General features: G+C 35.3%; 10 protein-coding genes across 13 annotated transcripts in view; 4 read left to right on the forward strand and 6 right to left on the reverse strand.

Moving 5' to 3' along the window:
• Window positions 1-3,382: 3,382 nt before the first annotated feature.
• Window positions 3,383-6,740, reverse strand: LOC111882262 (serine/threonine-protein kinase PBS1). The gene is made up of 6 exons (XM_023878617.3): window positions 5,444-6,740; window positions 4,776-5,074; window positions 4,486-4,621; window positions 4,261-4,403; window positions 3,927-4,041; window positions 3,383-3,850 (listed from the first exon to the last, which is right to left on the reverse strand). The coding sequence occupies exons 1-6, from the start codon at window positions 6,486-6,488 to the stop codon at window positions 3,546-3,548; spliced, it is 2,043 nt and encodes a 680-aa protein (XP_023734385.1). The 5' UTR covers window positions 6,489-6,740; the 3' UTR covers window positions 3,383-3,545.
• A 6,119-nt stretch (window positions 6,741-12,859) lies between these two features.
• LOC111882269 (uncharacterized) lies at window positions 12,860-14,394 on the forward strand. Its single transcript, XM_023878621.3, has 5 exons — window positions 12,860-13,023; window positions 13,111-13,215; window positions 13,557-13,742; window positions 13,879-14,088; window positions 14,185-14,394. The coding sequence occupies exons 1-4, from the start codon at window positions 13,021-13,023 to the stop codon at window positions 14,077-14,079; spliced, it is 495 nt and encodes a 164-aa protein (XP_023734389.1). The 5' UTR covers window positions 12,860-13,020; the 3' UTR covers window positions 14,080-14,088; window positions 14,185-14,394.
• A 3,776-nt stretch (window positions 14,395-18,170) lies between these two features.
• LOC111879154 (uncharacterized) lies at window positions 18,171-28,371 on the reverse strand. 4 transcript variants are annotated; one of them, XM_052765961.1, is made up of 9 exons: window positions 28,204-28,369; window positions 28,013-28,097; window positions 20,356-20,571; window positions 20,135-20,261; window positions 19,697-20,049; window positions 19,505-19,609; window positions 18,979-19,164; window positions 18,555-18,790; window positions 18,171-18,458 (listed from the first exon to the last, which is right to left on the reverse strand). In XM_052765961.1, the coding sequence occupies exons 3-7, from the start codon at window positions 20,553-20,555 to the stop codon at window positions 18,990-18,992; spliced, it is 960 nt and encodes a 319-aa protein (XP_052621921.1). In that variant the 5' UTR covers window positions 20,556-20,571; window positions 28,013-28,097; window positions 28,204-28,369; the 3' UTR covers window positions 18,171-18,458; window positions 18,555-18,790; window positions 18,979-18,989. The 4 variants fall into 4 exon arrangements, with proteins under 4 accessions (XP_052621921.1, XP_052621920.1, XP_052621918.1 ...); XM_052765960.1 differs by having other exon boundaries at window positions 18,555-18,764; window positions 28,204-28,365; XM_052765958.1 differs by lacking the exons at window positions 18,171-18,458; window positions 18,555-18,790; window positions 18,979-19,164; ... (2 more) ...; window positions 20,135-20,261; window positions 20,356-20,571 and adding an exon at window positions 22,526-24,432 and having other exon boundaries at window positions 28,204-28,371.
• On the reverse strand, window positions 20,777-22,440 carry LOC128127480 (uncharacterized). Its single transcript, XM_052765962.1, has 4 exons — window positions 22,193-22,440; window positions 21,786-22,112; window positions 21,622-21,721; window positions 20,777-21,541 (listed from the first exon to the last, which is right to left on the reverse strand). Exons 1-4 carry the CDS (start codon window positions 22,438-22,440, stop codon window positions 20,792-20,794), a joined length of 1,425 nt encoding a protein of 474 aa, XP_052621922.1. The 3' UTR covers window positions 20,777-20,791.
• A 193-nt stretch (window positions 28,372-28,564) lies between the features above and the next one.
• Window positions 28,565-34,179, reverse strand: LOC111882245 (probable serine/threonine-protein kinase PBL1). Its single transcript, XM_023878602.1, has 4 exons — window positions 33,919-34,179; window positions 33,630-33,765; window positions 33,408-33,550; window positions 28,565-28,765 (listed from the first exon to the last, which is right to left on the reverse strand). The coding sequence occupies exons 1-4, from the start codon at window positions 34,177-34,179 to the stop codon at window positions 28,565-28,567; spliced, it is 741 nt and encodes a 246-aa protein (XP_023734370.1).
• A 398-nt stretch (window positions 34,180-34,577) lies between these two features.
• On the reverse strand, window positions 34,578-35,648 carry LOC111882244 (receptor-like protein kinase FERONIA). The gene has a single exon (XM_023878600.1). It carries the CDS (start codon window positions 35,646-35,648, stop codon window positions 34,578-34,580), a length of 1,071 nt encoding a protein of 356 aa, XP_023734368.1.
• Window positions 35,649-41,158: 5,510 nt separating this feature from the next.
• Window positions 41,159-41,842, reverse strand: LOC128127264 (uncharacterized). The gene has a single exon (XM_052765712.1). The coding sequence runs from the start codon at window positions 41,840-41,842 to the stop codon at window positions 41,159-41,161; it is 684 nt and encodes a 227-aa protein (XP_052621672.1).
• Window positions 41,843-59,628: 17,786 nt separating this feature from the next.
• LOC111882243 (putative receptor-like protein kinase At5g39000) lies at window positions 59,629-61,099 on the forward strand. Its single transcript, XM_023878607.3, has one exon. The coding sequence runs from the start codon at window positions 59,833-59,835 to the stop codon at window positions 60,910-60,912; it is 1,080 nt and encodes a 359-aa protein (XP_023734375.1). The 5' UTR covers window positions 59,629-59,832; the 3' UTR covers window positions 60,913-61,099.
• Window positions 61,100-61,232: 133 nt separating this feature from the next.
• On the forward strand, window positions 61,233-63,706 carry LOC122194381 (probable serine/threonine-protein kinase PBL4). Its single transcript, XM_023878599.1, has 5 exons — window positions 61,233-61,493; window positions 61,620-61,761; window positions 61,841-61,992; window positions 63,062-63,173; window positions 63,408-63,706. Exons 1-5 carry the CDS (start codon window positions 61,233-61,235, stop codon window positions 63,704-63,706), a joined length of 966 nt encoding a protein of 321 aa, XP_023734367.1.
• A 4,806-nt stretch (window positions 63,707-68,512) lies between these two features.
• LOC111882257 (uncharacterized) overlaps window positions 68,513-71,208 on the forward strand; it is a 3,179-nt gene continuing 483 nt past the window's right edge. The window contains exons 1-7 of the mRNA XM_042896398.2: window positions 68,513-68,988; window positions 69,330-69,836; window positions 69,921-70,028; window positions 70,125-70,241; window positions 70,340-70,387; window positions 70,491-70,921; window positions 71,021-71,208. The exon at window positions 71,021-71,208 is cut by the window's right edge and continues 483 nt beyond it. Coding sequence (XP_042752332.1) covers window positions 68,520-68,988; window positions 69,330-69,836; window positions 69,921-70,028; window positions 70,125-70,241; window positions 70,340-70,387; window positions 70,491-70,921; window positions 71,021-71,208 — 1,868 coding nt within the window. The 5' untranslated portion in view covers window positions 68,513-68,519. The remainder of the gene's footprint in view (window positions 68,989-69,329; window positions 69,837-69,920; window positions 70,029-70,124; window positions 70,242-70,339; window positions 70,388-70,490; window positions 70,922-71,020) is intronic.

Raw genomic sequence — 71,208 nt, forward strand, 5'->3', positions numbered from 1 at the left:
TTAGATATCGCTGCCAATAGTGTTGATTTGTCTAATGTTGTTGTCGTTATTGTTGATTTGTCTTATTTTTGTTTGAATAATCTATCTTCTGACCTTTACCTTTGTCATTCACATTTGAGGCATGTGTCAACTTCTTGTTTATAGTTTTTAGCCTCTAATGGTGTTTTTGGTCGTTTGGACAGTCATGATATTTCTGACAGTTGTGGTTGGACACTGGCAAAATTTTCTTCTCTACCATTTAATAAAAGTGTTACTCGCTTTGTTGATCTATTTGATCTTGTGCATTCTGATGTGTAGGGTCCTTCACCAGTTTCCTCTAAAGGAAGATCCACTTATTATGTTCCCCTTATTGTTGCACTCGTTATATGTGGGATTATCTTATGAAGCACATATATGACTTTTTCACCATATATAGAGAATTTAGATCTTTAGTAAAAAATGAACACTCTGTTGTTATAAAATACTTTTGTTATGATTTAGGAGGCAAATATACCTCTAATTATTTTACTTAGTTACTTGCATATGATGGAACTAGGCACCAATCATCATATATATGGATACTCCTCAACAAAATTGTATTGTAGCAAGAAAACATTATCAGCTGGTTAAAATTGCGCGATCCCTGCTTTTATCCTCTCAGCCCCTAGTATCTTTTGGGTAGAAGTCCTTCTTACTGCTACATATGTTATTAATCTCATTCCCACAACACATAATTTTAGGATTTATCTCTATGTAAAAAATATACGGAAAACTTCCTGATTATTCTTCCTGTGTGTATTTAGGTTTACATGCTTTGTTTTACGACTTCACTCGGAGCGAACCAAGTTGTTTCCAAAATCTACTCTATGTGTACTCTTGGGGTACGGTATTGGTCAAAAAGGATATAGATGTTATGATCTAACAAGTCAAATATTGTATGCTTCTCGACATGTCACCTTTCTAAAACACATTCCTTTTTATATTATTCCTGTTTAGTCACACAACATGACTAAGTTAGAACTTCAAGCCATCCAACTTCTAATCCTATACCTATTGTTTCTCAAGAACCCTCACCTTCTGTTTCTCAAGAACCCCCATCTTCTGTTTCTCAAGAACCCCCACCATCACGACCTACTTGTACTCGAAAGTCCACCAAGCTTCCAAAATTTGTATATTCTTCTTACTCGCCTGTCTTTACCTCCTTTATTAGGAATATACATCGTCTCTTAGAACTAAGATTCTTCAAAGAGACCGTCTCTGGTCCTCTTTGGTAAAATATTATGGTTGAGAAACTTGTAGCTCTTTATCAGACTCATACATAGGATTTGGTTCCGCTCCCACTTGGAGAACACAAAATTGGTTTTTGTTGGGTATATAACATCAAAACCAAATATGATGGGTCTATTTAATGTTAGAAATCCATACTTGTTTCAAAAGGATACATGTAAAAATATGGTATGGATTATGAAGAGACCTTTGCTCTAGTTGCAAAGGATACGCACAAGAATATGATATGGATTATCAAAACCAAGTATTCTCTAACTGAAGGTGTTCCCTTGTTAAATCTAATCCGTTATCATACCATTATGGGGACTTTGGTCTATCTTACTGTCACTAGGCCATATATAGATCATGGGGTTCATGTGGTTAGCTAGTTTGTCAATGTTCCCTCCACGGTTCATTGGGGAGTTATTTATATTTTGAGATATCTTCGTGGTACTTAGTTTTCCTCTCTTGAGCTACGTGCCTATAATGATGTTGGTCGGGATAGCAATGTTTATGATCGCAAGTCTATTACCGGGTATTGTATCTTTCTTGGGGATTCGTTGATTTCATGGATGATTAAGAAACAAGATGGTGTATCTCGATCATCTAAATAATCTTAGTATCAAGCTATGGTTGTTTCTACGTGCGAGATTGTGTGGCTGGGTTGGCTTCTTATAGACATGGGTGTTCATATGCCATAGATTATTCCTTTTCACTATGACAATGAGAATGCAATAATGATTGATAAGATTGCAATGTTTCATGAGTGGATAAGATTGATTGTTATTTCACTCATCACCATTTCAGCATAGGACTATTTCTTTTCCTCATGTTCCATCCTCAAATTCTCAATATTGATTGTTGTCACATTATGAGCTTGAGGGTGGATATTAGCATTATAAAATTATTAGGCATTTTTTGCTTTGGGCATATTTGTCCTTTTAGCTCTATAGCTAGGTTTAACCTTTTAGCTTTCTTATTTATGGTCTCTCTTTCTTTTGTAAATGTACTCTCTTTTATGATTCAATAATGAAATCCTAGCAATATTTTGTACATTAGTTTACAAACCCAAGATAGTTTTCCTATTTATAGTTGTTGTAAATATACATGGAGCCCAAGATTTTCTCTCCAAAAGAGCCCTTGTGGAGAGAAAGGGAACTCTAACATATATAACCACTTATAAGACTGTGTTGCACCGATGTGGATACACTAACACTCCCGCTCAGGGTCAGAGGCTCGATGAGGATAAATAGGGATGTGCTAAACCACGGGGGTGCAGGATGCCGACTTGATACCATTTAAACAAGGAGGGAGCAAACAAGCCAAAAGAGGCAAACAAAAATAAATTAGAAAACCAATCGTCTTCTATGACCTACCGAAGCAACGGGCGAAGTCCATATTTGTTGTTCTTAAGAGGTTGAATCATCCTCAAAATTCCCATTTTGGTTTCAACAAGGTAAGATGAACTCAATTATGTGATTCTTGTTTGTTTTACATATAAGTTTTGAGTTAAGGTGTACGGTCTTTAACTTTTGGTAGGTTGCAAAGTGTTTTAGATTTTCATTTCTTGGTGTTGCAGGGTGCCATAAAAGTTTTGAAATTATATTTGTCAACGCAAATGTAATTTGTCAAATTGAAATTTGACAATGGAATTGTTTGTGATGAAATTTGTATGGATGTCCATACAAGGCAACACCATTAAAATGAAATTTGTTAAATTGAAATGGAATTTGCATTTGTTTGGATTTCTGTCATTTTACGGGAAATGTACTACACCATTGATCTGTTTGTGAAAGTAATTATTGCTTATTTGGTATTTGTTCATTTTTTTCAGTTTTTTGTTTTATGCTAAATTGCCAAATTGGTATTTGTCATCTGTGGGACTGCCCGTGAATTTGAATAATTATAATTGGCCATTGTCAATTGCTCAATATTTTGTTTATTTATTATTTAAAAAAAAAAACTTTATGCCTTTATAAAATTGAATACAATTTATTTCATTTGGATACTGAGCTCTAATTCGTTGCTTATTTACTGCTTACTAGTTATTTTTATATCATAAGTACCGCATATTTATTATAATGTTTCTTAATATTAGGAAGTTAAAGAAGGAAAAAAAAAATGGATGAAGATCAAATGCAATCCTAAAAGGGAGCCATGGATAAATTTATTAAAGCATTGAGTAACTCTAATGTGTCAAATGGGCATGAATGAGCTTGATCATAATTCGAATGATCATGATACTAATTTGACATAGCATTATGATCATTTGAATAAACATTATAATAATTTAGTGGTTTTTATGAATAATTACGTCTTTGAGGGGCAATTGTTTCACTCCCCCCGGCCAATATATGTTTGGACCGGTTCAGGTTCCGCTTAGCATTCTTCTCCAAGATTCTTAGCATCCATGATTCTGCATCCACCTTATTGCAGTTTTCAAAACATTTGAATGCAATATCTCCCAAAGAAAATTTTCCATGTTGGTAAAACGATTGATTACAAATCTCTGCATATGCAATACTATTACCGCAATATTTCCCTGTTAGCAACTCCGCAAATACCACAGCAAAACCCTCGCAATTGGTCTCTAATTCCAAGGGCTCTGAGAAAGCGATCCGTGGTCAGATAAACTGGGGGGAATTGAAGGTATGTATGGGAGACAGGCTGAAGTAACTTACCGCGCCCAGGATAATAGTCGTCACCGCTAGGAAGAGTATCCTGAGTCCAACTTTCTGGATAGTGACCATGTATCAACTTAGTAACATCATAACCTGAAAGCTTTGCTGTAAAATCCTGCGGAATTTATATTTCGTGCAAACAGGTAAAATCAGAACGGGGACTTAATATTTAATAGGAAAAAATAGCTTAGTGCTGAAATATGTTATTCATCACAAACAGTTAATATAGTACCATCTAGATTTTTTGTGGATGGGATTCATTGTAAAGTGGAATCAATGAATCATACCAGATCATCAATTTCAAATGCCAATAGTGAAAGAACTCAAACTATACCTCATCCAACAATATCCTACTTCTGTAAAGATTTGTCTTATTAATTCCAACAACATATTGTGTTTCGTTCAAGAAAACAATCCCTCGAGCGATTCCTACTGCTATTTTCATCTTTGTAACCAAGGGAAGTTGTGCTAAACCTCCTATATACAACCCATGAAAATCGAATTAAATTTGCAGTATTTTCAAATTTGATTTATGAATGGAGTTATTTATGTTGCTTACCGCTATCCAGGAGATCCTCAAAGTTTCCATTAGGCATGAATTCATACACTAGGAAGAGCTGTTTGCCTTGCAAGCAATATCCTATGAGCTTTTCAAGGTTGGGATGAGTAAATTCTTTCAACATTTCCAAATCCAACTGCATTCAAAAGTGATCATGTTTCACAACCGTGTTAATTCCGTGAAAGAAACATATGCAACACTACCATGTGAGTTGTACTGGAATGGAAGGAAATCTGGGTTTTCATGTCAGTAATATTTAAATAAAACGGGTACAAAACAAGATGCTTTACCCGGTCTACACATTTAAAGTGGTCAAGTCTCTTGACTGCAACTGGCAATCTAGTATTATCTTCAGAGGGGAAATGCGCTTGTTTATTGATCCAACCTCTGTAAACATACACATAGTAATCCAACTGTGTGCTATTTCCAAAGTAGCGCAATTTGTTATACGTGAATGATTTTAGATCTTTAGCCACTAATTCCTCAAACTGAAGAGGCACTTCACCCTGGTCCTTTCCATCTTTGTTGGTTGAAGAGAGGGGATTCATGTTGTTTTCAGGGCTCTTTGATGAACTGGTGCCATTTTGGTCTTAGAAGAAAAAGGAAACAAAACATCAAAAGATAACAGAGTTAGAAACAACTACATACGAGATCAGAAGTGAAGAAATACTTGCTTGTACATCTACCCAAGAGATAAATCAATTACATTCTTATTTGACAAAGCAACATTGTTCGACTTAGATATAGGGAAGAGAGGAAAGAAATCCTTGACATTATCAACTTTCATAAAATGGACCAAGCGGGGAAATGAGTTAGAGGTTGCACAAATTAAACTTATGTATGGGTGTTCTATATAGACGTAATTATTGCAGCTATATGCTAATTAGTAATTATATCAGATTACAACTATAAACACACAAATATGCACATATAACACTAATGAAAAGTTTGTATATACCAGCATTTAGTTTAGTCACAGAAACAAGATACTTATGAATCTTCCAAGTTAATCCAGTTCTACTTGATGGCTCAGTAGAACTGTCATATCTCTGTTGTAGTTCAAGTAAAGCCTGAAGTGAAACAACAATCTTAGCCATGGTAGGGCGTTCTTTTAGAACATTACGCAAACAACTATCTGCAATTTGAGCGAACTGTCTTAAACATTTGGGCAAAATTGTTCCTTTGATTTTAGAATCAACCATTTGATCAAATTTTTGTTCTTTCACGCATTTTTGAGCCCACCTTACCAAACTACATTGCTCCTCGCCATAGCGTTCGTCTACTGGAAGCCTCCCTGATAGCAATTCAAACAATACAACCCCAAATGCATACACATCAGTTTGCCTTGTCAGCTTTCTTGTGTAGAAATACTCTGGATCCAGATAACCAAATGTGCCTTTAACACTTGCGTCAACATATGACATTGATTCGTTGGTTGGGCCTATTTTGGACAGCCCGAAATCAGAAATCATAGCTTCCCAATTCTCATCCAAAAGAATGTTTGAAGTCTTCACATCACGATGAATGACTCCTTGTTGAGTTCCAAAACCTGTGTGAAGGTAGTCCAACCCACGACCAGCACCTATGGCTATCCTAAGTCGTTGAACCCAATTTAAAGGAGTTTCAGCTCTTTGTAGATGATGATAGAGGGTTCCATTTGGCATATATGCATAAACTAAAATCATCTCCTTGTTATCATCACAAAAACCGATTAGAGAGACCAAGTGACAGTGCCGTAGCTTAGAAAGCATCTCGATTTCGGCCCTAAACTCAGGTGCTCCCTGCTCAGATGTAGAATCCAACCGTTTGATGGCAACAACATGACTTGTTTCTTCAATACAAGTACTACCTCTGTACACCTTTCCGAATCCTCCATGACCAATCACCAGTTCATCATCGAAGTCTTTTGTTGCAGATTGAATCTCTGCAAGAGAAAATCGAAGACATTGTGGTGTTGATGTTAACGATGGGAATTTTTCATCCTTACGACTAGGAGAGGACATAATCTTGGTTTGTGACTGAAATCTCTATCTGCAAGAATGTAATTCTAGCTTCTTAATTGAGTCATAGATCAATTTGTAGCTTCCAGATTCAAGGAAATTACATAGCAAAAAGTAGGATAATTCACCATCAAGGACGACTCAAGAAAAGTCATACTTCCATGCTACAAGATAAGCAACTTGGTAAGGAGTGGCCCAAAGAACAGATAAAATTTAAGACATGACTTTTGCTTAAATGGGAGGTGGGCAGTGGGGCACCAAGGAAGATGGGAAAAGCCTTTTTGCTTAAATGGATTTCAAATTGTAAATGCAATCGACATAAATAAAATATTTGTCTGCATCATCCACCACACAAAGTAGGCGGCCAATAAATATCATGTCCATTCATTTTGGAAGCCACAAATGTGAAACCAAAAATCCATTTATCTCCGTTTACGTTGTTCAAGAAATAAGATATGTATCTGAGTATGAATATAAACCAAATGGTGACCTAAAGTACAAATATTAAGCATGTAAATTTTAATCAATCTAGAGTAGGAATGGGGCGCCATGGCTTACAGTTTTGCGAGGACAGATACACCGACGTGCTCTCTAATTAAATCCCCTGCCACAGCGCTTAGTAGAACTCCGAAGTGAACATTGGCTGCCAAATCTCAACATTGTACATAGACGGTGGTGGTGGGAAAAGGGCGGTACTTAATATGTGTTAATTATAATATCTTGGGTTAACCTTTCACCGCCAACGCCACATTGCTTTTGGTGACTCCATTGTCTTATCTTTCATTTTTCATTTAATTATATTTGTTTTTTTAATACCAATAACTTATTAATTTAAAAAAAATACCAATAACAATTACTAATTTTAAACATTTAACTTATTAAATGAAAATAGAAATAAATATAAGATAAAAAATTAATTAAACCTATTTCATTAATTTTTTAAAAAATTACATAATAATTATCAATAAAAAAATCATCAATTAATCGCAATTTATTTTTCTTCTTTTCTCTTTCAACTCTTTAGTCACTTAAAGGAGTTTCCTATTAGATGATCGTTGGGCATCATTAAGATTTTAAAATCTTCAACCTCGTATATTTCCTTTCGAGCATACACTACTAGAAACTTGAGTCTCAGCTACGGATTTAGAGAGGGATTTATTCCGTAGCAAAATTTTGGCTTATAGAGAGGGAATTACGAGAGATCTATGATGGTTTAAACAAGTATTTTATTTATTCAAAATATAGCGTATTAGAGAGGGTTTAGCGAGGGATAAGTTACGGATCTTACAAGTCTTTATCGACACGCCCTTATTCGTCGGTAATCGGTGGAAAACAAAGGCATTTGGCGAGGGTTCAACGAGGGAAAAAAATCGTCGACTTTTTGCCATCTGCTATGTATTTAGTGAGAGAATGCCGACGGAGCATACACACATTATGTTTTTTTAATTGAAGATCTCTCGCTGAAATTGACGAATCCAATTCCAGTTTCACGAAGTTTGTGTAAGTCTCCTTCCCTCCTAAATCTGCTTTATCACTCCAATTGAACACGAAGTTTGTGTAAGTTTGACTCTCGAGTTGCAGCTTAACCTAATCTCACCATCTCCGTTCAAACAGATAACGACACCATGGACCATTGCAGCTTCCGATTCCGACAGCCTCCACATTTTTGAAATCTAAAATTATTCTTCCTTAACTTCCGATTCAGGTAAACCTCTTGATTTTATTTGCTTTAGTCATATATTAGGTTAGGTTTGGTTCAATTGCACAATATATTACGTTAGGGTTTAATTTCTCCATTTTTTCCTTTTTCAATCGTCATTCCTCTTATATCGATTGCATCTATAGTAAAATAGATACTTAGAATTAGAACTTGATATAGGGCTTGATTGGTTGCTTTAGTCCTATATAAGCCTGGTAGCATAAGTTTTGTGCATCTCCTGTGTCATCTATGTGCATGCATCCACATGCTCTGCAACAAGCCCAACAGCACCAGTTTCATAGGCAATCATAGTAAACTGATAAATCCTCCAATCCGTGTCAGCTGTTTTCACCTGTGTAATATGCCTAAATGCAAGTCAAAATAAGTTTACTGATCAAGTAAAAAGACATTATATAGAATGCCCTAAAGTGATGAAGGTCTATGGGATTTTGAAATAGTGGTGGAGACAATTTCTTATTACTAGTATGTCCATCGAGAACTTTTTTTAAGGTGGGACACCTAGGATCCCTGTCACAAGATCAAACAGGCTGTCAATAGTAAGCTGTCACTATTGTTCTCATGGCTTTATTATGTTATGTGGAGACTTTGTAACGAGGTTGAATTGAAGAAAAAAAAAGATAAATATAAAAGCAAGAAATATGATAGTTAAATGTATGAGAGGTAAAAATGTAAAACATACAGTAGGGGTTTTTGACATTCTTTGAAAATGGGGAAGACTTCTATCTATGAATCCGTTTGGAGCTCGTTGACCTCCTACTGATTTGTTGACCAACACATGCAATCATTTGACTTATGTTGATTGTTTGGAAAAGAAATTAATTCTATTGAATTTGTTGTTCATAGAGTTATGGAAGATATTAGATTGAAGTTATTTGGTCTTAAATTTGGTTATTTGGGGCTGAATATAGAGATTTGTAAAAGTTGGAACATCCCAATCAAAAATGTCAATGATTCTGATGGGGATTGATTTGAATTGTTTTTTGGTTAAAAGGAAGTGCTGGCATGTTTGCTGTCGTGGTTTTAGGTTGATGAGAATAAGGATGGATTATAATAAATGTGTTGTTTTGAGCAATTGGCTTAAAGGGTATTTTTGTTAATTTTGGAAAATAAGAAATTTAGAAGAAGGTATCGTGAGTTGCAATTTCAAAAGTATCTATTTTTCTTTGATCTTTTTGGAATCTTGGTGGGATAATATTTTGAAGAATAGAGATTGCTGGATGCGAATTCAAGAACAGGGTCTGATTGTGATTTTTTTGGATAATGAGGAGGATTGGATTTTTTTATCTCAGGCCTGCTATCGCAGGATCATATGGAGGGAGGGATACTTGCGATTTGGAGATCTTTATTACTGGGATGGGAGAATTTTGGGTCAAGGGCATATTGGGTATATCCTAATTTTTGGTGAGTTTCGTTTCTGGTCGGAAGAGATTGCTGGTCGTTGTAGGGTGAATAGTACTTGGGATCTTTCTTTTAATGGAGGTTTAAGTGGTGAGGGCATTTTGGGAATTTCTATTTTCCTCAATGAATTTTGGGGCTGGAGCGATCTGATTGCTGGTTGGATTGTTGTGCATATTAATTGCTTCCCTGTATTCGATTTCCTTTTCATATATTCTTCTGGGTTTTTTATTATCGGAAATGGTGGGAGTTCTTTTTTGAATGTTCTGAGAAGAAAGGTGTGAGGCAATTTAATCAATTTTTTATTATGGTGGTTTGGACCTGTGATTGGCATTTGAAGATTGATGTTGGCATTGGGAGGCATATTTGGTATTGTTTTGATCCTTTGGATGGTGAACATGAGGTGAATAAAAAGTTATTGGGTTGTAAATATGGCTCACGGTGTTCGATTTTTTTGGAGTTGGAACCAAGGGCATTTTGGTCATATATATAGAGATTGTGTTAGAATGATTGAGAAGGGGTTTAAACATGATAAGGATTGGGTTCTGACTTTATTCATTTGTTATTACACGCATTAAGAGAGGTTTTATGGGAATGGGAAGTTTTATATTCAGGGGTATTTAAGGAATATTCGAAAGCCTAAAATGTAGTTTAGGATAAAGTGTTTTGCTTTTTTTTTTTATGTTTTATGTGCCTTACATTATGTTTATTTCTTCGTATTTATTAAATAGGAGGTGGGAGTGAAGAAGTTCCAGTCGTGCTTTACCCATAGTTCAAGAGAGAAGCAACTGTTGAGCCTCTGTTCTCCTCTGTTCTCGTTCTCTGTTCAAACAGGTGTGATTATTTTATATTTGATCAAATATTTATTTTGTTTTAGTTGTGACAAAAATATTTATAATAGTCGTGACACTTAAGTTTATCCTCTGTTCTCCGTTCAAAAATATTTTAGTTGTTTGATTGTTTTGTAAGTTCCCTGCATGCTTGTTAACTGGATCTGGTTATAGAAAAAAAAAAAGAACAAAAAAATATATTTTTCATTCTGATCAAAATTGAAATGCATTGGATGTTATTTTGTTTTCCCTTGGTTTGCTTTTCTCTTTACTGACCATTTTATCCCTGGACACCAATGCATGGATCTTTGCTCTATTTTGGTAACATAAGCCCCTCTGCGATTTTTTTCTCCCTGTGGTTTCATTTTGTTTTGGAATTATATGGTAAAATGACGAATTTGTCCTAAATCATTAGATGCATGTGATAGAACAACTTTAATGTCTTCAAGTTTCAGCCCCTTTCCTTGAATTGCCAAACAATTGGAACAAATACCAAAATACCCTTTTAACCCTACAATTTCACAAGAAAAGTTTCAATTTCAATTCCAATTCCAATTCCTTCAATACCAACTCTTTATCTACTTCCTTTATTTGTGAGATTTGTGAAATTTTTCAATAGATTCACGTGATGGACCTTCTTTCTGCAACAACATTGCCCCTGCTTCTTAATCCAAAAAAATCGAAAATAGAACATACATTTACAACTTCTCAATTCCAATTCCAATTCCAATTCCAATTCCTTCAATACCAACTATTTAGACAGATTCCATTCCTTCCAAAAAAAACATTAACTCTCTTACCAAACCAATGCTGCAATCAACCTTCTTGTCCTTAACTCTCTTAGCCTTGTTCTTCCTTCTTTTCGGATTCTCTTTGGCTTCAGTGTCATGTCATTCACAGAGAGCTCCTCGGCATTATCCTCTTCAACAAGCCTGTGCAAAAACTTGGGTCATTAATCACTCATATATACAATAATGTAAATTTCCATTATTTGGTTAATTAACCTTATTTAATTCACGTGTGTATGTGTGTATGCATGCTTCATTTCTGTAATTTGATAACTCATATTTTCTGTAAAACTTCATTTCCTTTCTATATTTGTAATAAAATAATTACTTTTTTTAACATCTCCCTAATTGCCCTGATTCTGTGGGACCAGGGAGCTTCTGAAAGGTGAATCAGAGGGACTTTTGAAACTTCCTGCATTCCACCCTTATGTTGAGCTCTATGCAAAGGTATATTGTGAACTTATTATTATTATTATAATATAATAACCAAATGTGATGCCAAGTAAACTTTGATCTTTTATTCACCGGGTAGAAACTAGAAAGGTTCCTTCCATAGGAAACCTAAAAGTTCACACTAAACGTACACTTTTAAAACAAACCCATTCCCATTGCTTTATTTAAGTAGAATTTTAATATAAAATGTTACGTTTTAATAGAATTTAGTTTTAAGCCATGTCATGGTTGTTTATAGGTTTGACTGAAAGGGTGATCCAAAGTTCCATTAGTGAAAAACAAGCTGAACAGCAGGTAATGTAACTCTTGTCAATAACTTTTTAGCTAAAATGATCGTTTTCTTTTTCTATATACATTGCACTTTCATTTATTTGTGTATTATAGCATGTTACCTTCTCTTACTTCTATAATTTTCTATTATAATACATACTTGTTCTAACCAATAGTTTATTAATTCTTGATTTTAAGGGTTATCTTTTGACTAATGGCGCCACGAGGAGCCCGTGGTGGTGGTCGCAGTGGTAGTCACATTGGTGGTCGTGATGCTGGATATAGAAATGCATCTCAATCACACAATAATGCAGAAAGTCAACCTTCTTCTTCAATTAGAGGATCAAACATCTTGGAACAAGTTCGAAGTAACCCATCAAAAAGGAAGTTCATTGAAGTCGATTCTGAAAACGAGTACTAATGTTAATTTTACAATTGTTTATGAAAATGAATTTACTTGTTAATGATAATACTAACGCTAATTTTTTTAATTATTTATTCTTTGCAAGATTTACGGATCAGATTTCAATGATCAGAGCCATCACATGTATATTGAAGACGATGTTTGACGGCCCATGGACCTCATGGAAGAAGGTTGACAAAGAACATCGTGATGCAATGTGGGAACACTTCAAGGTTTGTACTTATTATTTTTATGATTTATCAAAGTAAAACTTGGTGTAAAATGAAAAAGATAATTGTATGCGTGATCTACATGTAGGGTTTGTATGTTTGGCCCGAAGAGACTGATGTTCTTGCTCGCAAGGTATGGGAAGACTGTATGAAGAAACGATTTCCTGACATAATGCGAAGAGCACACGGAGAATCTTTAAAACTTGCCAAAGCTGTAAATGTGAATGCCTCACTAGAAGGTGATTTAAATTTGCTAAAGGACTATCACCCAAATTGGATAAAAAAAAAAAGAGTATTGGGAAAAAAAAATAATCAATGAAGTGTGGACCATTTCCAAATGGAAACGTTTATCACAATCAGGGAAAAATAACAGAAATAAATTAGAAGATGGCTTTGTTTCCAAACATACCGGGGGTTCTATATCTATTCGTCAACATAAGAAAAGAATGGTAAGATGTTTGCATCTCACCTTAGTTTCCACATAGACTATTGAGTTTTTTTTTTGTTTTTTAATGTATTACTAATGGATTTTGTAGCAAGCAACACTTAAACGCCCTCCTACAGGAGTTGAACTTTATGCAAGGTTGCACACTAAATGGTCTACTCAAGAATACATTACACCAAAGGCAACTAAAGTTAAGGTATTTTCAATTCTTTTGTAGGAAACAACACTTCCTACTACTCGGGTTAATAACTTTGTTAAAGCAACAAATTGATAGAAAACAAATCTTTCGTAAGTAGTAATCAACTTACAAAAGAAAAGAAACAAATTATTATCTCTAAATGTTTGATCCTCTGCCTAGTTGTAATTAAGTGTTTTGTAAGTAGTAATCAACTTTATGTAAGGTTTCAGTATTAATTAATAGGAGGCTTATGAAGTGGTTCATTCCATTCCTTGATTATGAATTTAATGGAATGGAATGAACCATTCCATTCCTTATTTCATGTTTATGTTTTTTCATATTTTTTTTTGCTATAATAGGAGGCTTATGAAAGTGCTATGGTGGCTAAGTTTGGTGATGATACTAGTTGCCACCCCCTCTTGGATAATGAAACATGGTGTGATGTTTCCGGAGGAGCCAAGAAAGGAAGAATATATGGATTTGGATCTGTGTCTGATCCAGCGAGATTTTTGGAAGGAACATCTAGTATAATAACATCCCAAGAGGTTCGTTTAATTTTGTACTTTATAAAAATTTCCTATCATAGAATTGTACTTACAAAGTTTCCTATCATGGTATTATACTTACAAAGTTTTCTATCATGGCATTGTACTTACAAAGTTTTCTATCATTGTACTTTAGGTTGTCTATGAACGTGTACGAAACGAGATGCGTGGGGAAATGGATGCTAAAGCTGCAGAAATAGAAGGTAAACGTCAACAAATACGTGAGGAAATGGATGCCAAAGTTGCAGCAATAGATGCCAAACAACAACAAATTGATGCAAAATATGAAGCAATGGAGAAGATGTATGCAGTCTTGCAAAATATGATGGGAAATTGAAAATTAGAGGTAATATGATGTTAACCATTAATGTTTGATGTTTTTGAATGACTTGTTAACGTTTTGTATTTGATACTTTTGATTGTTTTGAATAATGTTTTATAGGAATGAGAACCGAAGATGATTGGTGCTAAAATGTTATTTTGAAGGTTAAACTTTTTTTTTGTTTGTACCTCTTTTGCATACTTTGGATTTCTTGGTGCTAAAATGTTATTTTGAAGTTAAACCTTTGGGAGTTTGATGTTATATGGATTGTTTTGGTTTTGGATGTTTTTTGAATGATACTTTGGTAAACTTTGATAGTTTGGTATTGTAATGTTTGGTTGTATTGTTATTCGATGTTTTTTAGTATAAAAATTTGATGATTGTAGTATTTTTTTCTTTTAGAATCATAAAAAAAAATGATATTACAAGTTAGCAACGGATTGGTGAGAATAAAAAAAGTATTTTAATGCATCAATTTTGCGAGGGATTAGCTACGGAAAAAATATCATGTCTAAAGTTTGCGACGGATCAGTGATGGAACAAAAAAAAATTAATGTATAAATTTTGCAAGAGATTAGCTATGGAAAAAACCATGTCTAAAGCTCGCGACAGATCAGCGACGGAAACAAAAAAAATCAGTATATGAATTTTGCAAGGGATTTGCTACGGAAAAAAACTGTTCAAGGAAATTTGCGACAAAACAGCGACGGAATGACTTTATCAAATTTTGTCGCTAATGCCCTGAGTAAATGTATTGAGTGACATTTAGCGACGGATATTCTGTCGCTACATTTGTTGCAAGGAAAAACCTCTTCGTCGCTAAAACCCTTGCTGAGAAATTAGCCACCTATTAATTACCTATGAAGTGAATCCGTCGCTGATCCATCGCAAACACCATTTAGCAACGGATACTTCCGTCTCTAAAACCCATGTTTCTAGTAGTGTTATGATACCGTGTCTTTCTTGATTTTAAGGTATATGTGATGCACATAGAGGGGTCAAAGCATTAGCATTGGTCCTCATTTGCACCTCTACCATTTCAAGTTGTAATTTCAGATGGTTACAGGCGAGAGAGGATTCTTGGCATTGTGGCAGATTCACTAACTTCACAATTACCACCTTCTAGTTTCATTATATTTATAAATTTTAATTTTTTTAATTTGTTATTATGGAATGAAAACAGGCGATGATGATTCTAGGTGAAAACTTTTTGCGACATCATTACATATATAGTCTTTTTAGCTGGAAAGGAATCAATAATGGCTAGGAAAGGAATCAATAATGGCTAGGATACTAAGTGACATCTAATACGGTTGTATGGTTTATTAGATGGGTGTAATATTAGATGGACCTATTATATAAAGTGCGGCTATTTATGAACCTATTATATAGAGTACAGCTAAATAGCCGTACTCTATTAGGTAAGGTAATCTAATACCCCCTCTATTAGTACGGTTCAATAATATATGTACTATATCTTCAGTTTCAACCGTATTATATTACACTTTTTCTAGTAGTGTGGGCATGATGATAACAATGAATGAGCATGATCATAGTTTGAATGATCATGATATTGATTTGACATATCATGATGATAATTTGAATAAACACTATAATAATTTAGTGGTTTTATTAATAATTACATCTTTATGGGTTCTTTTTACTTCGGGGCTCAAAATATGTTTGGACCGGCTCCATATAGCATTCTTCTCTAAGATTCTTAGCATCCTTTATTCTGAATCCACTTCGTTGCAGATTTGAAAACATTTGTTTGCAATATCAACAACAGACCATTTTCCATGTTGCTTAAACCATTGATAACAAATCTCTTGGAATTCAATTTGATTAGGTATTTTTTTCCCTGTTAGCAACTCCGCAAATACCACTTCAAAACCCGTGAGATCGTTTTGTAGTTCCAAGGGCTCTGAGAATGTGATCTGTGGTTAGATAGATATATATCCAATTGTATCACCGCAAGGACTGACTGGGGGGAAGTTATGTATGGGAGACAGGATGAAGTACACCCAGGATAATAATCGCCAATGTCAAGATTATGAGGACACCGAATTTTTGCAGGATATGGACCATGTATTAACTTAGTTATATCATAACCTGAAAGCTTTGTCATAAAATCCTGCAAAATTATATTTCATGCGTACAGGTAAAATCAACAAGGGGCGTTAATATGTAATTAGAAATAATAGCTTAATGCTGAAATATGTTATTCATGAAAGGCAGGTGATGTTCAAGTGGTAAAAACTTGCTCAGGGTAACCTAAGTTCCATGCATGATAATGATATACATATATAATTAGATACAAGACACAAACAAGTTAATATATTACTATCTAGAATTTTTGTGTAGGGGATTCATTGTAAAGTGGAATCAATGAGTTATACTACATCATCAATTTCCAATGCAAATAGTGAAAGAGCTCAACTGTACCTCATCCAACAATATCATACGTCTGTCAAGCTGTGACCGATAAACTGTTCCACTCATAAAAGGACCAACACGATCTTGTTTCCTCACATATTTCACTTTTGCACATATTTTTTCTTTTTCGAATTCCATGGATTAATTGGTCATAAGTTGAAGTAAATATGACCAACTTCTCCACTAATTGGTCTATTTCTAAAGGTATCCTGTTACAAAAACTTGACAAAAGTATAACATAAGGCCGAGAAAAGAATAAAAAATCCCCCTTTGTATGTTGTAAAAGGGAAGTGCAGATCTTTCTGCAAAGTCTTGATTACTCCTTGCTCAGTATCACTTTTCATAGCAACACCTGCTTAGAGGACCCGCAGCACTGACCAAAGCGGCTAAGGGAACACCCAATCAAATAATCGGTAAAAAATGTATCCCTTGATAGAATCTCTTTCTTCTAGACGAAACTACCCTAAGTTCTATATTGAAGCAGATCAGCTGATAACGTGTATTTGTTTTAATTTGCATCCCTTGATCCAAACCAATCTAGAAAGTCGATCATGGATCATATCTTCCTTCTCTCCAACACAGTTACTCGATGTAGTCAAATAATATTGCGTGAATTATCAACTTTTCAAGCAAAAAGCTTGTTCTCATATTTGGGCAGTCCACTTAAGTAGTTTGCATTATGTATACAATACATATATTCATGCAAGAATATAGGCAAAGAAAATCGTTTTAACTACAAGTTTATTACGAGATATAGCTCTAAAGAGTTGCTATTGGGAATTCCTCACTATAACATAGTGGAATACAGTGCTCATACTCCTTCAAGATTCTTAGCATCTTCGATTCACCTCATTGCAGATTCCAAAACATGATTGGGCAATATCAACGAAGGAGGTTTTTCCATGTTGGATAAGTAAATCATCAATCTTTTGGAATTCAACATCATCAGATATTCGTTTCCCTATTAGCAACTCTGCAAATACCACTGTAAACCCTGAGAGATTGCTTTGCAGTTGAGAGAGCTCTGAAAAACATAATTTTGTCAGACATATGTGATTGCATCACCACAAGAAAAATACAACAGGGATTGACCCAGGGGTCACTACTAGAAACATGGGTTTTAGAGACGGAAGTATCCGTCGCTATTCCGTCGCTAAATGTTGTTTGCGATGGATCAGCGACAGACTCACTCCATAGGTAATTAATAGGTGGCTAATTTCTCAGCGAGGGTTTTAGCGACGGCGAGGTTTTTCCTTACGACAGATGTAGCGACAGAATATCCGTCGCTAAATGTCACTCAACACATTTACTCAGGGCATTAGCGACAAAATTTGATAAAGTCATTCCGTCGCTTTTCTGTCGCAAAATTTCAGTGATCGGTTTTTTTCCGTAGCAAATCCCTTGCAAAATTCATATATTGATTTCTTTTTTTTTTCGTCACTAATCTGTCGCAAACTTTAGACATGGTTTTTTTCCATAGCTAATCCCTTGCAAAATTTATACATTAATTTTTTTTGTTCCGTCGCTGATCCATCGCAAACTTTAGACATGATATTTTTTCCGTAGCTAATCCCTCGCAAAATTGATGCATTAAAATACTTTTTTTATTCTCACCAATCCGACGCGAACTTGTAATATCATTTTTTTATTATGATTCTAAAAGAAAAAAATACTACAATCATCAAATTTTATATTAAAAAACATCAAATAACAATGCAACCAAACATTACAATACCAAAACTATCAAAGTTTACCAAAGTATCATTCAAAAAACATCCAAAACCAAAACTATCCATATAACATCAAACTCCTAAAGGTTTAACTTCAAAATAACATTTTAGCACCAAGAAATCCAAAATATGCATCGGGAAATGAGTTTTCACAAAACATAATTTCAAAATAACATTTTAGATGCTCTCTTCATTTCATGTCCATCCAATCATCTTTGGTTCACATTCCTATAAAACATTATTCAAAACAATCAAAAGTATAAAATACAAAAGGTTAACAAGTCATTCAAAAACATCAAATACTAATGGTTAACATCATATTACCTTTAATTTTCAATTTCTCATCATATTTTGCAAGGTTGCATACATCTTCTCCATTGCTTCATATTTTGCATCAATTTGTTGTTGTTTGACATCTATTGCTGCAGCTTTCGCATCCATTTCCTCACGCATTTGTTGATGTTTAGCTTCCATTTCTGCAGCTTTAGCATCCATTTCCCCACGCATCTCGTTTCGTACACGTTCATAGACAACCTAAAGTACAATGCCATGATAGGAAACTTTGTAAGTACAATGCCATGATAGGAAAATTTGTAAGTACAATACCATGATAGGAAACTTTATAAGTACAATGCCATGATAGGAAACTTTGTAAGTACAATACCATGATAGAAAACTTTATAAGTACAATGCCATGATAGGAAACTTTGTAAATACAATACCATGATAGGAAATTTTTATAAAGTACCTCTTGGGATGTTATTGTACTAGATGTTCCTTCCAAAAAGCTCGCTGGATCAGACACAGATCCGAATCCATATATTCTTCCTTTCTTGACTCCTCCGGAAACATCACACCATGTTTCATTATCCAAGAGGGGGTGGCAACTAGTATCATCACCAAACTTAGCCACCATAGCACTTTCATAAGCCTCCTATTATAGCAAAAAAAATATGAAACAACAGAAACATGAAATAAGGAATAGAATGGTTCATTCCATTCCATTAAATTCATAATTAAGGAATGGAATGAACTACTTCATAAGCCTCCTCTTCATTAATACTCAAACATTTTATAAAGTTGATTACTACTTACAAAATACTTAATTACAACAAGGCAGAGGATAAAACATTTAGAGATAATAATTTGTTTCTTTTCTTTTGTAAGTTGATTACTACTCACGAAAGATTTGTTTTTTGTCAATTTTTTGCTTTAACAAAGTCATTAACCCGAGTAGTAGGAAGTTTTGTTTCCTAAAAAAGAATTGAAAATACCTTAACTTTAGCTGCCTTTGGTGTAATGTACTCTTGAGTAGACCGTTTAGTGTGCAACCTTGCATAAAGTTCAACTCCTGTAGGAGGGCGTTTAAGTGTTGCTTGCTACAAAATCCATTAGTAATACATTAAAAAACAAAACAAAAACTCAATAGTCTAAGTGGAAACTAAGGTGAGATGCAAACATCTTACCATTCTTTTCTTATGTTGATGAATAGATATAGAACCCCTGTATGTTTGGAAACAGAGCCATCTTCTAATTTATTTCTGTTATTTTTTCCTGATTGTGATAAACGTTTCCATTTGGATGTGGTCCACACTTCATTGATCATTTTTTCCCAATACTCCTTTTTAATCCAATTTGGGTGATATTCCTTTAGCAAATTTAAATCACCTTCTAGTGAGGCATTCACATTTGCAGCTTTGGCAAGTTTTAAAGATTCTTCACGTGCTCTTCGCATTATGTCAGGAAATCGTTTCTTCATACAGTCTTCCCATACCTTGCGAGCAAGAACATCAGTCGCTTCGGGCCAGACATACAAACCCTACATGTAGATCACGCATACAGTTATCTTTTCCATTTTACACCAAGTTTTACTTTGATAAATCATAAAAATAATAAGTACAAACCTTGAAGTGTTCCCACATTGCATCATGATGTTCTTTGTCAACCTTCTTCCATGAGGTCCATGGGCCGTCAAACATCGTCTTCAGTATACATGCGATGGCTCTGATCACTGAAATCTGATTCGTAAATCTTGCAAAAAATAAATAATTAAAAAATTAGCATTAGTATTATCATTAACAAGTAAATTCATTTTCATAAACAATTGTAAAATTAACATTAGTACTCCTTTTCAGAATCGAATTCAATGAACTTCCTTTTTGATGGGTTACTTGGAACTTGTTCCAAGATGTTTGATCCTCTAACTGAAGAAGAAGGTTGACTTTCTGCATTATTGTGTGATTCAGATGCATTTCTATCTCTAGCATCACGACCACCAATGTGACTACCACTACGACCACCACCACGGGCTCCTCGTGGCGCCATTAGTCAAAAAATAACCCTTAAAATCAAGAATTAATAAACTATTGGTTAGAACAAGTATGTATTATAATAGAAAATTTTAGAAGTAAGAGAAGGTAACATGCTATAATACACAAATAAATGAAAGTGCAATGTATATAAAAAAAAGAAAACGATCATTTTAGCTAAAAAGTTATTGATAAGGTCCGTTAGGCAATATATAGTTCCAAATACATTGTTTCATTCCACATTTTTAGTAATTACTCATCATCAGAATTATCATCACATATGTTGTCTTCATCTTCAATATCATCTTGGGATGAATCATCCAAGTTATCATCAACTTCTTCATCCTCTTCTCTCTCAATGTCATTGTCATTAACTTCTTCTATTTCTCCTTCAATTACATGAGAAAGGGGTCCTGCCACCTCATTTGCACCACTACTTGTAGAAGGTAAAATTGCTTCACTTTCTTGAAAGAATTGGTCCTCTTCATCCTCATCATCATCTTCTTCAATAACACATTGTCGTAGATCATATACACCCCTTGGTTTCGTCTTGACGACAGCCCACCAATCTTTCAAATCCTTCATTGCAGGATATGGTGCATAATACACTTGTTCTGCTTGTGACGCTAGGATAAACGGATCTTCATTTCTTAGCCTTGATTTGTATTTAATATCAACCAAATTATGCTTTCGATCCACACGTACCCCTTCAGTAGGGTTAAACCATATACACTTGAACAATACTACGATGCAACGCCCTATGCCTTGATATTCTACTTCTAAGACCTCATCCAACAACCCATAATAGTCACACTCAGTCTCATTGTAACAAGTCCCTCTTACACATACACCACTATTGTGTGTGACCCTTCCATCACCATATTTTTCAGTATGAAACTTGTAACCATTGACAAAGTATCCTTTATAGGACCTAACATGTCGTAATGGTCCTCGTGCAAGGCATTTCAGATGTTGACTGATATCATTTGATTGTTGAAAAACCTACATTGATAAATTCATTTGTTAACTAATTCACAGGGAAGACACTTTGGTAATACAAAATTTTCTCGTATCATACTCACATGATCTTTAAACCACTTAGCAAAGTGTTGATCCCTAAACCTTTCAAATGCTCCATCATCCATATCAGGTTGGCTTTGGATCACATAATTTTCAAACAACCTTAAAAAATAACAAACATTTTAGAGATTCACGATATCAAGGAAAAATAAATAACTTGACATACCTTAAAAAAGGTAGAACCTCAACACAATTGATCAAGATGTAATTATGAGCAATACGCATCTCATCATCTGTCAAAGGCCTCCGTTGGCCACTTTTTTCGAATAATCTTCGAGATGGAACTTTGAAAATGCTTAATCGAGAGTCGACCATGGTATAACTAGGAATGTCTGGGGCAAAATTACGCGACTCACGATTCAACCGGGTTTCAATTGTAGGCAAAAAGTATTGTGAGCAAAAAGTCGATATTTCTCCAATCATGTAAGCCTCAACAATTGACCCCTCAACCTTCGCATGGTTTTTTATCTTTCTTTTCATTGATCCCAACTTCCTAAAAAGATGTTGGAAAAGACTTATTAGAAATTCCATAGGTTTTATGGTAGAATATTTTGTATGGTGAAAAAAATTTACCTTTCATAAAGATACATCCACCTATATTGAATCGGACCACCAAGCATAGCTTCTCGAGCTAAGTGGATAACAAGATGCTCCATTGAATCAAAGAATCCAGGTGGAAATATTTTTTCCAACTTGCAAATGGTTTCAACAATAGTAGTTTGCAAGCGTTGTAAGTCATCTACGCGTAACACCCTTGAACATATTACACGAAAGAATGTACACAACTCTGTAATTGCATCCCATGTTGAATTTGGCACCATACCTCTTAGAGAAATAGGCAACAATCTTTGAAGAAATACATGGCACTCGTGACTCTTGAATTTGTAAAAGCTATTATCATCTACATTAACGCACCCCCCCCAAGTTTGAGGCGTATCCGTCCGGGAATTTAAGTTTAATCAACCATTGGCATATTTTAGCTACTTGTTCTTTGCTCAAAGAAAACGATGCTCTCTTTTTCATGTCCTTATTTCCCTTCTTCCATGTATGCCATTGCACTCGATTGCAATACATTTCTATATCTTTTCTTGCATTCATGTTGTCTTTGCTTTTCGGAGTGTCCATCACGGTGTTAAAAAGATTTTCAAACACATTTGTCTCAATGTGCATGGGATCAAGGTTATGTCGTATTAACAACTTCCGCCAATATGGTAGCTCCCAAAAGATGCTCCTCTTAACCCAATTATGAGTAATCCCGAAACCAGGCAATTTTGCATTCTTCGCTCTAAAAGGTTTGCCTTCATAAACAGTTGGAAAGTGTCGTACTTGCTCCCAAATCTGATCACCGGTTAATATTGGTGGGGGGCTAGATCTCTCAACCTTATTAGCCAAAAATCCTGTTTTGTCACCCCTATATGTGTGTTGTTCAGGTAAAAATTTTCGATGGCAGTCAAACCAACATGGTTTACTACCATGGTGTAACCGAAACGACCCCGACTCACCCATACAATACGGACATGCTAACTTGCCATGTGTGCTCCATCCCGATAACATTGCATAAGTCGGAAAGTCACTAACTGTCCAAAGAAGTATAGCTTTCATTGTGAAATTGCATTTAGTCGAAGCATCATAAGTGATAACACCGTCTGTATATAGCATCTTTAACTCGTCAATTAGCGGCCTGAGAAACACATCTATATTTTGACCTGGGTTCTTTTTTCCAGGAATAACTATGCTTAACTGAACATATGGTTCTTTTAAGCACATCCAAGGAGGCAAGTTATAAATTGAAAGGAAAACAGGCCAACATGAATACGGGGTTGTATTTGAGTTATTTGGACTGAACCCATCGGTGCATAGCCCAAGGCGAACATTACGTGGTTCACTTGAAAATTCTTGATGCGTTGAGTCGAAATGCTTCCAAGCCTCACCATCACTTGGATGGACCATCAAACCCGGTTCTGTTTGATGTTCATAGTGCCATGTCATTTGTTTTGCCGTCTTTTTTGTCAAATACAACCTTTGGAGTCTAGGAGCAATCGGCAAGTACCTCATAACCAGATATGGCAGTCTGCCACTCTTGTACCGATCATGATCACACACTCGACACTTAGTCAAATCATAATCTGCCCCATAGAATATCATGCAATGGTTTTTGCAAGCATGGATCTTTTTTTCTGGGAGTCTAACTATTTTCAAAAGCTTCTTCGTCTCATAGAAGTTCTCAACTAGTTTCTCACCTTTGGGTAGCATCCGCTTAATTATAGGAAGTATGTGATCATAGGCAGCCTCAGATATATTGTATTCTGACTTCCAATGCAACAACTCTGTTGCAGCTTGTAATTTTGAATAATTTTCACATCCATCCCACAAAGGTTCATCAGCGTCTTCCAACATATCATAGAACCCCTTGGCAGTTGGATTCAGGCGTTCCTCCATTACATCCATCAACATTTGTGTACACCCATTAACATCATCATCATCATCATCATCTTCCATCGGATCCTGGATCGGATTAGAAGATTCTTCCTCATGCTGAGATATCGTATTTCTTTCACCATGTGCCCACCAAGTTGTGTAATTAGGAGTGAAACCATTTTGTAACAAGTGAAGCTCTACATCACCTCTTGTTTTATAATACATGTTCTTGCATTTAAAACAAGGACATCTAATATAATCCCCATCAACGGTTGATTCATTCGAAAAAGCAACATCCAGAAATCCTTTGACGGATGCATGATATGTTGTGCTAAGATACCCATGATCTAACCTTTTGTACATCCAGTCTCTATCACTACGTGTTGACATAATGACTAGCTACAACCAAATATATAACTACTATTTAGAAATTAGATAATGCAATCATATCCACATTACTAAAAGCATCCTTGGAAACTACAATTATACAATATGAAATACTTATTTTTATTATAACTATGCAATCATATTCCAAAAACTATAGCGACTAAAAATGTAATTTTGGAAAATTAAAACTACAAGGACAAGAATTGTAATTCCTGCAAACTAAAAGCTTCAGGGACCAAAAAGATAATTCTGGAAAACTAGAACTATAGGGACCAAAAGTGTCTTGCTTATTTCCCTCTTTCATAGTGACCAAAATTGTAATTCCAGAAATTTAAAACTTCAGGGACCATAAATTTAACTTTTACAAATTAAAAACTACAGGGACTAAAAATGTAATTTTGTAAAAATAAACTACAAGGACCAGAAATGTAATTCCCGCAAACTAAAAACTTTAGGGACCAAAAAGATAATTCTGGAAAACTAGAACTATAGGAACCAAAAGTGTCTTTTGCTTTAAACTACAGGAACCTAAAGTGTAATTCCTAAAATTTTAAGCTACAGGGATGAAAAATATAATTCCAGAATATTAAAACTACAGGGACCTAAAGTGTCATTTGCATATCTTTTGTTATCTAACGTAATACTATACGATCTTTTCAAAAAAAATAATTTTTTATATATATTAATTTCTTGTACCTAATTTTAATTTCAACTAGTGGAGTGATCCATGCTTTGCATGGGTCAGAGGGTTTTAATTGGCTACTCATGAAGTTACAGGGAACAAAAGTGACAACTCCTGAAAATAATGGAGCAAAAGTTTTTAATTTATAAGGGGCTACAAATGTCAATAACAGAAATGCTGTGGCCAAACTCATAACCAAGAAAACTTAACTCTTCCTAAGTCATGCCACTTTTAATATGTACTAGGTTGTTTTTTTATTAGTCCACAAATCAATAAAGATATACAGTAAAAAGGAGAAGCAGATAACGGATAAAAAAAACAGGTTTTTATTATTATTAATTTTTTTTACCGCAGGCACTGTTGCTAAGGGTATTGGGATTTAATTATATGTTTAATCAAATATAAATCACAGTTCATTTTACTAAAGAATTTAGTTACAATGTGACTACCAACTTGATATAACATCTGATAAAAAAATAATCAACTGAAGAAAATGATGAGCTAGCAAAAATGCCTGCTTCACAAAAGAAGAAACTGAGGCAAAAACAGAGGAAGGCTGAAGCAAGGGCAAAAAAGGTATATTTTATTTTTATTCAACAAAAAGATGAAAACAACAAAGCCTTGTCCTCAAAGAATTACTCCTCAACTGTCACTTGGTGGTTCAATCATGGAAAATGCTAGCAATGGAAACACAAAAGTAAAGATAAACAATCGGGTGATTACTAAAACGGAGCTCAAAATGTTGAAGGTCAGTGTCCTTAAAAAAATGGTCAATTTGTAGGGATCAATTACAAAGATTGCACTGATTTTTGGTTAGGTCCTGATGGATCAGATCTAGAAGAGGGACAGAAACAAGTAAAAGGGAATATGTGGGAAAAGGTTTGTAGCTTTTATATAAATATTTAAGGTCTTTGTACTTTTTTTTTTTAATTCGGATGCTGACTAGGACAAATTGAGTTTCAGCCAGGAATCAAGATCAATTATTTTATCAGGCCAAGACTCTTTACAAAATCCCATTTTTGGAAAATGAGCGTGAAGAACTCAAGTCTTTGATACAAAGAAACTTGTATCTTTATATAAGTATTTTGCTCGAGGGGCTTATAAAATTTGAAGAAGAATATTCAATACAAATCAGGAACAAACTAGTTGATCAACCTTGTACTTCAGGTATGATGAGTGGAATTGATAAAAATAAAAAAAAAAAAAAAAAAACCAAAAAAAAAAAACAAAAAAAAAAACGTTCAAGAATTAAATATCTACTTCAAATTTTTTATAATCTGAAGCTTCTTTATTCAGCTGCAGGGGGTTCGATTGAAAACATATAGACCTTAAGTACAAAACTGAAAAATTTCTCGGATTGGCTTCTTGAAATTGTGAGTATTCAGGGGTAGTGAGTATTCCAGATAAAAATACATGTTAATCAATATCATATAAGTAAATATCTAAATTTTAAACATCCAACACCAATAGGTGAAGCTGCGAAGGACCCTTTAGCTATCAAAAGGTACATTGACTATTATAATTTGTTAATCAATATCTATCATAATTTGTGTGTCAAAATTGTATATTAAAAGGTATATTGACTATTGTTAATTTATTTTATTATATTGAAAAAAAAACAATTCCAAAAAGTTCACTATCCATACTTGTCGTCAATAATAATAGCAAAATAAACAACTTCGTTTTCATTTTCATAGAATTTGTGGGGTACACCCAAGAAAAAGAAATGGTTGACCCACAAAAATTGACCATGAACTTGAATCCACATGTTTTAGACTTATAATTTTAAAATAGAATAACAAGAAAGAAGGTCAACCAATAGTTTTATAATATATAACATCTTTCATTAAATTAAATTATATTTAAACAATCTTCAACACACTGCTACTACGCGAGTTCTACACCTCCTTTGAATACTCCTCATCCTTCTTATTTAACAACCACAATCATCTCCAATTTATACGCAAACCCACATCATATTTTCTCTGAATGTGTTCTTTTGTGCTGAAAGGTACGCTGAAAGGTCATTTATTTTACATGGAGATTCGAAATGCTCTTATTTTGCTTATAAAAGTCTCAATTGTTACTAGAAAAAGTGGGATCAACCTTGAGAAAAGGGTAAATGCTAGTCAACCTTGAGATTATTTAATACCCTACATCAAGAAAGAATGGGAAATCCCACAAAAAGATTGGTTATTTCAGATAAACCCAAAGAAGAAGATTACTTTTATGCCAATCCAGAAGAGTGTTCGCAAAAATCAGAATCAGATGATGAACCTGTGAGCATCCTATAACAAGTCTTTCGGGGGGTATTTTGGTAATTTTCTATGAAGTAGAAGAAGAAGATTATGATTCTGTGCCCTTGAGAGGATCTGTGAAAATGTGTGGATGCAAGGGCATAAGATGAAACATGGTTTGATGAGAGATAGATGCATGAAGATGAGAGTGTTGGCTTCAAAATCTGTATATGCTGTTGTTGCTCCAAGTACCACTGGCCTTAACATGGCTCCAAGTGAAGCAGCAACTGGCAGTAGAAGTCAACATCATGATTCAAGACCTCATAAGGGAATAGCACTTATCAGAGAAACCACATCAACTTCAAGACCTCAAAAGGGAATAGGACTTATCAGAGAGACCACCTCCTAAATATGAAAGAGAATTGGGGAAAACCTAAAGGTTTTGGCTACTGGTGTTCCTGAATCCTTAAATTCTCATAAATTGGATGACAAACTATGATGAATCAAGCCCTAAATCAAGTTCTAATTCTACCTTTCTAGGTTATTCATGTATATAATGCTGAGAGATAAGAGGGACATCGATTGAAAAAGAAAAAAATGAGAAATTAAACCCTAACAAAGTATATTGTGCAATTGAACTAAAACTAACCTAATAGGGATGAGATTTACCTGAATCCGAAAGCTAAGGAAGAATACTTTCAGCTTAAAAATGCGGAGGTTGCCGGAATCGGGTGAGTAGTGCCGTCATTGTCATCTGTTCAAACAGAGATTGTGAGATGGAAGTGGGTTAATAGATTGAAGGAACTTCTATGCCATCATCTGTTCAAAATTCATGTCGAGAGTCCAGAGGAAACGCGTACCAGAATTTTCAATGCATTTCGTGAAGATGGAACTGGGTTATGCCAATTTCAGCTAGAGATTGGCTATAGAAAAAAGAAAACGCGCGTACCCACAATATAGTTTCCGTCGATGTTCTCTCGCTAAATGCGTACCGGCTGGCGCAATTTTTTATCCGTCGTTGAACCCTAGCTAAGCCCCTTCATTTTTCGACTGATTAGCGAGGGATAGTGGTGCATCGATAAATACTTGCGAGATCCATAGCTGATCCCTCGATAAAGCCTCACTAATATTCCACATGTTAAATAAATAAAATTACTATCAAAAACATATCAAAAACATGGTAGATCCGTCGTAATTCCCTAGCTATAAGTCTAAATTTTGCTAGAGAACAAATCCGTAGCAAAATCCATAGCTGAAACTCAAGTTTCTAGTAGTGGGTGGTGGGTAAGTGAAGGAGACAGGTTGAAGTAACTTACCAACCCAAGGAGCATACACTAGATCTTCAGGAGGATTGATACTTCGAGGATAGCGACCACGTGCTAACTTAGTAACGTCATAACCTGAAAGTTTTGCTGTAAAACCCTGCAAATTTATATTCCATGAATTCAGATCAAACTAGAGAAGGGTGTTTAAATTTACATGGAAAACTAGTTTAGTTGTGAAATATGCTAGTCATCAAGGCCCAAGGGCATGTAATAGTTTGCTCAAGATAACCTAGAACTCCCAAGTTCAAATGGGTATTACCCACCTGGGTAGGATTTCTTTGGTGTTATAGGAAATTACTGAGAAGTACATAAATCTTAGCAAATCACCACCTTAAATTCACTGATGAGCTGATAGAATTCTAAAAGGTGTTAAGAGGAATTACAAGAGGTTTGTAATCAAGCATCGATTGCATTAGCTAAAAGACACAAATTAGACAATACTTTTATTATATGGTATGCTGGAGAAAACATCTAGACAAGAAGATTAGAGGAGAATTTTGTTGTGCAAAAAACATACTTTATTAATCACAATCACAACACCGTACCCGTGGAAACCACGGTTATAAAATTAATTAAATTTTCATAATAAAAATTTATAATTATTAACCAATTATTTTAAATAAATCATGTTAAACAAATTATTAATTAGGAGATATATCAAAATTTTAAAGTTATTATAAATTCAAATTTAACATATAATTAGAAAATGTAAATTTAAAATTTGAAATGAGTTGCTTAATATATCTACATGACACATGACATAATAATAATGAATAGTTGTATTAGAGTGACACTTGGCAAATGGAGATTAAAACTATTTATTTATTAGAATAGGGATATTTCTAGAGTATTTACTATATTTCCTGGTCAAAATATTCCTCCTAAATTAGAAGATTGTAATTCCCTAATTTATAGCGATTTCCCTGTATATGTACGCATTCGGTTGTGGAATAAAATCAAGACATAATTCAATCACGTTCATGGTATCAGAGCGATGGATCCAAATCGATATCATAAAGGCACAATTCAGCTTGGTCTTCATATCTCTCCCTCCAAATCGAGTCAACTTATCGCCTACTCTGATGCCGATTGGGGGGGTTGCCCGGATTCCCGATGATCTACTTTGGGTTATTGTGTATTTCTTGGGGAAAATTTGATATCTTGGTCGTAGAAACGACAACATACTATATCACGATCAAGTGCTAAAGCAGAATATTGTGGGGTCGCGAATGCTGTTGCTGAAACGAGTTGGCTACGCAACTTACTTCTGGAGTTATTTGTCCAAACTCGCAAAGCAACCATTGTTTATTGTGACAACATATATGCAGTCTATTTGTCTGAAAATCCAGTGCAACACCAACGTAGAAAGCATGTGGAACTTGATATCCATTTTATAAGAGAAAAAGTTCGCATTGGTGACATTAGAGTTCTTCACATCCTAACAGATTTTCAGTATGTAGACATCTTCATGAAAGGGCTACCGCGTCAACTATTCACTTGGTTTTGATCCAGTGCCTCCAATCTCCTCCCGCTCAGACTCAGACTCAGACTCAGACTTAGACTCAGGGGTGTATTAGATGTATATTAGTTGTACATTTCTAGAGTATTTACTATATTTCCTGGTCAAAATATTCCTCCTAAATTAGAAGATTGTAATTCCCTAATTTATAGCGATCTCCCTATATATGTATGCATTCGGTTGTGGAATGAAATCAAGACAGAATTCAACCACGTTCAATATAGACAAAAATATATACCAAGGTAATCAATCAACCCCTAGAATATTAACTATATTAACTACCATATTACCAACTTGAGTTACCTAACTTTTAACCACCTTAACTACCATCCATTAATTAATAAATCCTAAGTCTAGTTTAACAATTCAACACCCCCCCCCCTAGGTAGACTTATACAACATCAAACATAACCCTAAATTCTTAAAAATTTATATCTTCAAATATTCTTTCATGCACCAAATCTTATGTTGCTATGGAAGAACACCATCCATAGTCACAAACATATTTTTTGTTTGCTGTGTTGCTACTGGTACCCCTTTTTTTTACCGCATGGTAGATGCAAACATCAAAAACCATACACTAACGTTCATCAATCTTAAGCATCATCTTTTACAGGAACATAGCCACATGAAAAACATCCAATGAAACATCATAAGTATGCAATTTTTCTAAGGATTAGTTACATGAGATCATCATGAAACCAGAGCCATCTATTCTTTTGACATTCAACACATATAATCCCATCTTCATCTTCTTCATTTTTGAAGTTTCACATAACCTCTCTTTTAAAAAAAGTTTCGCATAACCACAGTCACAAACTTGTGGTTACCACGCCTTACGTGGATATCATCAAACTTTCCACCATGAAACCTCCTTGACATCAAGCATGGTTTTTCTTTTAGCTTTAAAAAATATCATCCATCTCTTTCTACTCCATGGTCATCTCTTAAATTATTTCTCCATTTTTCCTCATTTTTCATAATTGAACCAAAGCCAAAAACTCCTTTTTTTGGCTCTGAACCTCTTTCTTGAGATTAGTCTCAAACTTCATCATCTATAGGAACTTTTTCTGTACTAAAGAAGATGATAACATGGCTGTTTTCACAAAGAACTAACAACCTTTCCTTAATCCTACAAAAATTATATAATGCACACACATATAGGCAACCATCTCAATCATCACCACTCACGATCCCTCATGGATGGCAGTTGGTAATAACTAATCCTAATTGATATAAATACCATTAACAAACCAAAATATAACATATAACTACTACATAAAAAACATACACTAAAAGATTAGATCACTCTTTCCACACTCCCCTGTTTGCCCATCATTTGATGTACTTTCCGAATAAATTTCGTTATTGAGATTGTAATCATTTGTCTTATGATACAAATCCATCCCATACTAGGCCCATATCACACAAAAAGCAAAGTGTAGAACTCACTTCCAAAAAGCGAGCTAGTAGGAGGAGGGGACACCTAGATTTATAAGCCACCAATAAAACTTTCACTTGGACGATGTGGGATCATAATAACACCTCACACTTTGAAGAATCGATGTCCTTGTTGGTTACTACTAGCACCCGCTTTTTGGTCCAAGCCACCACGCCATAAACCACCACTCCAAGTCATTGTTGGTCATGCTACGTTGGTCACGGTTGATAGCCCTCTTTTCGGCTCTAAGCCATCACTTTGTAGGCCACCACTCCAAGTGTTGGAACCTTCAAAGATGAGTATGGCTCTGAAAGAAACCAATACAAATTCATCTCATACTAAGCCTGTATCACGCCAAAAGCCCAAGTGTAGAACTTAATCCTAAAAGCCAACTTGTAGGAGGAGGGACACCTAGACTTATAAGCGGCCTATAAAACTTTCATTTGGATGATGTATGATCATTAACATCTTCTTGTTACAAACACTAACCATGTTGTCATATTTCTACATTTCAAAAGGTTTCTTCCAACTTTCAATTGTTAATCACAATCTCATCTATTGATTCTGATTTTTCATTAAAAGCTCTATTTCCTTTGTATTCCAATCTAGAACCCAAAGCTTTGATGCCACTATGTTGGAGAAAACATTAAATACAAGAAGATTATAGCAAAATTTCTTTGCTCACACGCACACACACACACACACACACACACACACATATATATATATATATATATATATATATATATATATATATATATATATATATATATATATATATATATATACATCTGACACCTTAATCCCAACCATTACAACCCTTAAAGTCAATGGCGGAACTAATCAGTTGGTAGGGGTAAATTTTGATATTTTAGATATATGTATTATATATTACAAAGTGTTCATAGCGAAATCAATTATACTCGTATGGAGGGATAAATTTATATTCATTTAACATTTTCATAGCCCACTAAATAGTATAAATAGCCCACTGATTAATTAATAAATTTCATTTAATCATTTAAAATCCATTTTTATTACTTTAGTTTAATTTAGATGTTAAAATTGAAAACCTAAAATTAGCTAATTCTTCGTTCACTTGTTACATTGGTGATATTAGGTTTAAATCTTTAATTGTAAATTTTAAATCTTTGATTGTGTTTGTACTGAGATTTGCTAATTTGAAGGGCATTAAAGACCTTTCTCATTTGATGGTGGAAATCGGGAAGCATCGTTTTTTTTTTCTTTTGTTTATAGGTTATTAAAGTTGACTTCGGTTTTGCCCGTCGCAACCAAAATTGTTGAAAGATGTTTTTTTCCGCAATGAAGTTCTTGAAGACCGACTTGCATAATAAAATTGGTGATGATTTTTTGAACGATGTTTTTTTTGTAGTGTAGAAAAAAAAAGACTTATGGATTTTTAGATTGAATGAGCAATAGAGCGTTTTTGGAAAATGGGTAAATGAAGAGGTCAACTTTAAAATGTTAGACTTTTGTGCTAGTTAGTTATATCTCACAAAAAAAATTAACCTACTTTACTATCTTTTATCGGGATTTTTTTTGTGCCACCCCTTATAAATGTTTCTGGTTCCCCACTACTTAGAGTTGGTGGTTATTTTCTTGATTAACTAATATTAACTGCATATAACATAACGACATTAACTGCCATTCATTTATTAATAAATCCTAAGTCTAGTCTAATAAATGAACATGGGATTCACATGAAAACATACTAAAATAAAATTTCCAATGCCTATAGTGAAAATAGCTCATATATACCTCATCCAGTAATATCATGTGTCTGTCAAGCCGAGACTCAAAGACATTAAATTGATATTGTGTCTTGTGCAAGAAAACAAGCCCTCTGGCAATTCCTACTGCTATTTTCACCTTTATAACCAACGGAAGTCGTGATACAACACCTACATCCCATCAAATATAAGATAAATTTGTAGTATTTTGAAAATATTATTTATTCATGGAGTTATTTATGTTGCTTACCACTATTCAGGAGATCATTAAAGTTTCCGTTAGGCATGAATTCATACACAAGGAACAATTGTTTGCCTAGTTGGTCTTCGAAGCAATATCCTATTAGCTTTTCAAGGTTCGGGTGCTTAAATTCTTTCAAATGCAACTGCATTCAAAAGTGATCACATGTCACAACGTTGTTGTTCCATGAAAGAGATACATGCAACTGTACCACATAATTTGTATTTGAACAGAAGTTAATTTGTGTTTTCGTACCAATAACATATAAAAAGAGAGGGTAAAATACAAGATACTTTACCCAGCATGCAGTTTTGTAGAAGTCAATTCTCTTAACAGCAATCGCCAATCCGCTATTATCTTCTGTGGGGGAATATGTTGTTTTATCGATCCAACCTTTGTAAACCTTCAGATACCTCTTGTCATCTCCCAAGTTCTCAGTAGCACGTCTCAAGTCATAATACGTGAAACATTTAAGATATGTAACCAACGATTCCCAAGGCTGACGAAGCATTTCACCCTGATTGTTGCTATCCTTGTTAGTTGAAGAGCCCTGATTCATGTTTACATGGCTCTTTGATGAACTTGTGCCACTTTGTTCTTGGGTAATGGATGAAAAAGGTCAAAAGCTAACATAGTTAGTAACAACTACCTACAACTACATGATCGAAAGTAAAAGATTTGTTATTATATCTATACATGGAAGATATCTGTTGCATTCTTAAATGACAAGGCAGCATTGTTGCATTTAGATACAGGGACGAGAGAAAGAAATTCATAACATTATCAACTTCTGCAAATGGACTAATGTAAAACGCTATGGAGGAGCACAAAAGTTAAAATTATGTGTGGGTATTCTGGCATGTAATACTTTTACTTTTAAGACTGTTAAATGGTCACAACTATGAAGTGTGAAGACATAACTATAAAGTATGAAGACATGTATATACATATTGAACACTAATGAAATGTTTCTGTATATATACCAGAGTTCTGCTTAGTTGCTGAAAGAAGATATTTATGGATCTTCCAAGTAAATCCAGTTATGCTTGATGGTTCAACTGAATTTTCATGTCGCTGTTGTAGTTCAAGTAAAGCCTGAAGTGAGACCACAACCTCAGCGATGGTTGGACGTTCCTTTAGATCACTAAGCAAACAACGGTATGCAATTTGTGCAAACCGTTTTAAACATTTGGGAAAAATTGTTCCCTTGATATTAGGATAAACCATTTGATCTAATTTGCGTTCTTTCACACACTTTTGAGCCCATCTTACCAAACTACATTCCTCCTCACCATTGCGTTCATCGACTGCAAGCCTCCCTGATAGCAATTCAAACAATACAACCCCAAATGCATACACATCTGTTTTTCTTGTCAGCTTTCTGGTATAGAAATATTCTGGATTCAGATAACCGAATGTGCCTTTAACACTGGCCTCAACATATGACATTGATTGGTTGGTTGGGCCTATTTTCGACATCCCAAAATCTGAAATCATAGCTGCCCATTTCTCATCCAAAAGAATGTTTGAACTCTTCACATCACGATGAATGACTCCGTGTTGGGTGCCAACACCAGTGTGAAGGTAGTCCAATCCACGGCCGGCACCTATCGCTATCTTTAGTCTTTGCACCCAATTTAAAGGACTCTGAGCTTTGTGTAGATGATGGTAGAGGGTTCCATTAGGCATATATGCATAAACTAAAATCATCTCCTTGTTATCATCACAAAAACCAATAAGAGACACCAAGTGACAGTGACGCAGCTTAGAAAGCATCTCAATTTCGGCCTTAAACTCAGGCGCCCCCTGCACAGATTTAGAATCTAACCTTTTGATGGCTACTACATGAATAGTTTCTTCAATATAAATCTGACCTTTGTAAACGTTACCAAATCCTTCATGTCCAATGATCAGTTTATCATCAAAGTCTTTGGTTGCGGATTGAATCTCTGCAAGAGAAAAGTGGCGACATAGTTGTACTGAAGTTAATAACAACAACCTGTCACTGTGGGCAGTTTCAGAGGACATAATCTTGGCTCGTTATGAAGGTCTTTAGTAAAATTGTAGTGAAGAATGTAACAGGATATTGGATCAGATATAAAGAACTAGTTGTCAACAAAGAGCGGAAATTTCTTTCAACAGGTAGCAGGGGCGATGACACTTTCAAGGAATAGCATCATCATGTGAAAGAATGGCCAAAGCAATGAAAAGTCCAGGGAGTGAAACACAACAGAAGTACAGGAGTCTGGGAGAAAGAGTTGGGTGTTGTCCCTGTTTAATCAATTCAATAATTTTAATAATTTCTCTAGTCGAAGATTGATTTCGCTTCTTCACCTAGAGTATAATTGACCGATATGTCCTGAACGAACATTCCACTATCACCTATTCACATTACGTTTTCCTCAAACCACTTTGTTATCTCCACCGGAATCATCCCTAATGACAAGAATGCTGTCCATAAAAGATCCTTATCAAAATCCTAAACCATGTACCCGATTAATCCATGATTTCACCAACTACAAACCCTGATAACCTTAGCTTCACAAAATTAAAATTAAAACCTCATTAATACTCTTCGGCTAATTTCATAAATCAGGATGTTCACAAAGTTTTTAACACAAGCATAGTAATTATAAATTTTATTTACCAAATAATGGCAGTTTAACATTTAATTACCAAAACATAGTGATGCTGTTATCTCCCGAGTTTTGTACTAGGCAATGGTGTTTTCAAAAACTATTTACCAATTCCCTGTGTTTCTAAATTTAATTACTAAAAGATAGTTAATTATCATTTTTATATCGCCCAAATTCCCAATATACCATTCTTCTCGTTTCACACCTGCAACCAAGCGCGCCATCTCCTCCATATCCCGTTCTTCCTCTGGCGATGGGAAATCAAATACTTTCCTTACTCTACATCTTCGCATTTCTCGTTCTTCCTCCAAATAAAACAAAATAGATCTAGTTTTTGGGAGGTTTTCAATGAAAACCAACAGCAAAAAGCGTAGATCCTTTCGTTTGAAAAAGAAATGTAAGATAATAAGGATAAAATAGCCTTAGAAATTCTGAGAATTGTGATTTCACTATCAAATCAAAATATTGGATGGTACTCCCTAATCTTTGATTGGATAAGACTTAAAAGAGAAAAAACAGAGAATGAGTATATGAATTTTCGTAAGTACCAGAAAAAACTGACCAAAATCGGTTAAATACCTTCTTTGTCTAAAAACTGTCAAAACTGTCATAAAACAGTTTGGCAACAATCAACAAACTGTCATAAATCCGGGTTTTCTATAAGAATTAATACCAAGTCAAAAACGGGTCAAATATTCTAAATTTGGATTTCTGATGCATTTTCAATACAACATTATAACCCAAATAAAAAAAATTTCGCGCTGGCCTGGCAGCTCGATCCCAGCCAGGGGCTCTGCCCCTTGGACCCCGCTTCCAGGGGCGCTGCCCCCGGACCCCCGTTCGTTCAGGGGCTTCGCCCCTAAATGACAATCTACTTTTAATCTTGAATAAACTTAAACAAGTGTGCACTCCACACCTTCCTACTTGTTTAATATTTATCAAGATCACTTTTGGTCAACAAAAGTAATCCCATTACACTTAAATCAAATTAGTGAAACAAATCACCAACAAACCTCCCCCATTTAAGTGTAATCTTGATTAATTTAAAACAAAAAACATAACAACAAACTGATGCATAAATGAAATATAGTGACGATTGAATTTCACATTAGTATATTATTCATTCCAAATATTCGAATATCAGGGTGTCACTAAGGATTGAACCCTTTCTATTCTAAGTGAATACATGAAGATAATATACACAACAATTTACATTCTCTAAGTTCTAGCTTGACACTATATTTTACTAGCTTGTGTCCCATCCTTCAATAAGCATATCAAAGTCAAGTCCCAACTTCTTGAAGCAGCTAAGCTTCATGCTTATATAGGTAGTTCTTTTGTTCTTGCACCTGCAAATGCAATTTTTCAAAGAACTGTTAAGAAATAAAATTTCAACCTCCTTAACTTGGAGTACTGAACACATACCTTGGGACGATACCAGTCTTCAAATATCAAGCTTTCCACATTGAATTCAACATCTAATATTGCATTAGATGGGAATTGGGTATCTTAATATAAAAGATTTAAGTGGATTTCAAACCCATCCCTACAGCCGCCTTGTGCACAAGATCTCTTGCTAACCCTTTGGTTAGATGATCGGCTAAATTCAACTGAGTTCTTACAAACTCCACAGATATCACACCAGTCATGATGAGCTCACAAATCATGCTATGTCTAACACCTAAATGTCTAGACTTTCCATTATACACTTAACTATAAGCCTTAGCCAAGGTTGCAGCACTATCACATCTGATAGAAATGGTAGATATCGGTTTGGGCCATAATGGAATTTCATAAATCAAATTCCTTAGCCACTCAGCTTCTTTACCAGCAGCAGACAATGCAACAAACTCAGACTCCATGGTTGAGTTAGTAATACAAGTTTGTTTCTTAGATGCCCAAGAAATGGCACCTCCTCCAAGAAGGAACACCCAACCACTTGTAGAGGAGTGATCCTCTAAGTTGTTAATCCAGCTGGCATCTGAATAACCTTCCAAAACAGAAGAATATCCACTATAAGTTAAACCATAATTCATGGTCCCTTTCAAGTACTTGAACACTCTCCTCACAGCTTGCCAATGATGTGAACTGGGATTACTAGTATATCTACTAAGCCTTCCCACAATATATGTTATATCAGGCCTAGTACTAATCATGGCATACATTAGACAACCAATAGCCCTTGAGTATTCAAGTTGAGACACTGGAGATCCTTTATTAGGTAGAAGCTTAAGACTAGGATCTATAGGAATGCTAACAGGAGAACAATTCTCAAAGTTAAACTTTTTCAATATCTTCTCAATATAATGTGATTGAGAAATTGAAATCCCATTGTTTCCTTTTCTAATTCTTATACCAAGAATTACCTCATCCTCCCCCATGTCTTTCATATCAAAACTAGATGATAAGAATTTCTTGGTTTTATCAACTTCTTCTAAATCAGTACCAAAAATCAACATATCATTTACATATAAACAAATCATGACTCCTTTACCAGAAGTATCAAATTTGCTATATACACACTTGTCAGCTTGGTTTAATGCAAAACCATTAGACAAGACAACATCATCAAACTTTTGATGCCATTGTTTTGGTGCTTGTTTCAAACCATATAATGATTTCTTCAACTTGCACACTTTGTGTTCATTTCCAGGCATCACAAACCCTTCAGGTTGTTTCATGTATATTTCCTCATCCAAGTCACCATTCAAGAATGCAGTTTTCACATCCATTTGGTGAATCACAGGATTATGTATAGCTGCAAGAGCTAATAATAATCTAATAGTAGAAATTCTGGCAACAGGAGCATAAGTATCAAAGAAATCAATGCCTTCCTTTTGTCTAAAGCCTTGGATAACTAATCTGGCTTTATACTTATCAATTGTGTCGTCCACCTTCATTTTTCTTTTGAGGATCCATTTACATCCTAATGCCTTGCAACCAGGAGGTAAATCAGCCAAAACCCAAGTGTTGTTATGCATGATAGAATCAATCTCATCATGAATTGCCTCGTTCCAGAAATGAACATCCCTAGAAGCCATAGCTTCACTGAAAGTCTTTGGATCCTCTTCAATATTAAAACAATATTGATATTGAGAAATAGTCTCATTCCTTGTTCCTTCAACTAAATATAGTTGAAAATCATATCCAAAAGACTTAGCTTTTCTAGCTCTGGTGCTTTTCCTAGGTTCAGGTACAGAACTTGCACCACCAGAAACATCTTCAGCTTGAGTAGTACTCTTGCTGGAAGATTGATGAATCATATCCCTTGGTTTAGGTATAGATGTAAATCTTTCTTCATCAAAGATAGCATCTCTTAACTCTATCACTGTGTTTACAGACACAGAGTCATTAGATTCTAAAACATAGAATCTATATGCTTTGGAATGCTCAACATATCCAATAAAGATACAATCTATACCTCTCTCACCCAATGTTTTCCTTTTGGGTTCAGTGAGCCTTACAACTGCTCTACAACCCTAAACTTTGAGATAACTCAAATTTGGTACCTTTTTACACCAAAGTTCATAAGGAGTATTCTTACTCCTTTTATTTGGAGTTCTATTCAAGATGTAACATGCAGTTAACATTGCCTCACCCCAAAACCCTTCACTTAAACCAGAATATGACAACATGGAATTAACCATTTCTTTCAAAGTCCTATTCTTCCTTTCAGCTACACCATTTTGTTGTGGTGTATATGGAACTGTGGTTTGATGTATTATTCCAGTTGATTCAAAATAATTTGGATCATAATACTCACCACCTCTATCAGTACGCAATACTTTTATTAATTCATTTTTATGAAGCTCAACTTGTTGTTTATAAATTTTAAATTTATCAAGTACTTCATCCTTAGAATGTAGCAAATGGATATAACAATATCTAGATGCATCATCAATAAAAGTAACAACATACTTCTTATTTCCAAGGGAATGTGTTGCATGGAAATCACATAAGTCACTATGTATAAGATCCAACACCTTGCTTTCCCTAACAACATCTTTGAAAGGTTGTCTACTGATTTTAGTTAGCATGCATGTTTTACATTTTTCATTATTTTGTATATCAAAAGCAGGAATTAAACTCATTTTAGACATGTCTTTTAATCTCTTGTAATGAATGTGTCCTAATCTAGCATGCCATAATTCAGATTTATGAAAATTATTGTTACTACTACTAGAAGCCAAGCAAATAGAACTATCACTAGAAGGATAATTAATATTAAGCCTAATCATTCCATTATATATATATATATATATATATATATATATATATATATATATATATATATATATATCCAAATCCCATAAAATAACCATGTCTTGACAAGATATACTTGTCACTTTCTAACACTTGTTTGTAACCACAATTATTTAATACAATTTCAAACACGAGATTCTTACGAATCCCTGGAACATATAAAACATTGTTCAAACACAAACATTTCCCAGAAGTAAAAGTAAGTAAAACAGATCCTATGCCCTTGATTGGTTCAGTTGCAACATTTCCCATCTTCACAACAGATCCATCTTCAATTGGTTGAAAGTTCTTGAACCAATATAGATCTTTGCAAACATGACTTGTTGCTCCCGAATCAACCCACCATGCAACTTTATCATCCTGCACATAAAATGCTTCAGAAATCACAGAAATATAATTCTGAATATATTTAGGATTCTGCATGAAAATAGAAATCTGACCTTGTTGCTTTTATGGATCCTTGGATCCACTTGGTCCAGCACCATCCTTGTTCACTTTGCAAAGACGACAATCTTTCTTGAAGTGACGCAGTTTGTTACAATTCCAACAAACCAACTTAGCCTTCTTGTTGGAAGACTTGTCATCCTTTCCTTTAAACTTCCTTTTTCCATTAGACTTCTTGGGATTCTTTGAACTTTCTCATTCCACCATGTTCACAGAAGGGAAACCAACTTGGTTTTTGCCTTTAGGATTGTTATCAAGTTCTTGAGTCCTTATGGACTCTTCAATCCTTAAATGGCTTCCAAGTTGAGTCAAAGTCAATTCCTCTTTGTTATGTTTCAGATTGTGTTTAAAATCCTTCCAGGAAGGGGGCAGTTTGTCAATTATCACAGCCACAACAATGGCTTCATCCATTTTTAAATTGTGTTGAGTAAACTGTCCCAGAATCCTCAACATTTCATGGAATTGTTCCATAACAGGCCTGGAGTCAATCATCTTGTAACCCATAAAGTTACTAACAAGAAACTTCTTACTAGAAGCATCTTCAGCCATGTACTTGGATTCAAGAGAATCCCACAGTTCTTTTGCAGATTCGAAATTTTGATAAATATCAAAAAGAGAGTCAGGCATACCATTGAGAATATGAACACAACATATATAGTCATCATTTTCCCACTTTGATCTTCTTCTTGTTGCCTCCAAAGGTTCATCTTCAACAGATTCTGGTAAGAATGGCATGGGTGTACTCAGAACATACACCACTTTCAGAGTGGTAAGGAGAAACTTCATCTTCTTCTGCCATCTACGAAAATCTTGCCCTTCAAACTTGTTCAGTTTTTCAAACTTACTTGTCATTTCCTTCACAGAATCACCACTTGCCATGATCACAGAATACTTTGATTTTTGTAAGACAATAAGGATAAAATAGCCTTGGAAATTCTGAGAATTGTGATTTCACTATAAAATCAAAGTATTGGGTGGTACTCCCTAATCTTTGATTGGATAAGACTCAGAAGAGAAAAGAACAGAGAATGAGTATATGAATTTTCGTAAGTACCAGAAAAAACTGACCAAAATCGGTTAAATACCTTCTTTGTCTGAAAACTGTCAAAACTGTCATAAAACAGTTTGGCAACAGTCAACAAACTGTCATAAATCCGGGTTTTCTATAAGAATTAATACCAAGTCAAAAACGGGTCAATACAGCTCGATCCCAGCAAGGGGCTCTGCCCCTTGGACCCCACTTCCAGGGGCGCTGCCCCCGAACCCCCGTTCGTTCAGGGGCTTCGCCCCTAAATGACAGTCTACTTTTAATCTTGAATAAACTTAAACAAGTATGCACTCCACACCTTCCTTACTTGTTTAATATTTATCAAGATCACTTTTGGTCAACAAAAGTAATCCCATTACACTTAAATCAAATTAGTGAAACAAATCACCAACAAGAAATATAACTTGAGACAACAAATATGTGATTAAAGAACCCTCCATGAATCTCCATCTATGTGTTTAGGGGTGAGCATAGGCGGGTACCTGCCTAAATTTAACGGAACCGGAATTGGCGGTTCTTAAGATGTTGGAACCGGAGTTGTATCAGTTCCCAATATTTTGGAACTGGAACCGAAACCGAAACTGCCAATTTTGGTTCTGGTTTCGGGTACCCAGTTTAATGGTTTTTTTTTGGGGGGGAATTTATTTACAAAAGCAAACAATCATAAAACAAATTACTTTTAACATATTCTATAAAATTACTCAAAGATGTGGTAGGATAGATTATACAAAATTAGAGTTAGCTTCATTGTTTTTTAATTATTGTGGCATCACAGATTATATAAAATTACTCATAGTGGTATTAAGCTGAAGTACAATCTGATGTGGAATTGGAGCATAAATTAATAGAAGAATGATAAATATATTTACACATGAAGAATGCGTTGGTTTCCAATTGGTTTTGTAATATAGATTCAAAGATTGTATAGACTCTATAAGTCGTGATACTAAAAGTTTTAATTGTTTGTTTATATATATATATATATATATATATATATATATATATATATATATATATATATATATATATATATATATATATATATAGGGCCGGCCCAAGCCATGGGCGACTTGGGCTACGGCCCAGGGCATCAAAACATGAGGGGCATCAAATATTTAGACTTATTCTATATCTTATGGTTGTACCTTTTACTTGGGCTAAAAGTTTTGATCCAATACTTCAACAAGGGAAAGAGGCATCGCTTGGAAAGTGAATGAAACACGGTAAAAGCAAAAAAAGAAAAATCAGCGCTTAATTCCTAACTAATTCAGAAGACGAGGAGTCTTGTTTCTTGTTAGTCGTTGGCTCGTTGCAATCTGGAAAATCAGCATTGGCATTGCCGATGTTAACTCGATTGTCATTCACCTCTCCAACGGTAAAAAAAACCAATCGTTTGAGTCTTTTTCATTTTTAGTTGCGTTCAAAAATTTTCATCCAGATTTCTAGTCTTTAGAGTCTGAGTCTTTGAGAAACGAGTCTGTGGAAAGCGGAATGCGAGTTCTTCTGAGTTCTTAATTTTGATTAGTGGTGTTGCTGATGTGGAAATATTAGGGCGACGAGGATCGAGCATGAGCATGAGGTAATTTCCGATTTCTTATTTGAGAATCTTGTTTATAGTTTTCATGTTATGAATTTTGATTTTCTTTTTGTGGGTGCTAATTAATTGATTAGTGAATCACTAATTTTTCGGCTCTAACTAGTTATTATTTTTTTTCTATTGTTCTTATTCGATTAGTGATTTGCAATTTTTTTTGCACACCTATTTGTTTGATTGTTTTTTGAATTGATGCTACCGTGCTCATGATTCTTTTTTTAAGGAAGCAAATACTAAAAATTGGTTTTCATTGCTTTAAATTGCTACTAGTGGCCTACTGTGCTTTTGACCTTAAAATTCTGATTCGTATAGCTCTTGTGAACATCAGTAACATTCACATTAACAAAATTTATATTCCTCAATATATGTCTTTGATATTGATTTGTTATGATCATAAAAGTTAACAAATGGCCTACTGTGTTTTTGACCTTAAAATCTGCCTTTTCTTTTGTGATCAAACAGTTTAGTTCCTTGACATCCTTTTTATTGAAAGATTAGTTAGGAAGAATGGATCTTGGGTTTTCTATGAAACTAATTAGTGACAGCAACAACTTGTAGTTATGTTTTGTAATAGCTATCCTCTTCACATATGCTTCAAAAATTGGGTGGATTGAGTAAGTACTTAATGAATTCTGATAAATGATTAGTCAAGCCTTGGATTTGTTTGTTGGGTTTTTACACGTGGAATCAAAATAAAAATAAAAAATCTCGAATGGGATTAAGGAGGAAGAAAAGGCGAAGGGAAGAACAATGAATAACCATTTCATTTTCTCTTGCTGATATAACTTATTGTCTAAAATATTATTCCAAGTGATAAAAAAAGAAATTGTTATATGTGAAAAAAATACGACAATAATAACTATAAGGATGCCATTTTGGTCATTTTATATGTATAAGCTGAATCTGTTAAACAATAATAACAATTTTCTAGTTTTTTGCGTTTTGGCCTCAGATGCTATTCAAAACACATTTTCAGAACCTTGTTTTGGTATAGATAAGTTAATACGTTTTGTAAAAAATATGATTTGTTTTAAGTGAGTAATCCCAAGCACCCCATTTCGCAAGTTTTTGTTTATATTAATATATGTTTTGTTGTTATGTGTTCAGCGCATTGAATAGTACAAACATAGGGGCACTATTATTCATCTCGCCCTGGGCATGAAAAACTAATGGACCGGCCCTGGAGAGGGAGGTCTGAAACGATAGAGATAAACAGATAGATATCGAGGAGAGAAGGCTGAAGGCAACGTTGATTGGAGGTGGATTGGTGACGGTGGTCTGAGGAGGCGCAGGAGTGCCATCCATAACGGGGTTGTACAGTTCAGGGCTTCGGGAACGAAATTGATGGTGTCCAGCCGTAGTCAGCCTCCTAAACCTTCCAATTTGCTTAATCCACGAGGTAATTACAAGCCCTATTTCGACCGATTTTCATTTCAATTGAATGATTCTATTTTACCATTTTTTTTTATTTTAATTTTTTGGTATACTGAAAGAGAACATAGGTATGTTGGTGGTGAAACACGGATTTTGAGTATTCCCAGAGACATTACATTCAAAGAACTTATGCCAAGGATGAAAGAATTGTTCCAAGGGGCGACTGTTCTGAAATATAAACAACTTGGTGAAGATCTTGATGCTCTGGTTTCAGGAGTGAATGATGATGATGTGAAAAATATAATGGAGGAATACGACAATTCGGTTCATGAGATGGATTTACGAGGCTTAGGGTATTCTTGTTTTCAAGTTCTGAACTTGATGATCCTTTACACTTTTTAGATATTGATGGGAGAGATAGTGAAAGGAGATCTATGGATGTTGTGAACAGTCATAATGACTCCTCTGAGTGTGGAAAACAGCAGATGAGTCAGTTTCAAGGAATGCCTCTTATGGAAGATTCTGAGTTAACAAAATATTCCTTTAATCAGTTAAATTTAGATGGTGGTATTCATAATCCAAGAAACTATGATACACACATGGTACCAATTAACTTGAATCGCCTTATAATCTCTCATATGGGTCCATTGCAACACCAACAACCTCTAAGCCGTACATCCAACTCCCCTAGACAGTATTAGGGGTGTTCGTTTGGATGGATCGGTTCGATCCGATCAAATTAAGTAAATCCAAATTGATTTCGGTTTTCAAAATATGGATCTGAATAATCCAAACTAAATTCAAATCCGATCCGATACAATTTGGTTGGATCGGTTTTATAATTCGGTTTTCAAAAACTAAAACATTTTAAAATGACATAATTTTAATATTATCCAATTTTTATAAAATAAGCAAAAAAAATATTTAGTTGTGATTTAAAAATTATAAACTACTAAGAATGTATATTATAGTTTAATATTCAATAGATAAAGAACTTTTAATAGAAAATGCATATTAATGTGTTTTATTAGATGAAACTTTTTAAACTTATTTGAAAAAATAAATTATAGATTTAATAAATAGTTATAGTTATATTAAAAATAAATAAATAATAAATTGTTATTCGGTTTTTTTTTATTATTCGGTTCATATTTCATAAACCAAAACCAATCCAAAATCCAAACTGGTAATTCGGTTTTGTTGAAAACCAATCCAAAAATCCGAATATCCGAACCAAATAGTCCAATCCAATTTGTCCAATTGGACAATTCGGTTTTATCCAAATAATGAATAGTCCTACTAGACACCATGACAATGACTTTCCAACTTCCCCTCCATGTTCTTATTAACATGGTCTTTATGATGAACCAGTATGCATAGTATTTGACAGAGCTCCTTCTAAAGATTACTATAGGGTATGGACAACATCATGTTAATCATCTTTCCCCAATTGAGCATCAGTCACAATTATCAATCCCAAACACCAACATGTTTGAAGGAAACAATGTTGTTGACCAATTAGTGGCCTCGATCTCCTTTGCTTCATTGGTCCATCTTATATAGTTAGAGGACACCGGTTTAGTAATAGTATTGGGATACCTTGTTGAAAAGCATAAGGTGCGTGGGTCCCACCTCACATCTCTTATTTTATTTTATATTCATGTATGTCTTAGTTTATACTTGTGACACCAGTCAACGGCACCAAAGAAGTCAAACGATTGGTCAACGGCTAATGGACAACCTCTTCATGAGAAGTTTCACTTTCTCAATTTGAAAAAGGTTATGTTTGGCAGACTAGTTGATAACTGAAAAGCTAGTAGGTAGCTAAAAAACTAGCTGGTAGTTTATAAGCTAGCCGACAAAAAATGTTGTTTGGTAAAAACTAGTTTAAATATATAAAATGACATAAAAGGACATTTAGAATAATATATTTTTTTTAATTAGCTAAGAGTACATTTGGAAAATTTTAAAAAATCTCTTCAAAAGATACTCAAAGTAGCATTTTTAAAAAGGTAACTTATCAGCTATTTTTTAGCTTGCCAAACATAACAAGTTAAAAAAGCTCAAAAAATAAGTTAGGTTATCAACTAGCTGTGCTAAGCCAAACATAGTCCAAGTTGTTCTTTATGTGTTAAGTTACAAAGAAACATGTACATTGATGGCTAAGGTATATATGGGTAGTTCTTTTTGACGTAATGCAGAAAGAACAAATTAATAAAGAAATTTGGGGAACCCTATCAAGGGATTTGAAAATTGATTTGGTAATCATATGACTCGAAATAGAAGACTTTTGAATATTTGATATATCGAGTTCATAACTTTTCAAAGTACAATGTATTGATAAGAAAAAATTTCGAAGGTAAAATGCTTATTTGGGTACACTTTTGAAGTACAATGTCTTGATAAGAAAAACATTTGAAAGTTATCCTTCTTAATTCCATGTGTTACTAATGTTATAGATTGGTGAAAATCAATGAAATTTGATAAAAATATTTAAAGCCTCTTTCTTGCCTTTCTTTGATGAGATGTCCTCATATTTGATGCCTATATGGGTAAGTACTTTTTTTTGAACTTTTTTATTCACTTACTCAAGTTCTATTTTTTAATATATAATAGTGACTCCCTCTTTTCTTAACATAAGGGTAAGGACAAAATAGCTGAAGAAAGTAGGATTGCTATTCGCATCTTTGATGATCTGGTTAAACAATATCGTGAAGCATCTCTAAAGTATAAAAAAATTATTCATTTTTGTACTTGATCATGTCTACTAATCTATCTTTTCTTAATATCATTGTGTTTATACGTGAACATGTACTATGATACATATCTTCTTTTCCTTCTCAAAGTTGGCAATGATGAGAATCAAGATGTCCTCCAGTTCAACATGCTTATCAATTACTGCATTCTTATCAACTACTGATCCGAAGTTTGCATGTTCTTACTTTCTTATAAACTAACCATATAATTTTTTTCAAACAACTGTATATGGACTTTCATTGATTAGTGCCAATATTTAGTAAGGAAACGGGTCATCACCAATTTAGTGACTAGTATATTCTAGTCGGTATTTAGTGACTATATGGACTTTCATTGATTAGTGCCAATATTTAGTGAGGAAACGGGTCATCAACAATTTAGTGACTAGTATATTCTAGTCGGTATTTAGTGACTATATAATTTGGTCACTAATCAGTTTTTGTGACAAACTTATAGTTACGAAATGTGCCGACCAAAAGTTTGGTCACTTAATCATTTAGTGATGAATCCTTCTATTGTTAGTGACCATTTCGTTTTCGTCAATGATTGCCATTTTTTTTGTAGCGGTTTTGGCCATCAAACAGCTGGATTTTATGTCTAACCAACTTAGGGCTGAAATTCATATTCTTTCTAAGTTGGGCATAATCATTTTGTAACATCCCAAAATTCAAGACCAAAAATTAAAACCAATTAGTATAGAAACATTCATAATAACATCCCATGTCAAAACCAAAGTGTAAATAATCAAAACATATTAAGATAAAACAATATCAGAGTGTAATTCCAAGGATCTCATGTACGGAAAACATGGTATGATGCACTGAGATCGAGCCGGCTCCTTTCCTGTGAAAACAAAATACCTGAAACCAAAACTGAAAACCATAAGTACGAAGCTTAGTAAGTTCCTCCATCATACCACACACCATATAATAACATACTGTTAGAGAATTCTGGGGTGCCTGACTTACTCATGTCAAGCCATTCTAGGGTGCTTGACTTACCTAGGTCAAGCCATTCTGGGGTGCTTGACTTAACCAGGTCAAGCCATTTTGGGTGCTTGACTCACCCATGTCAAGCCATTCTGGGGTGCTTGACTTACCCATCGGTTTATCTCAACCGACCACCGGGGACTATTTCACCCCCACCACTACCACATAATAACATAACATAAACATACTACTAGGCATGCATGGGTACTAACTACTCCTTCGGTATCTTTCAACTTGTATCCGGGTACTATTTCACCCCTACTACTACTAACACATATAACAGAGCATCCTAGCACATAGAGCATATCAGCTAGTGGCAAACCAAACAATTATCACAAAGATAATCATCTCCTACATAATCACCTATTGGTGGGTTGACATTGGTGCCTTAGACCCAACTCTACTGGAAAGTAACTCACATCACACTGCTGAAGTCCCGTAGACGAAACCCTGGCTGTTGGATGACAGCTTCCCGAACTGTCAATATCAAAGCAACACCCAATTAATAATTTGTTTCCAACACACCCATGCTTGGGGTAAAAGACTGCCTTACCCCTATCTTAGCTTGATTCAAATCAAGGCCCAATCCAAAGGCCCAAAAGTTAAACTATGAATCAAAGCCCAACATATGGCCCAATTTTCCAAATTGGGCCCAAAACTTTACATGGTCTTATTCTAAGGCCCAACCATTTAGTCCAGTCCAACATTTGGCATTTCTAATGGCCCAATATCTCATAATCATGAAGGCCCAATTATGGCCCACCTATGGCCCAATTTTTCAAATTGGGCGCAACCCCTAAATATGGGCCTTACCCTAAAGCCCATTCAATTATTCTAGTCCATATGATTGTTCTTGAATGTCCCATTATTGGCTTGATCACCAAAGCCCAATGGAAAGGCCCAACTTAAGGCCCAAGTGAAATTAGGGTTCTCACATAAAGTGACGATTAGGATTAACTGTTTCTCACTTAACCCATTAAGTCCAATATTGCCTTAGATTAATTGCAAATGAGTATTAATTAATTATTTTAAGTTTAGCAAATAATTCCAGTGTGGGTCCCGATCAATCCCCAAAATTAGGGTTTCAAACCCAAATACTAGCCCATTAGTCACATGGTTAAGCTTTTAGATCACTTTGGGCTTCATTGGACCCATTAGGGTTTCATTAGTCGGGCACCACCCACTACCACCTCGGGTAGTGGTGGTCAACGTCAGCTCACGGCGATGGCCACTACCTCACGGTGGTGGTTATGGTTCTAGTCCAATCGTGTCCAAGCAATCCAAAAGCAATCCAAACACAACTAAGCACACCGCCACCCAACACGACGACTGGTGGTGGTAGCCACCACCTCACGATGGTGGCGCTTCGACGAACTGAGGGAGAAGAAAAGATGAAGTGAAGCAGTAGCGACAAAGGAGGATGGCAGCGACTTTAGGGGGCTCCATGACGGCGAAGTAGCAGCGACCAGGTGGTGATCGCCTCACCAAGGCGGCGGCTGGAGGGTCACGGTGGCTCTTCCCCATCTACGCACGACGTCCGGCGACTGAAGTGGTGGCGGCGTCTGAGAGCAAGAAAGATAAGGCAGTGAAAAGTCTCGTCGGCATCCACGGTTGGCGGTGATGGCTCACGTCTTCAGCGGAATGGCACAGCGGCGGCTCGGTGGTTGGAGAAGCAAGAGGGTGGCGGCTGGTGGGAGACATAAGGGTGGAGAGATGGTGATTGCAACATAGTTCCTAGGTTAGGGTTTCACCAGGGTGACGGGTTTATATACCCCGAGCCCCATAAACTTCTCTCCATAATAACATCTTTAGTCCCTCCCTTCCCTTTTTCTTTTAAAGTGAGTCCGAAATTTACCTTTTTAACCCCAGCCATCCAAAAACCCTTCAACTTAAGTCCTCATAATTACCATTCAGCCCCTCCTCTACAAAACCTTTTCATCTTAGGTCCATAATTTACTCTTTAGCCACTATTTCCATAAACCCTTTCATATTAGGTCCAAATGATACCAAACACCCCTGTCTTCTAAAAATCTTTAAAAAATAAATTCGGGAACTTACACATTTAACACCCAACTTCTAAAACTGTGACAGTTAGCTCCTCGAGACCAACACCTTGCTACGTAATTATTGATTTTAGGACTACTACTCATTTATTTATTTATTTATTTAATAAACGGGGTGTTACAACTCTCCCCCACTTAAATTAGATTTCATCCTCGAAATCGTTCTTTACCATTCCTTTAGGCTCTACAACTAAATCAACATGGCCACAAGCCCGAGCATAATCCCAGCATTCCCAATGCAGTCTAAATAGTCCCTCGCAGGGTTCTAAAACCCAAAAATGAACGAATTCCTTGCAACAGGATCATACTACTCAATCTGAAATTCAAAGTCTCGATATGGTCTGACTCTCTGACAGATCGCCCCTATAAAATCATTATAGTTGGATCCATCTGTGGGTGACTTAGCATTACTCAGCAATATGTTACTCTAAGCATACATGAAATCCTAAAATACCATTGTTGCTTGAGACCCGAAACTATCTGAAGCACTGATCTGCCTGAAACACTGAACTACCTGAAACAGTATGCAGCCACATGGTTGCTTCCCAAAAATCCACCAGAACCTCCCTGGTTCCAGCATATCTGAAATGCTGAAGTCATGCCCGGTTGCAGAGCCAAGAGCAAAATCACAGTCGCCCTACGCGACTTCCGAACAAAATCCTTGCCTATCAGTAGTTGCCACTAGTTATCTTGCCACTACGGCTCTAACGATTTTCTGATCTAATTGGTCGGGTCCATAAGTCGGACCATGACATCACCAAATCCATGGCTAAAAGTGACTGCTACATGATCAATGGTAGCCTTATATCACGAACGACCTTAAGCAATCCATTGCTTCCTTGATCTCATAATTATAGTGGCGTTCCAACGATCTCATCACTGGCTCAATCAGGTGTAATTCATCTGGGGAGATCCATGAGATCCATAAACCAATACGTAGACTTGCCACGTCATCACTGTTGCACCCAAACTGGTGGGTACTCATGTTCCTTCCGCGTCCTAACATTGCGCTCAAGCTATCTACCAACCTCGTGAATACTAAAGCTACACCCGCAGACTTACAACACTCTATCACTATCTGATAACCTCATAAATGATACGGCTACACCCACAGGCTTACACGATTCTAGCACTATCTTACCGCTAGCGAATGCTACGGCTACCCCCGCAGTCTTACAACACTTTCCATGCTAAATGACTGTTAGCAGTGAAAGCTACGGCTACCCCCATAGTCTTACAACACTTCCCATACTATTTGGTTGTTAGTGAATGCTATGGCTACCCCCGTAGTCTTACAACACTTTCCATACTATCTGACTGTTAGTGAATTCTACGGCTACCCCCGCAGTCTTACAACATTTTCCATGCTAACTGACTGTTAGTGAAAGCTACGGCTACCCTCATAGTCTTACAGCACTTTCCATACTGGGTCGAACACGCACTCGACCTAACACTCAACTGAACTTGAGTCCTAACTGGAGCCCCAACATGGTTCCCGAAACCTGCTGTCTGATGCCAAGGAAAAGCATGAACCAAATGTTAAAACGTTTTCTGAACTCCCAACTCACCCAATCCTCAACCTAAACGGCCACTCGACGGACTTCCCTCCTGACAGGGATGCATAACTCATCCTGGTTTCACACACCAATTTTTGTTCTTGAGTACCTGATCAATTCTCCCCCACTTAGATTCGACTAAGTCTTCACGGCACGTGAGAATTGAAGGATTCCCAATCCTTCGTACTTTCTAATAATCCAGTGATGACAACCTGTGCTTACCAAAGCTAGCGATCACTTACCAGTTAAACCCTTAGATCGCCCATCCTCGGAAACCTTGATGAGTACTCTTGAAATCTAGTCCAGTCTGATATTTCAATCCATCTCCCATGTTGTCAACCGGAGGCCTTAATCTTCACCCTGGCTGACGAATCCCGTTCTCACTTCCACTCTCGCAGTACCACTGAACTCTAACCGAACACAACCCATGCGAGAAATGAAATTTTCTCGAACATCTAATGACCGAACACCCATGCATCAAATGCCTGCCACTAACACCACCATCTTCATGCTACGAGCCCTTTCCAAGCAACAATAGTGCCTTGCACTCCAATTTTTTTCCATAGGCAATTGTCGACCATGCCCGAACAATGATAGAACCATTGAACTCTGACTTCACTAGAGAACTATCACTCTAACCCTGACCAAATATCTTCTAAATAATACCTTGCATAGATCTCAACAAAGATCCGAAATGATAACGGTACATGCAGAATCCACTCTGCAAGATACGTCCCTCTGTAGGTTCATCAAGGACTTTTCGGCATGCAAGTTGGCATATATGATCGTTGATAACCAGACAATAGCAGAAAACCAACCCGAGATCTGACTTATCCAAACTCACTCACAATTCTAATGCGATACGTATTCCTAACATCCACCTAGTATGACATACCCGCAACATCTGGAGAAATACTGATCACCTTCTGCTGACATGATCAACCCTGCCATAGCTGTAGTAGCCTAAACCCTTGGAGCGACAAACTCCCTTGTGCACTTTCCCGTACGTGCTGCACTGACTTCGGCCTTGCTGGCCTTTCACCCGATGATCAGAAGTCATGGGTATCTTCCCGGGACCCTCTACTATACGCACCTGGCATGAACCTCTCTCACCATGCTGCTCCAAATCGATCTCGCATCTGCAAACTCTTGGAAATCATATCCTTCAGGGTCAAAAACCCTGTCACGCTCACTAGCTCACTTGCCAATGGCTAAGCTGCAACAACTGGAACATCCTCTGTCCCCAAACCAGGGCATAAACTCCTCCCAGAATCTTCTCAGATTCTCCAAGACTCTCACCGATTTGAGTATGGATCTTGTGCTTTCAGTAGTACTGTAACACCCTGTTCTGAAAGTGTTCGTTTATGGATTTCAGAGGCCAAGGTTAGCGGCGTTTTGGTCTTTTATAATTTTGAGTTGTTATTCGAGAAGGTTTTGGGTCAGGGTGTGTCGATAGAAGCATAGGACTTCTCGCTACCTTTTCGTGGATATAAAGTTCGTCAGAAACGGACATCGGGTGAGGAAGATATGACACTTAGAAGTTATTGGCATAAATGGTCCCTTATGGAAAAAGTTGGCATGGAGGACCATGCATGAGAAATGGAAGCGCGTGGGTACGCCTAACGTAAGCTGGGTTACGCCCAACGTATAAAAGGAAATGGACGCGGGTGCTTTTTGGCATACGCCCAACGTACGTCCAGAGTCCAGAAACCCTAGTTTGGGGCTATCCACTATATAAAGAACATTATGGTTCAACCCTAGCCTCCTTATCTACACCAAAACGGCCCAGCCAATCCGTACCTACAATCACACAGACATCGCCCATGGGTATAGGAATCAAATCGATTGGAAAGGATACCCCGAAAATCTCCAGAACGCAACCTTGATAAACCGAAGAAGCAGAAATCCCATGTTCGTTGGCGAGAAAGACTCACAACGGACACTCCAACTCCTCTTTGGGCAAAGCAAACTCCCTACTAAAAGACGAGAAACAAAGGGCCGACTCGCACCCGAGTCAAACAATACAAGAGCAGGCAAGAAGTTCACTAAAAACATACCTAACAGAGGTACAAACATATGAGCATAAAACAAACATAATCAACAAGATAAGGGATAGAAACATACCAGTCAAAACATCTGGTACTGCCCTGGCCTCCTCGGCAGTAAGCTGGAAAGCGCGACCTCAAGCCCTCGGGGGCTCCGGGCCACCATGGGTCTGTTGGCCTTCATCACAAAGTAGGACCGCCTCAACCCAAACACACACATGTCGACATATACATAACTCATAAATATGTAATTATCAATCAACATACAACACATATCTTAAAGATCAATAAGCATAGCATTATCCTATCTACCAGGATACATATATAACAGATCACTATAATACTCAAACATGCAACATTCAGTATAATTAATCCAAAAGGGCCGGCCTTGGTGCCTTCGACCCAACAAGTATAATGAGGAACACTCACCTTAAAAGCAGTTGAACTGATAAGATCTAACTCTGAATCTCAACTCCCAACTCAAATGCCTACAACCACCATGTGACCAATTCCATTAAAACCCCAAGATACCCAAAATGCCCTCAAAGGTCAGCTTGGTCAACCATAGTCAAATTCAAAGTCAAAGTCAAAGGTCAAGGTCAACAGTCCATGTTGACCCAACTCGTCGAGTGCACCCACAAACCCGTCGAGTTTCTATAGTAACCAGAAGGTCGGGAAAACCCTAGCCAACTTGCCGAGTTGGCTGGAAAACTCATCGAGTTTTCCCCATCTTAACCCATTTAGTCCTTTTTATCGAATCTAATGCTTCAATATGCAAATCTGATACCCTGGGGCTGGAGAACCACGTAAAGTTGCCAACTTTACGTTCATGCATGCCAAAGGAAGCTCTAGAACTCATGAAAGGCTTAATAAATAACTTAATGCATGAATAAGGCCTAGAACCTAATAAAGCTTCAACTTTAAGCTAAATGAGGCCACAAAATGGCCAGATCTAAAGTGACGACCAATGAAATGCTCAACCTCATGAACAATCCAATAATGAGCCAAATTTCACAATAAAACTTTCAAGGAAGATATCTAAGAATTAAGGAAGCAAGGTGTCGACTTTATACCTCAAAAAGACTACAACACGTAAGGAGGTTCTTGATAATATCCTTCCTTTCAATCTAGACACCTCAAACTTCAAGCTACTTCAAAAGAACACCAAAAATCAACTCTTCAATCTCACACACTCAACTTTGGAAGATGATGCACGAAAATTAGGGTTTATGTATAGAAGAGGCTGATAAGGAGGCCATCCAAGGGACTTACGGCCTTTAAATAAGGTGCAACACCCTAAAAATTAGGGTTTCATATTCAGCTACCAACTCGCCGAGTTGAGGCACCTCGACTCGCCGAGTTGGTCCATTAATATATGCGACCAATGTCACCTCAACACGCCAAGTTGAGGCCTTCCAACTCGCCGAGTTGACAAGGAAAATCATGATTAAAGATTTAAATTCCATACCTAAGGGTTGGGATGTTGCACTACATCATAAAACATCAGAGTAATCATAAAATACGGAATGAGGTGGTGTGTGCACTGTAATCATCCCCAACTCTCACCCTTTGAACCAGAAATACCTGAAACATAAACTGAAAACCAAAGCACAAAGATTAGTGAGTTCCTTAAAATACCATATACTATACATAATAATCACATAATGGGCCCCGCCCATCACCGAGCCTCGCCCGACATTGAGCCGCACTCGGTAAACAGATCTGTCAGTCCTCAGGCCCCGCTCGGTATACATATAAACATGTAAACATATAATCATATAACCATGCAGTAATCACAAAAATAGCATACAGGAGCATTGGTCCCCCGCCCGGTAAGCATACAAGCGCATAACATATGCAAGAGTCACGTAGACATCTAGAATCATACATAACAACTATGGACCAACATTGGTGCCTTCGACCCACAAAAAACAATGAGGAAACTCACCTCTAGCTGCTGAACACTCAAATGAATCTCTGCCTATTGGTCCGGAAAATCCCCGCGCTATCATCATCAAAATAACATCCAATTATTAATTGGATCTCGACGCATAACCAAGAATCTAAGCTACTTAGCCCATAAAGAGGATAAAAGACCATTTTACCCTTTTGTAACTTGGCCCAAAGCCAAGGCCCAAAACAAGTACTCAAAAGGCCCAAATCCAAAATGACAACCCAAAACCTAGTTACGGCCCAATCTTCCAAATTAGGCCTAAAACCCATCTTGGGCTTAAATCCAAGGAAGCCTAACATACTAGTCAAAAGCCCAAATCAGAAGTCTAATGGCCCTATAAGTCCCAAACTTAGAAAGTCCAAGCTATGGCCCAAACCGAGAATTCCAATCCCAAAAGCCCGTCTGCTGAGTGCGTAGGGCGTACTCAGCTCATATGCTTAGTGTACACCATCTGGGTTCAGTACATGCAGCGTACCAGCTGGGTACGCCCAATGTACTCCTCAAACTACCAAACCATTTCATCAAGCACTTAATTGGCTTAGACAATGTGCCAAACTCTCGGATCTAGTTCCTAAGGGTGATTTATCACGTAAAGTTGGCAACTTTACACTCATGGATGGGTTAATGGGACTCAAAACTCAAAAAGGAGCTTAATAAAGATCTTAATGCTTGGATGGACCAATATCCTCCACAAAGTTTGCATTTTTATGAACATGGGGCCTAAATGGAGTTAAGATCCAACATACATTGCTTCTGGAGTAGATTAAAAGCTCAACTTTAACTCAAAAGACTTAAAAGTGCACAAATAACACCATGAACTAGATCTAGCACAAAAAACCATCAAGGTGAGAGCTTTTTACCTCAAAACGCTTTAAAATGCGGAGGTAACTCTAGATCTACAAGCTCAATCTATCCCTCAAAGTGTTCCTCTTCTTCTTTTTCACCACAAGACACCAACAAACACACTTTCAAGCTCAAAACTCACCAAATGCACCTAGGGTTTCATTTTCAGGGTAAAGAGTGATGGTTGCTGGTCAAACATGTCCAAAACTAAGCTTCAAACATGTCAAACTGAAATACTTCAAAAGAATAAAAAATCTTTAAAAAAACATTTTTGAAATACTTGAAAGAATCCTCTTGTCCTTCTTGGTCTGTTTCCGACATGTATGTAAGCACGCACAAAACTAAGCTTCATTTTTTAAATATACTATGTCATTGTCCTGAAAATGGAATAAGATGTATTCTTTAAGAATGATGTATGATTTTTTAACCATTAATTACAAAAACAAAAAAACAAATAGTAAAAGAATCAAACTATACATTTGCCATGAGAATTCTAAATTTAATACAATCTGAAAGAAAAAAAAAACTATAAATTTTGATTAAATGTGACAGACATTAAAGAATTGTAATTTATATTAACTACACAATACAAGTATTCTGATTGAATGTCTGATAAAATGTGATACACATTGAAACTTTATATGTAACTTTGATCCTTATTTAATCTTAATTGATTTCATTCATACTTGATTTAGCTATCTTTCATCTAAATCGAATTCTATGAGAATAACATTCTCGAATCATTTAATTAAAAAATTAATTGTATAAGTTAAAAAAAATATGTGCCAACATAATAAAAATTGATGTCAAATGAATCTATAATCAAAATTTCATTGTATGTACCCAGTTCATGTGCTCTATTATATGTATTCAAGGCCAAACAACATATAAAAACATAATTGATAATCTTTTATCAAACATGTATTATCATGTTGCAAATCAAGAAAACGTTGCAAAGTATTATATAATTATCTGGGACATATACAAAATAAATTAATTAATATGATATTTAAGGAAGAATAATGGGATTCTCTTGGTCATGCAAAGTATTATAATAACCTGCAATTAATTACTATTCAAACCTTTAGATATTGATCGTAGTAATATATGTTTGAAATATTTTATCCAATCAATTGAAACTTAAATGTATTGTCGATTAAAAGGTAAAACATGATATATATATATATATATATAGGGTTAAATTCAAATAAGAACACTATTTAATTTGAGAACAATACTTTATGTTACTATTCTACTATGAATTTTGTATATACAACGATATGACATTATTCATCAACAAATATACGAATAATCACACATTAATATTCACATTAAAATTTTGTATGTATAACTTTATGACATTATTCATCGCTGAATATATGAACACTCACATATTTAAAATTCACATTAAAATTTATTAAATTACTACACACACACACATATATATATATATATATATATATATATATATATATATATATATATATATATATATATATATATATATATAATTTTATAGTAAAGTAGCAATATAAAATTGAATATATTCATATTATAATTAATGCAATAGTATACATATTAAATTCATAGTAGAATACTAACATAAACTACTGTTCTCACGTTCTCATATTAAATAGTGTTCTCATTTGAACTTAATCATATATATATATATATATATATATATATATATATATATATATATATATATATATATATATATATATATATATGGCATTTGACCTCTCAGCAGTCATATACCCATTTAACCGATCAAAAAGCATGACATTTGAAAGGAGAGGTATCGTTAAACCACACCCAAAACCACAAAACCGCATAAGGGGGAGGTATCGTGCTCACTCCCCATATTCTTATAAGAATGAAATATACTATTAATATATCTTTTGAGATAAAATATAAAATATAGTTGGGGTTGAAACAGTATATAACTAATTTTTTAGTTTATTTTTTAGGTTAAAACTGGGTTAAGGATGGTCTAAGATTATTAGACTTGAAGTTGGCAATTAAGTGGGTGTTTGGCAAAGCTTATTTGAAAAGACTTATGATTTTTTGACTGATAACATTTGTGAACTAAGGAGTTTTTAATAAGTAAATGGTAAGTTACTTACCAATTTTTGACTTATTAGAGGTTACCAACAACTTTAAGTTGTTTTACCCAAACACTTATTTTCACTTATACCGGTATCTAACCACGAATAAGTCAAAAAGCTACTTTTTTAAGTTTTGCTAAACTCCCCCTTAAGGAAATGGATCTAGTAAGGATCATCTAGCTATGGACGGCCATCTTGTTGTTAGGGTTGATTCCGATGGAGTTTTCGAAGTAATTTGGGGAAAATGTAATTTAATTAGTTGATAGTGGAATGTTTGATCAGGACATAATAGAAAAAACAGGACCACACACGATTCAGCCTTTTTATGCTAATAATTATGTCATCCAATGCCTCTTCCTTTATTATTTTGTCTCTTCATTCAAATGATGATGCTTTTCCTTGAAGACATCGTGGATCCTGCATAATGTTGCTAAGTAATTTCCTCTATATGTTGACGTCTGGTTCTTTATATCTGATCCTAGCTCCTATTATATTATCACAAAAACTTTCTTACAGACCTAGGTAACTTGCCAAAGTTATGGCTGATAGATTGTTGTTATTAACTTCAGTACAACCAGGTCGCCAATTTTTTCTTGCAGAGATTCAATCCGCAACCAATGACTTCGATGATGAACTGGTCATTGGACACGGAGGGTTTGGAAAGGTGTACAAAGCTTGCATTTCTATCGAAGAAACAACTCATGTTGTGGCCATCAAACGGTTGGATTCTAAATCCAATCAGGGAGCACCTGAGTTCAGGGCAGAAATCGAGATGCTTTCAAAGCTACGCCACTGTAACTTGGTGTCTCTCATTGGTTTTTGTGATGATAACAAGGAGATGATTTTAGTTTATGCATATATGCCTAATGGAACCCTCTACGATCATCTACACAAAGCTGAGACTCCTTTAAATTGGATGCAAAGAATCCAGATAGCCATAGGTGCTGCCCGGGGGTTGGACTATCTTCACACAGGTTTTGGCACCCAACACGGAGTCATTCATCGTGATGTGAAGACTTCAAACATTCTTTTGGATAACAACTGGGAAGCTATGATTTCGGATTTTGGGCTGTCTAAAATAAGCCCAGCCAACCAATCATCCTCATACATTGACGCAAGTGTTAAAGGCACATTCGGGTATCTAGATCCGGAGTATTTCTATACCAGAAAGCTGACAAGGAAAACAGATGTGTATGCATTTGGGGTTGTATTGTTTGAACTGCTATCAGGGAGGCTTGCAGTAGATGAAGGAAATGCTGAGGAGCATATCAGTTTGGTAAGATGGGCTCAAAAGTGTGTGAAAGAAGGGAAATTTGATCAAATCGTTGATTCTAATATCCGGGTGACAGTTTTTTCCAAATGTTTACGAAGGTTTGCAAAAATTGCGTATCGTTGTTTGCTTAGTGTTCTAAAAGAACGACCTACTATGGCTGAGGTTGTGGTCACACTTCAGGATTTAGTAGAACTACAGCGGAGACATGACAATTCTGCTGAGGCACCAAGAATAACAGTATTCACTTGGAAGATTCATAAGTTTCTTGCTTCCACAACTAAACAAAACTCAGGTATACCGAAACTTCTCATTGATATTATATGTGCACGTTTCTGTTTATATTAGTTATCTTAGATAATAACTATTTAGCACTTGTATAGCTGAAATATGACATCTTAGAATACCCAAATAATTTTAATTTGTTCATCAACATTTAGGTTCCTTTAAACTTAGTCGAACGATGTTGCTTTGTCAAATAAGAACACAATTAATGTCTCCCATTGAAAGATATGCAAGCAAGTTTTATTTTTCACTTCTGACCTTGTAGGTAACTATTTGTAACTCTGTTACCATTTGACCTTTTTTTATCTGTTTTCTAAGACCGAATTGGCACAAGTTCATCAAAGAGCCCTGAAATGGACATGATTCAATGCTCTTCAACTAACATGGATGGAAGCAATCAGGTTGGAGTGCCTTGTCAACATGAGGAATTACTGGTCACAGATCTAAAACAGTTCCGGTATTTTGATTTAAGACGTGCTACGAAGAACTTTAGAAATGGCACATACATGAAATGTATGAGTGAGTTGGAGATTTACAAAGGTTGGATCGATAAAACAACATATTCCCCTTCTAAAGCTAACACTGGATTGCCAGTTTCAGTTAAGATAGTAGACCGGAGATTTTACTTCTTAAGACCTGCATGGGTAAGCAATCTTGAAGATTACCCTTTCTATTTACTTCCTTTTGAATACGACTCATGTTATATCATTTCATATATATGTTTCATTGAACTCAGCCCCATTGTGAAATGTGATCACTTTTGAATGCAGTCTGAGTTGGATTTAGAAGTGTTGAAAGAATTTCGTCATCCCAACCTTGAAAAGCTCATAGGATATTGCTTTAAAGGCAAAAAGCTCCTCCTTGTTTATGAATTCATGCCTAACGAAAACTTTGAGGATCTTCTTTATTCCGGCAAGCAACACAAATAAGTCCATGCATAAAGCAAATCTAAAAATACTGCAAATTTAATTAATTTTTCCATGGGGTGTAGGAACGATATTTACACTTCCATTGGTTGCAAAGGTGAAAATAGCAGTAGGAATTGCTCGGGGGATTGTTTTTTTGCAAAAGTCACAAGATCTAGTAGTGGGGTGTCTTTTTGGTGAGTCTCGGCTTCACAGAGAAAAGATATTGCTGAATGAGGTATAGTTGAGCTCTTTCATTATTTGCATTGGATATTCATGACCAATTATGTTTTGTTGTTTCTACTTTATAATGAATCCCATACACAAAAAGTACATATGGTAATATATTGTCTTATTTGTGTCTTTTAGTTGATAACAATCGATGTTTTGATTAAATCTCTTGATTTGCAAAGCATTTATATATAGTTATGCCATTCATGGAACTTAGAAAAAATTCTCTGAGTGATTATTTACCTTTCTTAAAATGAATAAAATATTTCACTGCTAAGCAAATTTCTCAAAAACTTGAATACTCGTTTTCCTGGTTTTACCAATCCATTATAAATTTCAAGGTTGTCAATATTCCCATCCTAATGGATCCTACTATCCTACATTTTCAAAGCTAGCCGGATCGTATTTGGATCGAGCTTGACAAGCTGGATCGTATCTGGATCTAGCTTGGCATAAGATCATATTTAATTAGGATCGTGCGATGGGGATCCAATCCGATTGTACCATATTATCAAAATCTGAACAGTCATTACCTAATACATTCGTACCCAATATATTTACCTTCTATTTATTCTATTTATTTCACTTTTTTGAACTGTAAAGGACTAAAGGGGTAAGGTAAAAAATATAAACAATTTTAGCCACCAAAGACACTAGTCACACCCTCAAAAATCAAACGAAAGAATCAATAAGAACGTTCTCAAGAACAGAATCACCAAACAACTCAAAAAATTCAAATTGTAGTTACCGGTTGTTTTGTACATGTCGTTGCTTATTTCTTGATCCTCGTTTTTATGTAAAACTCGATAATTCGTTATCTATTTTATTTATTATAAAACTCAGCTTCTTTTGTACATTTCCATGTTCTGTATCCTTTGCGTATTTCTATGTTCTGATTTCTGCTTACGGTCACCATTTCCACATGAGTAACTAGTGTACAGAGATTACGATTCCATGGATATATTTGACTATTGATATGATCTTAGGATCCGGATCTGATCTTACAATCATGATCTTCAAAATCCAAATGGGATCCTACATGGGAACCGATCTTGACAAACTTTATAAATTTGCAGGATTTCACAGTAAAGCTTGCAAATTATGATGTTGCTAAGCTAGTGTATGGTGGCTATCCTTGTACAATAGCATGTTATGAACTTCATACTCGCAACAATTATCCAGGGTTTAGTAAGTTACTTTAACATATCTCCTATACATACCTTCCCTCTTTAGCTTAAAATCCCATCTTTTTTAACAGTTTTTGCTAAAAGTCCAAAATATCTCAAATTTTCCGAAATTTTGGAATGTTTTTATCTTTGTTTAATTTTTTATGTATGATGGACCCCGTTGATTTTCGTTCTGGCTCTGTAACGGCCCGTGGTTATGCAATTTCGTACATCTGAACAATGAATATTTTTTCAGAGCGCAGTGAACCACAAAGTAATTTCTTGGGCTTTACAATCGCATTCATAGAGGTGATAACAGGGAAAACAATCTCTAGTGGAGAAGAATTACAAAAGATGGATGATTTGTTTATGAAATATGGAAAAATGTCCTTGGTTCATATTGCCCAATCATGTTTTGACATCTGCAATGAGGTGGATTCAGAATCAAATATGCTAAAAATCTTGGAGCAATATATTCCACAGAACAAGGAATTTGCAACAGAACTATTAAGAGCCCGTTATTGTGATGACTGGCTTCACCCAGAAAAATCGTAAGTACCTTGTTGCCATGACTAAGCAAAACCCTTGTTTACACAAACCTTTCATTATTGTTATATGTGCATATTTCTGTCTTCATATATAGTTATACCAGATAATAACTATTTATACCACAGCTGAAACTAATACATCATAGGAAACCCAGACATAGTTCTAATTGGGCAACCTCTTTTTTTGTTTCTAAATTAACAAATATGTGTTTTCTAGTTATGTTCAACAATGTTTACGTTTCTATATAATAATTTTATGGATTTCTTGTCTCTTTCCTGTATCTAAGTCAAGCGATGTTGAATTGTTAAATACGAATGGAATTTTTATCTCCCGTGGATAGATATAGGAGCAACTTTTTTTTTTTTCACTTCCAATCTTGTGGGTAATTTTTTTTTGTTAACTCTGTTAGCTTTTGACTTTTTTTTTTCTGTCCCTTTTTTAAGGCCAGAGTGGCACAAGTACATGAAAGATCTCTGGTGAAATGCCTTGTAAGCATGGGTAATTGGTCATTACACATCTCAAGTGTTTCACATATGATGAACTCAGACAATATTCCACATATGAAGAACTTTCTAAATGACAAATGTTTGAGTGACAAGCGTGATGCGGAAGTTTACAGAGGCTGTATAGCAGTTAAGAACTATTTTGTATAAGACGATAGGTACACATATGGTTACATACCCCCATTATTTATGTGTCTAAATCATAGACCTAAATTAGCCACATGAATATGATGTGGCTACACTACAATAAAAATCCTTTTTTAGTGATGACCTGGTCGCTAACAACATCATTTAGTCACACCACATATTAAGTTGTCACTAAATTTTGGTATTGTTAAAAATTTTATGACCAATTCTATGATGGTTGTCCCTCATTGATCACTAAACCATATAATAAAAGTTAAAAATATATTTTCTAATATCATACAAGCAGTAACTAAAATTAATTGTCATTGCATTAGAGACCCGGTGACCAAAAATAATGGTCAATGTATTGGAAACTTAGTGACCAAAACTAGTGGTCATTATGTGTTGTTTGTTATTAAAACACGCCTAAACGTCACATGGGAACACTATCACTACTACAAATAGGCAAATAAGACTCGTTTAATAGGACCCGGTTTCGGAAAAAACCGGGTTATATTATGCAAAAACCACGTCTGATACAGGAGAGAACCATATGACCCGGCTGGAAGAAAAAAACGGGTTTCATTTCAGAATCAAATATGCTAAAAATCTTGGAGCAATATATTCCACAGCACAAGGAATTCGCAACAGAACTATTCAAATCCTGTTATTGTGATGACTGGCTTCACCCAGAAAATTCGTAAGTATCTTGTTGCCATGACTAAGCAAAACGCTGGTTTACACAAACCTTTCATTAGTGTTATATGTGCATATTTCTGTCTTCATATATAGTTATACCAGATAATTGGACAACCTCTTTTTTGGTTTCTAAATTAACTAATCAGTTTTTGTGACAAACCTATAGTAACGAAAAGTGACGACCAAAATTTTGGTCGCTTAATCATTTAGTGACAAATCCTTATATTGTTAGTGACCATATCGTTTTCGTCACTAACTGGCATTTTTTTGTAGTGGCTATGGCCATCAACGGCTGGATTCTATGTCTAACTAGCTGGGGCAACCTAGTTTAGGGCTGAAATTCATATGCTTTCTAAGTTGAGCATAATATTCATTCATTTGATGTTGCTGATTGGTTTTTGTGATGATAACAAGGAGATGATCCTTGTTTATGATTATATACCCCATGGAACCTTGTACCATCATCTACACAAAATTGATACTCCTTTGATTTGGGTACAACCACTTAAGATAGCCACCGTGCTGGACATGGATTACCTGCATACTATTGTTGCTGCTCAACATGGAGTGATACATTGTGATGTTAAGAGCTCAAACATTCTTTTGGATGATAATTGGGCAGCAATGATATTAGATTTTGGGTTGTCCAAAATCAGCCCAACCAATCAGTGTCAGGAGGTAGCAATCAGGAAAAGGAATACCAATTTTTACCAACAGTGTTGCCTTCACAATATTTGCAATATCATATGACATATCATTATTTGCAGTTGTTACCACATTTTTAATGTTTTTGTCAATCCTCACTGCATGTTTTGCTGAACAAGACTTTCTCTTCAAGTTACGTACAAAGTTGATAATTGGTTTAACCACCTTATTCATTTCAACGACAACTATGATATTAGCTTTTGGCGCAACTTTGTTCCCGGCATTATTCTTATTCCCATAGTTGTGTTGACCTACCTACCAATTACTCCGTTTGTGACCTTGCGGTTCCCTTTCATCCTAGACTTAATGAGTGCCACATATGGTCGTAGTATTTTTGGTGATAAAAGAAATGAATACAATTGGGATATAGATTTATTGATTTGATTATAAATTTGGAGATTAAAGATTAGAATGATAATGTAAGTTGTGGAATGCATTGTAATATTAGGCTAAATTCATGGAAAATAATCTAGTTATCTCATCATTATGCACCGAAAAGTATATTTTCTTCTTAAGCTTTAATGTTGCTGATATATGTTTTCTACCTTATTTTATCTCCCAATAGTGGCAATGATATCGGTAACCATCAGTTTTTGCTTCGGATCAGATTCTCCCATGTTGTGGGTTGTTCGGTCTTATAAACCCTCACGATTAATATGTTGTTTTTCTCATTTTCCATCATTTCTCTCTATTCCAATTGTTAAGTGGGAAAATAAAAATTAGATTAAAAGTTGATTTATAATCTTTAGAGTTGAGTTGATTTCTAACTTTACATTAATTTACAACCTACACCTTTGCCATGAAGTAACTTAACCCTGTAGTAACTCTCAGCTCTCTCTACAATTTTCATAGTAGTCCCCTCTCAAAAATAGCAATGTACTTTATAAAATATATTGTGTAACCTTTTTAATACTTCTCCTCAAACATGATAGTAATCATTTAATTCTTCACTAAGCAACAATTCCTAGAAATGTGGGTTTTCGCTAAGGTAGCAATGAACTTTGATTTCCTTTATCAAAAATCTCAGTCTCCTAGGATCTTCACTCAATAAACAATCAAACTAGCATATGAAATAATAAAAGTTATTAGCAAATTAAGTTATTTCACAATAAATATTTTAATTAAAACAATGGTATTATTATATGATTGTAGTTTTTTTTCGGATATTAAAATTTATATTTCATTATTAATCTTGGGTTAAAACACATCGATACTTACACCTTGGTATTTAACTTTTGTTTTATTCAATCCATGTACTACACATGTCTAACAACTGGTGACAAATAGAAAAATATATTGTATCATTTTTAGAGAGCATACGAAAGAAAAATAAATATTATAAGAAAATAGCAAGTGACAAAAGGATTTTTTTTTAATTAAGATAGAAAAGTTGAGCCTAATTAAGGAATCTATCCGGTGTTATGGCTGAAAATTAATAAAGCACAAATAAAAACGTTTGCAAGAAATAGCTGGTGAAGCATTCTACTTACAATCTTTTCAACCATGCCATTGTAATTCCAAACGTTTTCTTATTAAGACATTGTACTTTGGAAAACCCAATTATAACATTCTACATATTGTTGAGATTTGAGAGAATAAATAAAAAAATGCTTTAAAAGTGTCAGTAGACATATAACCCATTTCAAAGACAAATGATAGCAACTTTTACACAAAAAACACAATTAAATAAAACTGAACATAAAAAGTCAATTATGTTAACAAAACTCAACAGAAGCAAATATCAATGTTTAAAAAAACTAACATCAAATGTTTTGCCAGTTTCCTTTATCTTTATATATTTCTACACCTTTTTTTTAGAAAGGGCTGTTCATCGACCTTCATCTTAAGTAAATAACAGGAAAAAAAAAAGAAATAAACTCAAATCCCTTAAAATAAAGTAAAAATTTATACTTAGCTTCATGTAACTGTGATCTAACCTGCAAGCTGGAAAATAAAAAAGATTAATTATTAATTATCATTTCTTTATCATTAAAAAAAGATGTAACCTTTGTGATGCTATGCCTTTAACCTTCATTGAGAAGATATCTCAAAAGAAGGCTGTCAGTCTAATTAGTGATGAGGAATTTAAAAACCCATATGGTGTTTACAATATTACCTCACAAATGGAGACTTGATTTTCAAGTGGAGACAATCTCAATGGTCGATCCACATATAAAAACATGCACTGTTGACTTCCAACAAATCAAACAACACACAACTTCTTCTTGCCCATTGCTAAGATGGATACAAAAGGAATAGCTACTCCTTGGGAGTAGATCAAGTGTATTTCTTATTCTTTTTCAAATGACTAAGAAACACCCTTTTTATTTATGATAGTTATGAAATTTTCATAAAAACATTTATTATCAATAAATAAAATCTCCAACCCATAATACTAATTTTAATTAACAATAACCTTTTAATTAATAAATGTTTCATTAATTTGTAAACAAATAACCAGTATTTGATCCAATTTAAAAAAAATAAATAAATAATAACGCTTTATTCTCAATTCACTTCTTTATTTTTCTTTTGTAATAAAACAGAGGTTCATGGTACTTTTAGGATATTTGATAAATATAGATTTCATAGTGGAATCGTTTGGTTAACTTTTGTAATTAAAATTCTTTGCTTAAAACGTTATTATAATATATGAGAATTACTTCAGGGGGAGGCAATCTTAAAGTGGATTTTGTGGGCACCACAAATTAAATCCATTTTTCTATATAAGACATGTAAGAGGAGTATCGTAACTAATCTGGATTAAAAGAAAAAAAGATACAAAGATGGAAAGCTCAAGCTCTAATCCACATGTCACACTCGAAGTTAGAGAAGAATACCCATACCCATCACACGTTTATACCCCCAGTTTTGTTACCTTGAAGTTGAGTGGAAGGGATGAGTATGGTATTTGGAAAACACAGATACTATGTCTATTAGAGAGTCATGGTATGCTTGGTTTCATTGATGGAACACTCATAAGCCCCCAAACCAGTAATAATGTTTCTGGGAAGGAGAAGGTGGGTGACCATGAAACTCATCACAGGCTGTGGAGAAGATCAGATGCCCTTGTGAAGGGTTGGATTATTGGTTCTCTCTCCAAACAAACACTCATGTATGTTGCAGAGCGGCTCAAAGAAAAGCTCGATCAAGAGAGAATTGCAACTGATTTCAGTGCAAAAGATGTATGGGATGAACTGCAGGCCATGTATGCTCCTGCTGTTGTTCCACCAGAATTGCCTGCAGTCGTTCTAGGTACAATATTCCCTATATATAGTCTTACAAAAGGAGCATAAAGACACTAATAAAAAAACAAATTCTACCTAAAGACTAGGTAAGTAGATGACTTCTTCAATACCCAATGTTGCACATCAATATGAATCAGTCAAATCCCATTATCCCAACTTTTGTTTATTTGACCTTTAATTAAAATAAACCAAAATAAACTATTAACTTATTAAACTATGTGACAATCAAACTGATTAACCCAACAATTTTCCTTCCTTCTTTGACATCGGTAATGTTTAGATTAGATTAGAGGACATATTTTCAATCTTGTAGTTTATCACCTCCATAACAAATTTATGCAAATTTAGATACACAAGTAGAGCGATATAGAGAAGAGGCTCACCGAGAGTTGTATAAGGCTATTCTAGATCGACAATGGAGTGCGGTTGAAGAAATGTTGGTGAGAAGACATATTACAGTTATAGACAAAATCACCAATAATGGCAACACAGCACTCCATGTAGCAATCAGTACTTCCAAGAAGCTCGAATTCCTGGAGAAAATGTTGGGACTCACACCGGAGAACACACAACTAATGAATGTGCGTAATTCAGATGGAAGCACACTACTCCATGTTGCTGCTATCATTGGCAACACTGAAGCCGCTAAGATCCTGGTTGAAAGAAACCCAGATTTGTTGTTGGCCAAAGACAACGTGGGTCACACACCACTCGCCATAGCTCTATCCAACATGCATACCGAGACAGCTCGTCATCTGTTGAAACACATCAATACTGAGGAGGTGAAGGATGCTCTGTTTTCAGGCACAAGTGGTGATGAGCTTTTAGTTACTGTTATTTCTTCTAAAGATTTTCGTAAGTGTCTATTGGATTCAAGTTCCAGTATTAATCATGAAACCAACCACTTAATTCATCTGGCTATCTTTGGAATACATGTAGGATTGGCAAATGATCTGGTGGAGCATTACAGGGTATTGCATAGTGATGCTGTGCTGATGGCTATAGCTCAAAATTTCCCAAGCGAACTTAATATATTGGACTGTATAGGTTTGTTGATTCTTAATTACATATCTTGATTTTACAAGTTTCTTTACCTTGTCAATTAACTATAAGGTCTCTGTTGCACCAATTTTTATCTTAAAGGGGCTGGTATAGTAGCTGACGGAGTAGATATTTGGATGGTGGCCAGTATAGTTTCTATTGAAAGATCTCTTCCATCGGCTTCCTGGGCGTTAACAATAATTATCCTACTCTTTTATGGTAGGTCATGAGTTGATACTTCTTTCCACTATTAATGTATTAGTTGCACATTTCGCAACGGCTATAAATTCTAACAAACGTTCTATCACATAATGCAGGACTTTGTTTGATTTTTAGGTTTTTCCTGCAAATCCTACAGATAATAGGTAAAATGACTAAACAATTATTATCATTGATAACCAAAAAGAATAAGAGAAAGAAAAAGGGATATTTCTTTGTTTGAGATGTTCATTCGCGTCATTGTTGCAGTATGGCCATTCGTTAAAAAGAGAGTTGCAATTTATACTGATGCTATGACACTATTAGCGTATGCAAACATATTGGCAAAGGAAAAGAAACACTCCAGCTCTTACCATCACTATTACAAAAATCCGATTCTTGAAGCGACAAGACAAAATTCATATGAGGTTGTACATGGTATTGTGTATTTATTTCCCAATGCAATTTTGAGTGTGAATGAGGATGGTCACAGCATTATTCAATATGCTGTGATAAATCGCTCAGAAAAGGTTTACAACTTAATTTATCAAATGAGCGAACATAAGAATATATATCGAACAATAAAAGACTATTCGGGAGATAACCTCTTGCATCTAGCTGCAAGATTGGCACCTTCCAACAAATTGAATCTTATATCAGGGGCAGCTTTACAAATACAACATGAACTGCTTTGGTTTAAGGTAGGAACCTCTAATCGTTTAAATTCAAATTTTACTGCATACGTAGAGTTTTAATGTGAAAAATGTTTATTAAGCATTATTCATATTGTAATCTTTTAGGAAGTTGAAGGATTTGTGTGTCCCCTAAGCATCATTCAAAAGAACTCTAGCGGCGAAACACCACAAATGGTATTTACTCGAGAACACAAAGACTTGGTGATTGAGGGAGAGAAATGGATGAAGTCAACTGCAGAGTCTTACACAATTACAGCTGCATTAATCATCACAATTGTGTTTGCAGCAGCAAT

Source organism: Lactuca sativa, chromosome 7 (assembly GCF_002870075.4).
Source record: "Lactuca sativa cultivar Salinas chromosome 7, Lsat_Salinas_v11, whole genome shotgun sequence".
In the NCBI taxonomy this organism is placed as follows: domain Eukaryota; kingdom Viridiplantae; phylum Streptophyta; class Magnoliopsida; order Asterales; family Asteraceae; genus Lactuca; species Lactuca sativa.

Coding starts and splice junctions, on each gene's coding strand:
- LOC111882262 (XM_023878617.3), bottom strand. CDS start 6,488: ATGTCCTCTCCTAGTCGTAAGGATGAAAAATTCCCATCGTTAACATCA. Junction 4,622..4,775: donor ACTTTAAATGTGTAGACCGG/GTAAAGCATCTT, acceptor TTTTGAATGCAG/TTGGATTTGGAAATGTTGAA. Junction 4,404..4,485: donor TGAGGATCTCCTGGATAGCG/GTAAGCAACATA, acceptor GGTTGTATATAG/GAGGTTTAGCACAACTTCCC.
- LOC111882269 (XM_023878621.3), top strand. Junction 13,216..13,556: donor CAAAGGCAACTAAAGTTAAG/GTATTTTCAATT, acceptor TTGCTATAATAG/GAGGCTTATGAAAGTGCTAT. Junction 13,743..13,878: donor GTATAATAACATCCCAAGAG/GTTCGTTTAATT, acceptor ATTGTACTTTAG/GTTGTCTATGAACGTGTACG.
- LOC128127480 (XM_052765962.1), bottom strand. CDS start 22,440: ATGGTGCCAAATTCAACATGGGATGCAATTACAGAGTTGTGTACATTC. Junction 21,722..21,785: donor GAGGTTCTACCTTTTTTAAG/GTATGTCAAGTT, acceptor TTATTTTTTAAG/GTTGTTTGAAAATTATGTGA. Junction 21,542..21,621: donor CTAAGTGGTTTAAAGATCAT/GTGAGTATGATA, acceptor TTATCAATGTAG/GTTTTTCAACAATCAAATGA.
- LOC111879154 (XM_052765958.1), bottom strand. CDS start 24,427: ATGTCAACACGTAGTGATAGAGACTGGATGTACAAAAGGTTAGATCAT.
- LOC111882245 (XM_023878602.1), bottom strand. CDS start 34,179: ATGAATCAGGGCTCTTCAACTAACAAGGATAGCAACAATCAGGGTGAA. Junction 33,551..33,629: donor TAATGATCTCCTGAATAGTG/GTAAGCAACATA, acceptor GATGGGATGTAG/GTGTTGTATCACGACTTCCG. Junction 28,766..33,407: donor ACATGATATTACTGGATGAG/GTATATATGAGC, acceptor ATAAATTTGCAG/GGTTTTACAGCAAAACTTTC.
- LOC111882244 (XM_023878600.1), bottom strand. CDS start 35,648: ATGTCCTCTGAAACTGCCCACAGTGACAGGTTGTTGTTATTAACTTCA.
- LOC128127264 (XM_052765712.1), bottom strand. CDS start 41,842: ATGGCAAGTGGTGATTCTGTGAAGGAAATGACAAGTAAGTTTGAAAAA.
- LOC111882243 (XM_023878607.3), top strand. CDS start 59,833: ATGGCTGATAGATTGTTGTTATTAACTTCAGTACAACCAGGTCGCCAA.
- LOC122194381 (XM_023878599.1), top strand. CDS start 61,233: ATGGATGGAAGCAATCAGGTTGGAGTGCCTTGTCAACATGAGGAATTA. Junction 61,494..61,619: donor ACTTCTTAAGACCTGCATGG/GTAAGCAATCTT, acceptor TTTTGAATGCAG/TCTGAGTTGGATTTAGAAGT. Junction 63,174..63,407: donor CAACAATTATCCAGGGTTTA/GTAAGTTACTTT, acceptor ATATTTTTTCAG/AGCGCAGTGAACCACAAAGT.